This window comes from Nicotiana sylvestris, chromosome 10, assembly GCF_000393655.2.
Source record: "Nicotiana sylvestris chromosome 10, ASM39365v2, whole genome shotgun sequence".
In the NCBI taxonomy this organism is placed as follows: Eukaryota; Viridiplantae; Streptophyta; class Magnoliopsida; order Solanales; family Solanaceae; genus Nicotiana; species Nicotiana sylvestris.
The window spans coordinates 76775186-76847274 of NC_091066.1; the positions used below are offsets into that span (position 1 = coordinate 76775186).

Here is a 72089-nt window from a genome sequence, read left to right on the forward strand (position 1 = left end):
TTAGCAAGGTGTTATGGGAACCTCCTATGCCTGGGTGGACAAAAATCAATGCTGATGGGGCATAAAGGGGTAACCCAAGTAGGAGTTCAATTGGATATTGTTTGAGGAATGAGCATGGAGATGTGTTATATGCATGCGGGAAAGAAATACAGGAGGTGACAAATACCCAAGAAGAAGCTGAATCAATTCTGGAGGAATTGAAATACTGCATTGCTAATGACCTATCCAACATATGGCTGCAAAAGGACTCTATGTTTCTTAAAAATGTTATTGAAGGAATTTGGAAGCCACCTTGGATCATTGATGAACAAGTAAAGGAGATCAAACAGATGTTGTTAATGTGCAATGGTAGAGTGTCACACATATTTAGAGAGGGGAACGAGCTAGCAGATCATTTTGGCAAACTATGCCCTCGATCAAGGTTTCATAGAATGCCATGCGTTTCATCATTTGAATTCACAAGGGAGGAGGTTTGTGAATGGAGATGAACTCCAATGTCCATATTTGATAGTCAAGGTGTCAAGAAGATAGGAGGGGAACAGAAGATAAGGGAAATACATGCTAGTAGCTTTCATCTGAAGCTACAAAGTAGGGGCACACAACAAGGCAGTAGCAAAAGAGTACTGCCCAGAAATGTTACTATGAAGTATGGGATGTTAGACAAAGGATAAAAGGGTGTGTTGTGGATCAAAAAACCAATGCATCCAATAACTTTTTCATCTCATACAGGGAGCCAGACAATTATATGTGCAGAACAACACCAGAATATACACATAATCTTCATGCAAAATACAGAGGGTGCTTCTGTTTCTGTAGATCATCATATCTAAATCCCTTGGAAGGAGAATATGGTGATCCTTTTTTATACTAACTTTGTGTTCTTTTTTGCAGGAAACGTTACTGTATCCATGCCTTACTATTTTCTACAAATTCAAAGGATAGTATTACATTTGATGCCCAGTCTCTTAAAGGAGTACTAATAGTAGGCACAGGCATGGAAGCATGGAGAATTTTTCCCAGAATTTTGGTCGACACAAATATGTATGACCTGGGATTTTGGCACTCGAATATGGGAACAATGGGTGCATTGTGTAGCAAAACACAAATACACCTTACTAGTCCTATATCCCAAGAATGATGTCAATCAATGGTTACCACAGTCCACGGATTACTGCTGGAGATCACACAACTACCTGCTCATACATGGGATATGCAAGAGAAATCTGTCCAGAATTTTGGTCGAATTCTTGTCTGCCTTGGGCTTTTGGCACTCAAAAATGAGATCAATGGATGCATTGAGGAATAATACCTCAATGCATTTCATTAAATCAACATCCCAAGAATGGTTCCAACTATTGATACCAACAGATGGCTGCTGGAGATCACACGACTACCTCCTCAAACAGTGTATGTCACACATGATAGAAAATGCTGGACCTTAGTTTCATTGAGAAGTGCATGTAGTTGTATCAAAAATTGTGAGAATGCAGGTGCATTACTGGATTGTAGACATCATGAGGATCAACTAAGGCTATGAGATTGAAAGGAACTGTAGATTTCTGCTTTGTATATTTGATGAAAAAAATTGTATGTTATTAAGTGTACAATCCCAACTTATATACAGAAGGAATGTTTTAGGGCAACATCCTATATTGCCAAGTGGTAATGTCCTATTTGCTAGGATAAAGTTGTACATAAAAGAAATACAAGGATGGAGCAAATAATTAAATACAAAGATATGGGAAAAATAACTAAAATATAGTGTAGCATGTGCTATACACTATATTCTGGACAAGGCAGACCCATAAGTGGGCCGGGTGACCAGGCCCAATTGTGTAGACCATAATTAGGCCCAAATTATCAAACCCACACATCAAAATACCAAACATTCCTCAAACCAAATTGTCTTCCCCATCTCCATCGACCAAATTGTCTGCCTCAAACCCATCAACTCCAACACCCCCTTCAAGCTAGAGGGGGTAGATAACACACACAGCTTGCCCAAATGATTACGATGAAGAGGTCCGGAGAGTGGTTTGGTGAAGAAATCTGCCAACTAGGCAGAAGATCGAACAAAGGTTAACGAAATCAGCCCAGCTAGGTATTGGTCGCGTACAAAATGACAATCGATTTCAACGTGCTTCGTCCGTTCGTGAAAAATAGGGTTTTTTGCTATGTGAATTGCTGTTTGGCTATCGGAGTGAAGAGGGACCGGAAGAGAGATAGGAATTGACAAATCCTCAAAAAGACGAACCAACCATGTGAGCTCTGCAACCACTCGCCGCATAGATCTGTATTCTGCTTCGCCGGAACTAAGCGAGATGGAAGTTTGCTTCTTGGACTTCCAAGAGATCGGAGAGGTACCAAGGGAAATGTAAAAACCACTAACCGACTTCCTCGAATCTGGGTAGGTGGCCCAATCGGAGTCACAAAAAGCTAGGAGCTTGAAGGAGGAGGAAGCAGACATAAAAAGCCCTGGCCCAGGATCTTTGAGCAGATAGCGAAGAACACGGAGTGCTGCATCTAGGTGTGGTTGTCGAGGGTTCTGCATGTACTGACTGAGGTGTTGGACAGTGAAGAGTAAGTCTGGGCGGTGTGAGTGAGGTAGTTAAGTTTGCCAAGGAGATGACGATACAAAGTGGGATCCTTCACTGGTTCCCCTATGTGAGTAGACAAACGAGTAGACGAATCGAGTGGAGAAGAAACATGTGACAAGTGCAGAGAGTCAAATTCTCGGAAAAGGTCTAAAGTGAATTTGCGTTGAGAAAGTAGGAGTCCATCTGTTTATCGGACAACTTCCATGCCTAGAAAAAATGTAAGTCCCCGAGATCTTTAATTTTGAACTCTTGATTGAGAAATTCTTTCAAAACATGTAGTTCTGTAGTGTCATTTCCTGTCATGAGTATATCATCCACGTAGATAGCCACCATAGAAATGGAAGAATCTGAACTTTTAAAGAACAAAGAATAGTCTTTGAATGAGTGAGTGAATCCCTTAAAATTCAAAGTAGTTGTAAGTTTAGCATACCACTGACGAGATGCTTGTCGTAGCCCATAAATTGATTTCTTTAGCTTGCATGCATAAGTATGTGAAGTAGGTACAACCCCAGGTGGGAATTTCATGTACACTTCTTCATTTAGATCTACATGTAGGAAAGCGTTATTCACATCTAGCTGGTATAGACCCCATCCTTTTTTTACGACAGTGGCTAGTATGCATCTGATTGTGGTCATCTTCACCACCGGTGAAAAAGTTTCATTGAAGTCTATTCCCTCTTTTTGTATGTCTCCTCTAATGACCAATCTTGCCTTTAGTCTTTCCACACTCCCATCTGAATGGTGTTTAACCTTATATACCCATTTGCATGGTAAAGCTTTCCTCTCGGGTGGTAATTCAACCACTTCCCAAGTCATATTAAGTTCAAGTGCCTCAATCTCTTTATTCATTGCTTCTTGCCACCCTGGGTGATGTGTTGCCTATAAATAGTCAGTAGGTTCTTGTATATTGGACAATGTGTTTAGCATATGTTGATTGGTAGAAGATAGTCCACTGAAAGATATATAAGTAGGTTTAACTGGTGTGAGAAAGCAAGAGTTGCTAACATCTGTGAGTTGGAGTGCATTACAGATAAAATCTTTGAGATAAAATGGAGTTGTGTGTGGTCGGGTAGACTTCCTAATAAGAACATTCATCGTAGAATCAGAATCCAAGGAAGGAAAAACTAGTGCAGATGTATGTGGTTGATTAGATGTTACTGGAGAATCTGGAGAGAAACTAGAAGGAGAGATAGAGTGAATAGGTGAACTAGGATGATTTGAACAAATGGGGGAAGAACAGAAGTCACTTGATGATGCAGAAGCCTCTTTGGAGGCTTTAGTGTGAGGTCTGATAGGAAAAGGTAAAGGTTCAGGAGTCTGATGACTTGCAGAAACTGGAGCAGTGGGTAAAGAAATCTCAGAAGAAGAATTAGACTTAATAGAAGCAAATGGAAAGAATTCTTCATGAAATACAACATCTCTAGAAATGAAAGGCTTCAAATTCTTGAGGTTCAACACTTTGTAACCCTTCTTTCCATGAGGATAACCTAAGAACACACAAGGTATAGCCCTTGGTTCAAACTTAGTTCTTTGATTTGAGACAGTAGAAGCAAAACATAAACACCCAAAGCATCTAAGGTTAGAGTAATTTGGCTTGCGTGAAAAAAGAACTTCATAAGGAGTCTTAAGCTTTAAGACACTTGAAGGAAATCTATTGATCAAATAGGTTGTTGTAAGAAGGCAGTCACCCCAGTATGATGTAGGCAGGTGTGATTGGTATAACAAGGCTCTAGATGTCTCTAAAAGATGCATGTGCTTTCTCTCCACCACTCCATTTTGTTGTGGTGTGGACACACAAGTGGTTTGATGAATAATACCTAGTGACTCAAAAAATTCTGATTGAATTTTACCACTTCCCAATTCAAAAGCATTATCCGACCTTATGATTTTCACCTTGCTGTTAAACTGTCTTTCTACCATAGATATAAAACCTCTTAGAATAGTGAATGCATTGGATTTATTGGTTAGTAGGTAGGTCCATGTGCCTCTACTGAAGTCATCAACAATTGTAAGAAAGTATTTAAAACCATCATATGTAGCACTATTGTATGGTCCCCACGTATCCACATGAATTAATTCAAACACTTTCTTAGTAGAAATAGAACTAGAGGGAAAAGGAAGTTTGCACTGCCTTGCCATAGGACAAATAACATATGTAGTGGAGAATTTGGAACACTTGGTTATAGAAACTGATGAAACATTTTTCATATTGCTAAGGGGCATATGGCCTAATCTGTAGTGCCATAGCTTCTCTTTTACAATTGAATCAGAAAAACTAAAACATGAATGCAAACTAAGATTGGAAACAGAATTCCTTCTTGGAATAAAAACACTTCTAAATTTAGGTGAACTCTTAGACACTGGTGTTATATGTCTGGATCTGAGAATGTAGAGGCCCTCTTCCTCTTTACCAATCTCCAGTGGGCTCTTCACTGAAGGGCCCTGTAGAAGAAAACATGAAAAAGGTGTGAATAAGACATATTGCTTGAGTTGTCTGCACAACTTGTGCACAGACAATAGATTATATTTGAAGGATGGAATGTAAAGAACATTTCGAAGAATCAGATTAGGCAAAAGAGAAATAGTTCCTGAATGAGTGACCTGAACGCTGTAAGAGTTTGGGAGTTTTACTATGAGAGGTTTAGCCAAAGTTTTTAAATCTATAAAAAAATCTTTGTTGAAAGACATATGTTCTATTGTTCCACTATCCAATATCCAAGACTCATCATTGATTTGAATTAAACAGGCTAAATCTTCACATAAATTGGTCATACCAGCATAGCTCACATTTGTTGCAACATCAGAGGTCTCTGCACTGGAATGTCCCACTTTCACTTGCTGAAGAAGCTGCAGCAGCTCAGCCACATTTTCCTTGGTGAGATTCTGAACTCCTGATGCACTTCCCTGTTCATTTTCTTCATTTGAGAAGGAAGCTTTGTTTGCCTGGGCACCTCCTTGAAATCTTTTCTCCCTTGTGAACTTGAAATCAGCTGGAAACTCATGAATTCTATAGCATTTCTGTATGCTATGTCCAGGTTTTTTGCAATAAGAACAAATTCCTAAATATTTCTTAGATTCAAAACTTGTTTTTTGCATCATGTTCTCATTAAATTTTCTGAAATTTCCTGGTTAGTTTGTAGCAATGAATGAGGTAGATTCCCCTGAGTATGCAGGGGTAGCATGTATCTCCCTCTATTTCTCATCTTGAATCACAAGAGAGTATGCATGTCCAATGGAAGGTAAAGGTGATGACAATAGAATGTTACTCCTTACCCCAATAAATATATCATTTAGTCCCATTAGGAACTGCAATAGTCTCTCATCTTGGTGTGCTTTCAAGCTTTTGACTTTTGCACCACACTCACACTCACAAACGCAAGCAGAAAATGTATTGAGTGCATCTAGTTCATCCCATAGGCTTTTGATTTTGGTGAAGTAAGTTGATACACTTGAATTACCTTGCACTACTGAACTTAATTCCTTTTGTAATTGGAACAGCTTTGCTCCATTTGCCTGTCCAAATCTGTCTTCCAGGTCACTCCACAAATCCTTTGCACTCTGTGAATAGAGCACACTTTCAGCTATCTCTTTGGACAAGGAATTGAGAAGCCATGAAAGTACCATATCATTACATTTACCCCAGGCCTGCTGGATTGTAGAATCAGTCTTAGGGATAATAAGAGTACCATCGATAAATCTCAGCTTGTTCTTTGCAGACAAGGCAATGATAACTGCCCTTCTCCAACCTCCATATCCTTTGCCATCAAAAGTTGAGGACACATGGTTCATCCCTGGATAGTTAGAAGGATGAACGTAATAAGGATGAGTAGAGTCAATTACTCCTAAAGCAATGGTAACTGTAGGTGCAGGAACATTAGTGGTGACAACAGAAGCAGAAGCTAGAGTATCAGCTGACTTTGGTGAAGTACCCATAGCAGATAAGATTAAGAGAAGAAGAAGAGAAAAAACTGATTTATGACTGAGAAAGCAGAAAAAATAGCAGAATTAAACCTGCTCTGATACCATGAAAGGAACTGTAGATTTCTGCTTTGTATATTTGATGAATAAAATTGTATGTTATTAAGTGTACAATCCCAACTTATATACAGAAGGAATATTTTAGGGCAACATCCTATATTGCCAAGTGGCAATGTCCTATTTGCTAGGATAAAGTTGTACATAAAAGAAATACAAGGATGGAGCAAATAATTAAATACAAAGATATGGGGAAAATAACTAAAATATAGTGTAGCATGTGCTATACACTATATTCTGGACAGGGCAGACCCATAAGTGGGCCGGGTGACCAGGCCCAATTGTGTAGACCATAATTAGGCCCAAATTATCAAACCCTCACATCCAAATACCAAACATTCCTCAAACCAAATTGTCTGCCCATCTCCATCGACCAAATTGTCTGCCTCAAACCCATCGACTCCAACAGAGATTGAATTGCCAGAGGTAAAACTAGTCACGACATATCATTGGAAAATCAAAGGAGTACCAAGGCAGTGGACTTTGTGAACCCAGGATTTGAACGTGGCTGGAGCACCGCTATCTTTGGCATAGTCATACCAATTACTAGCTAAAATTCGAGCGTGCAAATCTCTTAAACTTAAGGATTATGTTAAGTAATGAGCAAAGTATAAACTTTAAAATAATTAAATATCCTTAATTTAGTAGTAATATAACCAAAGTATGTCATCTATTCACACTCTACTTCATACTTGACTTCAATGCGTTTTTGTATTCTGAAAATAGTCAATCCTAATATATTACTAATCTTTACAAATACGGTGTTCTCAATGTAACAAAATAAACAATCATTTAAAATGAATTACTAATATTACTGCACGCTTCATTCTTGATATACTTTACGGATAAGATTACTCTTCCCATAGGTAAAATCAAATTTAATTGCACAAGTAATCAACCTATTACGTCGCGCTCCGTTGTGCTCTCTTATATTTATGGTTTAGCATTTGGAAATTAATTATTGTTATTGATGTAACACTAATTTTTAATGTATTTAATTTTATCAATGTGTTTCTACATAATTTATTTAACGCTTTTCAATTGAACATTTCCGAGGATCAGCAAAGGTAACATTATGAAAGTTAAAGGGAAAAAAACTTGAAATATCTTGTAAGTCGTCACGCGTCACAAATAATCTATATTGATCCAAATCACCAAAAGGAGAAGAAAGAAGATTGGTGCATATTTAATGATATTAATAAATAAATGGAGGGCGAGAAAGGGTTACTGTAGGTGTTGACCTGTGGGGGAAAGAAGCTTGGTTTGAAAATTGGACCAAGGGTTTAAATTTGGTGCCGAAAATATATTGTATGTGGAGATAGAAGTAAAAGGCTTTAATTAGCAGTGTTTTAAAAGGTTTTTTGGGACTCGTTCGGGGCTCGCTCCTGGACTGAGTACTGTCAAAACGCTCTGAAACTCAAGTGCGGGGCTCAGTTCTATGAGGCTTACGCCTCAAAACGCCCGACTATGCACCCTGAACACGCCTAACGCTTTACGCTTGGGGCTCGCCAAACAGTTCTTTATCCTGTGTCAGATTTCCTAATTAGTACAGTTGACCTTCAAAATTCTTCAATAAGTGAATGATTAAAGTTTTATTAATCTATAGAAATTAATATGAAAATCGAGAGTAACTCAAATAACGATTCATAATATTGCATATTTACTAATTGAGAACAGCGTGAGGGTGAATATAATTTGAACATTCTTCTTAAATAGATAACCAAAATTTGTATCTTCGCTTGCTATTTGCCTTCATGTCTTAGTTCATTGTCTTCCAAAATTATCAAACTTCTATTATTTTTCTATTTGGAAGTAATTTTATGTTTATTCATGAAGGAGTAATGTTTTAAACTACAGCATTGATGAACTTCATTAATTATTAACTTTTTGGATGGTAAATATTTAGTTTAATAACATTTATTAAGAAAATATGATTTTGTTATTATTGTATGTTATGGCGTTGTAGTTGATTTGTAGTTCGTAGGAGTATTAACATTATTAATTTGGTTATGCTGGTAAAAACATGCTAGATATTTTATTTTCTATGAGTTTCTTTAATTATTTGTAAATTTTTTAAACTTTTAATGTACTTTCTACATTTTATATATTATTATGGTATTTTATTAATATATAAATTAAAAAATTTAAAGATCCATAGGGCTTACGTCTCATGCCTTGGGACTTACGCCTTGTCTCGTAATACGTATAACGCCTTGGCTCACGCCCCCACCTTTTAAAACACTAATCCCTCCGTTTCAATTCATGTGAATCTGTTTGACTGGATGCAGAGTTTAAGAAAAAATGAAGACTTTTGGAATTTGTGGTCCTAAACAAGTCAAAAAGGGGCACAGAGTATTTGTGTGATTATAAAAACTTCTCATTAAGGATATAATTTTAAGTTTAAGCTAAATTGTTACTAAATTTAGAAAGAATTTTTTTTTTTTTGAAACTGATCAAAAAGGAAATAGATTTATAGAAGTATTAATTAGAACAAGAAGAAGGTGGGGCGTAGGGGGTTTGGCTGGGAAGCTATGAAAAGAGAATTAAACAATGGAAAAGATAAGGTGCAAGAAAGTGGGTTCCAACTCAGATCGTCAAGTACAAAATCAGCAGCCCAAACCAGTGCTCCAACGTAGCATTTTGAATATATAACACCTTTGCGCCGTATCTTCTAGGTATATATATGCATAATACCATGTAAAAATTTCGGAGGTTAATGGGTGTCGGTGACCCCTCTAAGAACAGTGTAAGTCCGCCAATAACTTAATTAAAATCTATTAGCCCAAAGCTCGAGTATGGAAGACCTGTATTAGTCAATTACCATGTCCTTGCCACCCCCACCATCTCTCTTTTGGTAGTAATTAAGTGGTTAGTTTGTTTTACTCTAACTTTGTTTATACTCTCTATCCTTTTTCTTTTTAGTCTTCTCTTGGTCGTTTTCTTTCTTTTTAGTCTTCTCTTGGTCGTTCTTTTTTCTTAGTAGTCTTCTCTTGGTCGTTTTCTTTCTTTCTAGTCTTCTCTTCGTCGTTTCCTTTCTAAGATAGACCTTTATTCCTTCTAGAAAAGGTTTCGCACTAAAGGTATGAATACAATATACTATTATTCAATTTCTCTTTTTTCCTTTTTTGTAGTGAGTTCATACTGGAGGATTGGTATTGTTGAACATCAGAGTTGAGACAGGAAACGAAGACCGAGGAATTTAAATGTTTTCATATACTATTTTTATCAAGTTAAGTTTATGTCCTTATTATTTGTAATTTTAATTTAAAATAATCTTTTTTCAACTTTAACCAAATATCCAAAAACATAATTAGTACTAATTCAGTGCCGAGCATGTGATCCTAAAGCGGTTGTTTTTTGTTTCCCACTAGATATTCAGTACGGGCCCGGCAAATACGCTTCTTATAAAAGATAACTCCATACCCAGAGCTCGAATCTAAAATTTTTTATTAAGGATGAAGTAATAATTACTTGAATATATAAATATTTTGATTTATATGTATCTCACCAGCAGTACATATAGTTAAATTTATGTTACTTCCACAACAAAATCAGGCTTCATTGCTAAGTCATATCCTCATGAAAAGTTGTTGTAGATTATAAACGTCTTCATTTCAAAAGAACAAAAAGTGGAGAAGAAAGTAGTAGCTCAGTTCTTTTGTACAAAAAAAGTTTTGAGATTGACAACGCAAATAAAGTTGTGAGATCGACAAAGGCAAATTTTGATGAACGCAAAAGGTTAACAATCTACGGTCTGTAGTAAGTCAAGGAATAATTGACAAGACTATACAGATCGAGTACTGTCTAGAATTTTCTTTTAGAGAGCTACTATGGAATCATACAATGTAAAGCGAAGCACATTCACTGATTCTGATTTATTTTGCCCAGATCTGCAGCCACCTTTAAAGCGGCACCTTACAATGAGGATAGGTTAAAGGAAACATTTGACAACCAGACATTTGGTGTTGGATATTTTCCCTCTAAGGATAACTTGACACAATAAAAAACCAAAGGAAATAGAAAATCATTCATACCATTGTTTCCTATGTAATGCAATCGAATAGTCCTAAGCAAGAGTTAATTTTTTTTTTCCTTTTCTAACTCCAAATATTTAATGAGAAAACCAGATAAAACCATTTGTACCATTCTGCAACCGTATAGTCCTAAAAAGTAAATTGATCCATACCTTGATCAACTCAAATACAAAAGCGAAGAATGCTGGTGGAAAAAGAACAAATTGGTGGTGGTTAACAATACCTACATAGTAACTAGAGGCGGAGCAGCCTTATGGATTCTGAATTTTAGAACGATGACTTCAACTATTAGTAACTGGTTTTAAAATTTAATATTTATACATACTTCATGAATTTTTTGACATAAGTACACTGTTGAGCACGACGACTTTAAGTGTTAATAACTAGATTTTAAATTTAACATTATTTAATGGATTTTTCGACACAAATGCTCTATTTGAACAAAAGCTACTGAATTATTGCCCTAATAGCCAAGCTACGAGCTCCGTGTCACGGCCCAAAACCCGACCCGGCATGATGTCGCCTATCGTGGAACTAGGTCAGCCTCAACTCAATAACCAACACAACAATAATAAGTTGAAAACATTAATGGAAGCTTTTAACATTTAAAGAAGCTATTTGAAACATAAGAAATTCCAAGATAAGATACAATCCAGCCCAAAACCAGGGTGTCACTGAGTGCAAGAGCGTATACATAGTCTATTACAATGTCTAGAGGAGAAACAGAAATACAACTGGAAAATAAGAAGGAAAGACAAGGCCTGCGAATGCCGTGGAGATACCTCAATAATCTCCTAAGGCTGAAGCCTCGATCAACAACAACCACTGGGTCCAAAAGTGCCTGAATCTGCATACAAGGTGCAATGGGTAATGTGAGTATACCAACTCAGTAAGTAACGAGTCCAAACTATGGACTGAATGGTAGTGACGAACTCAACCTCAACAGATATAATAGAAACAACGTACAGAACGTAGTCATGCTTTCAGTTAAATGGACAGCTCAAAGCAATAAGGTAAAAACAGATCTGGACAGTGTAAGATATATGACTCAACTACCTCTACATGCCAATGCACCGACTGTATGAAATGTACAATGTACTCTCACTCTCAAGTGCTCAACCACTCGGTACTGAATATGACCGTTCGAACCAGGGAAATCCATTCTAGAACATACTCATCACTGGCTATAAGTCACCCGGTACCGAGTAAAAAGGGTAATTCATCCCTGTGGAGAAATTCATCTCCAGATATCAATACTTCGGACAAATTCATGTCTAGGGAAATCCATCCCTCAATAATATCAATCACGCCCAATGGGGGTGTGCAGACTCTGGAGGAGCTCCTACAGCCCAAGCGCTATCATAATCAATATAATTGTTGCGGCGTATAGCCCGACCCCATAACTATCACTCATAATCAGGCTCCCGGCCTCACTCAGTCATCACTCTCCAGTCTCACCCACGGGTTCGCAATGTCATGGAAACTAGCCTAGAAACAATGATATATTATGCCAATAATAACAACTGAGATTGAGATATGATATAAAGTGTATAAATATGACTGAGTACAAAATAAAAGTGAAATTAGTAAAATGACAGCAAGAAATGACCACTAGGGGTACCAACAGTATCGGCGTGAAGCCCTAATATGATATCTAGTATGTTTTGCAGCTCAATTACTTTATCACATAATAAAAACCCGGATATCAACAAGAAGGAGTCATTAAACTGTGCCAAGGAATGAACCAGGTCACGATTCTCATGGTGCACGCCCGCACACCCTTCACTTGGCATGTGCATCACCTCAATACTAACCACATAATACGTAGTTCGGGGTTTCAAATCCTCAGAACCAAGTTTGAAAGCGTTACTTACCTTAAACCAAGCAAACTCCTACTCCGAAATGTCTTTGCCCCTCAAATCGACCTCCAAACGTCCCGAATTTAGCCACAAGCGTTACAATACAATCAATATAGGCTAAAGGAACCAATTCCACAAGAAAAATACCAAATTCTAACCAAAATCCAAAATCGACTCAAACCCGGCCCACGTCTTGAAATCCGACAAAAATTGCAAAATCCGAAGGCCCATTTACTCATGAGTCTAACCATACCAATTTCATCAAAATACGACTTCATTTGCTCCCCCAAATCCCTAAAGTCCACTCTCCAAAATCCCAAGTCCTAACCCTCTATTTCACTTTAAAAATCCTACTAATTAGGTGGGAAAACACCATAGCTAATGGTATTAGAGCTCATTCAACTTACCTCAGTGAATATCCTTGAATCCCTTTCAAAAATCTCCCCAAGAGCTCCAAAGTCCGAATTGAAAATGGTGGAAATGAGCAAAAATCACGAAGTCCCCTTTTTATACCTTCTGTCCTATGAAACCGCACCTGCAGTCCACTTGTCCGCTTCTGCGATGCCGCACCTGCGGAATTTTAATCGCAGGTGCGGAACTCACTTAATACACCAGGTTTCGCATCTGCAGCAAACCTCTCACATATGCGGTTGCGAACCTGCGCATCTCCCTCCGCTTCAACGGAATAGGCCAATCTCTTCACTTCCGCATCTGCGACTCAGTCTGGCATCTGCGAGCTCGCAGATGCGACCTCTCTTATGCACCTATGGTTCCAGCCCAGGTCCTCTATGTCTGCATCTGCTGCTCCTCAAGCGCACCTGCAGTTCCCACTTCGCAGGTGCGAAAACACCACCAGCAGCAGCTTCAGCTGAATTCTTCCAATTCCAAACTCCCCATTAGCCATCCGGAATCACCTCGAGCCCCTCGGTACCTCAACAAACATACCAACAAGTCATATATCAACCTACAAACTTAGTCTAGCCTTTGAATCACTCAAAACAACATCAAAACACCCAATTACCCTCGGATTCAAGCCTAAGAACTTCTAAACTTCCAAATTCCACCAACGACGCCTAAACCTACCAAATCAGTATCGAATGATCTCAAATTTTACACACACGTCACAAATAACACTACAAACCTACTCCAACTTCCGAAAATCCATTCCGACCCCGATATCAATTTTCCACTGCCGACCAAAATTGCCAAAATTCCAACTTTCGCCAATTTAAGCCTAATTCTACTACGGACCTCCAAATCACATTCCGGACGCGCTCCTAAGTCCAATATCATCTAACGGAGCTAATGGAACCATCAAAATTAAAATCTGAGGTCGTTTATACATATGTCAACATCTGGTCAACTCTTCCAACTTAAACCTTCACATAAAAGACTAAGTATCTCAATTCACTCCAAAACCACTCTTGACCCGAACCAACTAAACCAGTAAGATATAATACAGTTGAAGAACAAAAATGAAGCAAAAAATAGGGGAACGAGGCTATAACTCTGGAAATGATTGGCCGGTTCGTTACACTCCGCCCTTGATAGTAATTGATAAAGTCTCCAACGCCCACAGATCCAGAGCTTTCAAGGCGCTTGCCCACAAAGCTAGTGCAGATCCCTATCAATAATAGGCTGAATAGGTAGGGAGCAGTCTAGGGACTGGATGTTCGGAGAGAGTTTGCTTACAAAATTAAAATAAGATAGGTCAGTCAAAGAAAAAGTACAATGCATAATGGGTTTTCTGCTCAGAACACCATCCTACAAAGTAAGATATTGATATGATGAGTAATGATGCCTTTATACTAAATACTCCCTCCATTCCAATTTATGTGAACCTGTTTGACTAAGCACGAAGTTTAAGAAAAATAAAAACTTTTAGAATTTGTGGTCCTAAACAAGTCAAAAGGGGGTTTAGAGTATTTGTGTGGTTATAAATGATTCTCATTAACGGTAGAGTTGTAAGTTTAAGCTAAATTGTTTCCAAATTTATAAAGGGGTCATTCTTTTTGGAATAGACCAAAAAGGAAATAGGTTCACATAAACTGGAACAGAGGGAGTAGCTCTCAACTTGACATCTTCAGATAGTGATGTTGATCTTGCGTTGGTATTCTGTACCCGTTAATTGCCAAACAAATAGCATCACCAGAATTTCTAGCAACCACAATTACAATGTTTTCTTTGTTAGGTGTCATGCGGAAGCTAGTAAAGCAAACTTTGAATACCAAAAGAGACATAAACATTTAACGTGGTTCGGTCAATTAATCTACGTCCATAGATGGAGATGAGCAATCCACTATATATATATATATACATATATATATATATATATATACATATATATATAAAGAGAGTACGAAATATTGAGAGAATAAAGGCAAACACAAGTGACATACTAACACTTGTCTTGAAAAGTTCTCTCCCTAAACAAGACTCTCAAACCCCTTATGGCTACATTGTGGATGCTACTAAATGAGAAGGAAGGATCCTCAATTTGTAGAAGTCCAAACCTTTTCCTCCAACAAAAGTGTCACGACCCAAGTTATAGCTCTGTGAACTGTCGTGATGGAACCTAGTCCCTACGACTAGGTAAGCCTAACATTGCGGAAAAAGGAACGAAAAACATAAAAGCTTACAACTAACAGGTAAATGTTAACAAGGAAATGAGATGTCGCTTGGCATTTACAATAATCACTTTCAAAAAGTACATAAACTCTCCCAAAACCCGGAATGTCATAAGTCACAAGCTACAGAAAGAAAACAATGCTTCTAAACTCCAGAATCAAACAAAAGAAGAAAATACAAGAAGTGTTTAACTTGACGAAGAGTAAATAGGGACTTCGAGGTGTGCGGACGCGACAGATATATCTTGAAGTCTCTACTGTCGTCTCGTCTCACAGATAATGCAACTAATGTGGTGTACCTGGATTTACACACGAAAAACATATGCAGGAAAGGGTATGAGTACACTACAATGGTACCCAGTAAGTGCCGGATGAAATATCACGAACCTTCCGCCAAGCTGGGAGGTAAGGCAAGCTCATAAGCAACCTCCCCAACACACCGCAACACCTCATAAGGACCAATAAACCTTGGGCTCAACTTGCCCCTCTTTTTGAATCTCATAACGCCCTTCATAAGAGAAACCCAAAGCAAGACCCGCTCTCCAACCATAAATGAAATATCGCGAACCTTCCGGTCTACATAACTCTTCTGTTTGGACTGGGCTATGCAAAGTCTATCCTGAATCACCTTAACCTTCTCCAAGGCATCCTAAACCAAGTCCGTACCCAATAATATGGCCTCTCCTGACTCGAACCAACCTACCAGGGACCGACACCGCCTACCATACAGAGCCTCATACGGTTCCATCTGAATGATGGCTAATAACTATTGTTGTAGGCAAACTCCGCAAGTGGCAAGACCTGATCCCAAGAAACTCCAAACTCTATCACACACGAATGGAGCATATCCTCAAGAATCTGAATGGTGCGCTCGGATTGTCCATCCATTTGGGGTGAAATATTGTGCTCAACTCCACCCAGGTATCCAACTCATGTTGTACGGCTCTCCAGAACTATGATGTAAACTGCGTGCACCGGTTAAAGATAATAGATACCGGCATGCCATGATGTCTGAAAATCTCACAGATATAAACTCTATCCAGCTGCTCGGAAGAATAGGTAGTCATCACAGGAAGGAAATGAGAGCATATCCACAATCACCCAAACTGCATCGAACTTCAGCTGAGTCCGTGGGAGTCCAACAACAAAATCCACAGTGACCTGCTCCCATTTCCACTCCAGAATCTCTAACTTCTGAAGCAATCCACCCATCCGTTGATGCTCATACTTCACCTGCTGGCAATTTAGGCATCAAGCAACATATTCCACTATGTCCTTCTTCATTCTACGCCACCAATAATGCTGCCTCAAGTCCTAATACATCTTCGTGGCACCCAGATGAATAAAGTACCGTGAGCTATGAGCCTCCTGAAGAATCAACTCACGCAAACCATCCACATTAGGCACACATAGCATACCCTGCATCTTCAATGCACCATCGTCCCTAATAGTAACCTCTTTAGCATCACCATGCTGAACCATGTCCTTAAGGACAAGCAGATGAGGGTCATCATACTGGCGCTCCCTGATATGATCATAAAGAGAAGACCGGGAGACCACACAAGCCAATACTCGACTAGGCTCAGAAATATCCAATCTCACAAACTGGCTGGCTAAGGCCTGAACATCCAACGCCATGGGCCTCTCTGCTGCTGGTAGATAAGCCAAACTCCCTAAGCTCTCTGCCCGGTGACTCAAGGCATCGGCCACCACATTGTCCTTCCCTGGGTGGTACAAAATAGTGATATCTTAATCCTTAAGCAGTTCTAACCACCTCCTCTAATGCAAATAAAGATCCTTCTGCTTGAACAGATGCTGCAAAATCCGATGATCAGTATAGATCTCACGGGGACACTGTACAAATAGTGCCTCCATATCTTCAATGCATGAACAATAGATGCTAGCTCAAGGTCGTGGACAAGATAGTTATTTTCATGCACCTTCAGATGTCTGGACGCGTAGGCAATCACCCTACGGTCCTGCATCAACACCGCGATGCGGCCAACTCGCGATGCATCACAATAGATTGTATAAGACCCCAAACATGTAGGCAATATCAATACTGGGTTGTAGTCAAAGCTATCTTGAGCTTTTGAAAGCTCTCCTCACACTCCTTCGTCCACCTGAATGGAGCACCCTTCTGGGTCAGCCTGGTCATAGGTGTTGCAATAGAAGAGAATCCCTCAACAAATAGATGGTAATAGCCCGCCAAACTAAGAAAAATTCAGATCTTTGTAGCTGAGGACGGTCTAGGCAAACTCTGCATCGCTTCCAATTTTTTTCGGATCCACCTTGATCCCTTACTGCCATGGAATCCAAACAGAACTCACATTTTGAGAACTTTGCATATAATTTCTTCTCTCCCAAGGTCTGAAGCACAGTCCTAAAATGTTTCTCATGATCTTTCTGACTCCAGGAGTATACCAGAATGTCATCAATAAAGACAATGATGAATGTATCAAGATAACACTAAAATACACTGTACATCAAATGCATAAATGTTGTTGGGGCATTGGTCAGCCCAAATGACATCACAAGGAACTCATTATGACCATTGTCACACCTTCTTTTTGCGCGCCCGCCCTGAAGGGTTAAATGCGCGGGTGGAGTTTTTCCAATTTAGTTGACAATATTCGAAATGAGATTATTTATTTAATTCAGAGTCGCCACTTGGGAAAAGTTTGGTTTTTTTGGTGTCCCAAGTCACCGGTTTATCTTGAATCCCAAATCGAGGAAATTTTCGACTTTTCCAAATGAAGTCTGCGAACCAGAAATTCTAAGTAAGGAATTCTGTTGACCCGAGGGAAGGTGTTAGGCACCCTCGAATCCCGTGGTTCTAGCACGGTCGCTTAAATTGTTATAATGGCTAAATATCTGGTTTAAATACATGTTGTGACTTATGTGCTTTTATTAAGTTTAAACCGCTTTTATTATTATCACTTATTTTTTATAGAATTGCAACGTCGTGAAAATGTATCTCGAACTACGTCACAATCAATGCGCCCGTGATCGTCAACACATCTGGACTTCGTTGAGATTTGGATTTGGGTCACATCAATGTGCACCCGAATTTAAGAATATGGTTTAATTAGGCCGCGTCTAAAGAGTCTAACTCGTTATTATTTTTGTGGAAGACCATGAAATTCGCTAAACGGCCTATCCTGGACTCTAAATAATTATTATGGTTATTTATTGAGGGCCACACAATTTTGCATTTTTGTTTGGCGAGGCTCGCCTCTATTTTTAGAAAAGGATATCCTAAAGTGGCTCATTTCTAACTATGTTCAATCTAAAATAGAAGAAAGAATACATGTCAATTCAAGTATATGTTTTGGGCCTAAATCTTATCAATTTATGATTAGTTATTTGTAAAGTAAAAGATGTTCTACTTTTATGAGAAATGTTCTACTTTGATAAAGGAATTACGTGACAAATGCTAGTCTCATATCCAAAACATCTCTTGAATTGAATTCAAACTAGACTCATTTAGGCTAAGTTACGGGAATTAACCCACTGAGCATTATTATCCCTGGGGGTTCGAACGCGCTCCTATATATTGCCTAGCGTGTTTTGATGAAAGAAACTAAAATAAAACAGAACATCATTGTAAGGTGGAAGTATCCTATCATTATAGCTAAAACAAAAATCTGATCAGTCACTGTGTCAAATATTTGTACATCCTACGTACCACACCATTACTTAACCCATATCAACAAACAACTATAAACTAAGATACAAGAGGTTAAAACTCAGCTTAAGCATTAACTAACTGGAATTTTGCTATTGAATTATATACTGATCAATTCATACGAAAGGAGCAATGGACCACGAGCATTACAGATAGACATTTAAACTTCTTGGAATTCCTTTTATTTCATGCTTTCGAACGGTTACAGTTTACACCCACATAGGATTTGAAATGTGTACCTGGAATGCTGAAAATGCAAAGGAGAAGAAGAAGAAGATGTGGAAATCAGCAGCAGCGAGAAACAGAACTAGCAATAGCAGCAGGATAGAATAACAGCAAACAACAACCCAGCAGAATAGGCTCAAGTGCAGGAATGCAACTATAGCCGATAGAAGAAATAGCCAAATGACAACAACACACAGTGGAGTAGAATCAGAACTCCTGGCAGACCAAAACCAGTAGTAAACCAATGAAAACACTCGACTAGTAGACACAGTTGGAGCCTCGAAGAATCAGAATTGATTTGAACAAGTTGAACAAATGAAACCCAAACAACAATAGGAAAGGACAAGTTTCTGATTGTTGACTGTATACTTTCTATCTTTTAACCTCTCTCTATCTGTGTTTTCCTAAACTCGGTTCTATCCTTTTCAATCCTCTCTATATGTGTATATCTCTGTACCCCCCCCCCTAATTCTGTATTTTTCTCCCTCTTTTATAAGCCTTAACACTACCCCTTTTAACAGCCTATTTTAGAATGTCACAGTACCCTCCCATGTGCCTTCACATTTTTAGATTCCAATTAGTTATTTAAGTATTAACCCCCATCAACAATCCCTGGCAGACTTAACTTTTTTTTTTAAAAAAGGTTTAATACTTTTAAACTAAAGCAAGGTATGGGCAGTAGAATATATCTGACAGCATATGCTGTCCAATTATTCAAAACTTAACAAAAGACCTTTATGCAGGCCACATGTTGTGCACAAAGCACATGAGGTGCACCAATGCACATGCTGTGCACGAGTGCACATGCCCTCCAATTCAGAATTTAAACCAAACATCCCTTTTTACATTACTGATCAATTCAACAGCTATAAGTAAACAAAAACTGGTTCTTAATTGACTCAACAAAATGCTTAGCAGAAGTAAGTCGATTTGTTATTGTTCGGATAACTGAAACTAATTGACGACACATGTCGACTCGACTATATTAGCATTAACATACACAATCGTAGCCAAAAATCAGACATTTAAAGTATGGGACACATGACTCGACTTATACCGATTAAACAGAATTATACTTCGAGGAATCAGTTAATCAGTACAAATTTGGAATACAACCAATACACATGCCTTATCAGAATAGGAGGGGTTCAAACAAACACAGTGGTCCAGGCAAAGTGGACAAACAGAAGTTGGTAAAAATTCAAAGACACAAAATGAAACAAAACATGGACAGACATTTAATCACTCACATGGACAAAAACAAATAAAGGAAAGAAATCAGACTCACCTTAAAACTTGAAAAGTTAAAAGTTTGAACTCGGATTTGGACAGACCTTTCTTAAGGCTGAACGGACTTTAATCGAAGTGTTTCTCAGATGAGAAACACTTCGATTAAGGTCCATTAGACCTTAATCTCTTTGGCTCGGACGGACATGGGCCAGTGATGAAGAACTACAAAGTTCCAAAACTCAGATCCGGGATTCATGCTTCCCTGGTCAGATTCGGACCAAACCAAGTATGGTTTGGTCACGAGGGGGTCTGGGGAGTGTCTGGTATGAATTTAGGGCAGATCGGTGTAGATTAGGTTCCGACTCGAATCTTCAAATGAAGATTCGAGAAGGTGGGATAGGATTCGAGGTGTGTGGTTGATAGATTTGGGTTCAGGACGTCAAGGGGGTTCTATGGTGTTAGGGGCGAGGTCACCGGCGTCCGTGCCGCCGGTTTTCATGGTGAGGGGTACAGGGGCGGCTCTAGGGTTTGGGGGTTATGGTGAAGACGATGAAGGCTGGGGTTTGGATAGGGGGGCAGGGTAGTGTTATGAGTTTATATAGTTAGTGGGTAAGTGGATCCTGGCCGTTGGATGAGATGAGATGAAGGGCCAGGATCCTTCGGCTATCAGGGAACGACGTCGTTTCAAGGGTAAAGGGTTGGGGTCGGTCCGGGTGAGACGGGTCGGGTTTGTTGATGGGTTATGGGGAATTGATCTTGGCCGTTGATCAATTTGAGATCAACGGCCCAGATCAACCTGTACCAATACGACGTCGTTTGGATTCTCTGGGCATCAGGTGGTCTGGACCGGGCAGGCCTGGGTTTTGGGCTGTTTGTTTGGGCCAATTTTGTTAAAATTGGCCCAAGTCCGGAAGAAGAAAGGGACCTTTTCTTTTCTTTTTTTTATTTTTTTATTTCTTTTCCTTATTTATTTTAAAAACAAAACTAAACAAAAAATCAAAAATTAAATACACACTCAATACAATTATTCGCACACACACTAAAATATTTCAAAACAAGTAAAATCAAACAAAACAAAATCACGGACAAAGATGCCTGTTTATGCCTTTCTATTTAAACCATGTTACGGTTCAGATTATGCATGACACGTACACATTTTTTTTTTAATTTTGTTTTTATAAAGTAAATAAATAAAAATAGGCCAAAGTCACAAATAAATCAACAAAGTGCCGCACAAAAATCCAAAAATTGTACAGCAGGACCAATTTTATTCTTTTGGAGCGACTGTCGCGCAAAAACAAAAATCACGTGCTCACAGCTGCCCCTCTTTGTTCGGAAACACGAAGAGTTTTCGTGCAAAGATAAAGTGAGCGTGTATGAGCGATTTTTGCCTATGGACCACTCCGTATGAAGCATGTTTTTGAAAGATCTGACCGAATCTTGCTTCAAAGATTTCCTACATATCCTGGGCTAAACAGGAATCAGGTCAATGTAGTTCGAGAAGTTTTGGTAGCTGGGACTACCATGGGACTGCAATGCTTGCTGCTACTGCTGTTGTCACTGCTACGTCACTGACCGCCTTATTACAACCAAACGAAAATTGGAGACTGAACTAACTACTTATATGCATGTCAACTGCTAGTTACAAGATTCCTATCTGTGATTCTTTTATGACGTGATCATGGGTCTTTAGCTGATTCTGCTTGTAGACTCCGATCTGAATCTTGATGCTCGCGAGTTGCGGCGACTTGTTTAACCTTTGGGATACTGAGTGAGACGTGATTGGCAGGGTTCAGGCCCTTAATCAAACGTTGGAGTCAATCCTCCTTGCATTTACTCCGATATCTCGGGACATCTTCTCTTTTTCTTTTTTTCTTCTTTGATTCCGAACTGGGATTCATCTCGTGGGTCATTTCGATCCATGTGGCTCGAGGCTAAACCTGCGGGAAAAACAAACGAACGAAATTTTTCTGCCCCAGTTTCACTAGGAAAACTTCGTTAATTATTTGCCAGGAAGTTCATAAAATTGATGAAGGAAAAATAAAAATGCTTAGTTCAGGATTGGAGCCCTAATACCGACTAGCTGGGGAAAGGTTCAGTTTAGGGTTTAAAATCCTAATGCCGAACAAAGGAAGAATTCAGTTTAGGGTTTAAAACCCTAATGCTGACTGAAGGAAAAATTCAGTTCAGGGTTTAAAACCCTAATGCGGATTGCATGGAAAAGAGTTCTCGGGTTATGCTGAAAAGATTCATCGAGTCATGCTGGGAGGATTCATCGGGTTATGCCGGGAAGTTTTATTCGGAATATGCCGAAAAGATTCATCGGGTTATGCCGAGGGGATTCGGGTTATGCCGAAAAGATTCATCGGGTTATGCCGGGAAGATCTATCGAGTTATGCCGAGGGGATTCATCGGGTTATGCCGAGAAGATTCATCGGGTTATGCCGGGAAGATTCATCGGGTTATGCCGAGGGGATTCATCGGGTTATGCCGGGAAGATTCATCGGGTTATGCCGGTAAGATTCATCGGGTTATGCCGGGAAGATTCATCGGGTTATGCCGGGGAAATTCATCGGGTTATGCCGGGAAGATTCATCGGGTTATGCCGGGAAGATTCATCGGGTTATGCCGGGGAAATTCATCGGGTTATGCCGGGAGGATTCATCGGATCATGCCGGGAAGGTTTATCGGGTTATGCCGAAAAAATTCATCGGGTTATGCCGAAAAGATTCGTCGGGTTATGCCGGGAGGATTCGTCGGGTTATGCCGGGAAGATTCATCGGGTTATGCCGGGAAGATTTATCGGATTACGCCGAAAAGATTTATCGGGTTATGCCGGGAGATTCATCGGGTTATGCCGGGAAGATTTATCGGGTTATGCCGAGAAATTCATTGGGTTATGCCGGGTGGATTCGGGTTATGCCGAGAAGATTTATCGGGTTATGCCGAAAAGGAAGAGAGTCCTCGGGTTATGCCGGGAATTTGGATAGAAAAAGTTCCTTGGGTTATGCCAGGGAGATCCGGGGTTTATACCGGGATAGTTGACGAACGAGGTCCTATGCTACCATGATTTGTTTTTCTTTTGAGATGTTCATTTTTTATTCCCTGTCTTCTTTCCTTCCTTTGGTTCTCCCTTTCTCTCTCTCTCTTTTTTTTTTTTATCAGAAATGTACGAAAGAATTATGGGGAAAACTTACCATTGGTCGTTTTCCCGCTGCAAGGCTGTTTCGATACTTGTGTGCTCCATTTCTTTTGGGTTACACCAGCTTCATGCATGGCTACTTTGGGTCGCACCTGTCTCCATTTCCCACACAAAGAAAACATTGTCAGTTTGAAAATGGCGGTTGGTTTTGGGGGCCTTGATCGTTCCAATTGCTTTGTCTTAGCCTAATTCTTGTTGAAAAACTCTGCCATTGATTAGATTTACATGTGAAACCCTTTGGACTACTCAGACTTGCGTTTCCAGATTTTGTGATGATTTGCCTTATAAGGCTTTGGTTTTTCCGTCCCGTTCTGCTTGGTGATTTTGGTGGGGATTTTATTAAGGAGACTCGGTGGGGATTTGTGCAAGAGAAACTCCGTGTGGATTTGTCCAATGTGAACTCTGTGAGGATTTTATTTTATTTTTTTTATTTTTTTTATGTATACACTTGCTGGGGATGTGCTGGGGTGGACTTCTTTGGGGAATTGTACAAGGGGAGACTCCATGGGGGATTTGTAACAAGGGATACCCTGTGGGGATTTGTCGGTTTTGGAAGCAAATCAACTACCATGACCAGTCGGGATGGGACTGACGCGCCACCGAAGTCGTACATTTATTTGACTCTTGCCAAACGGAGCCCTGTAAAACCGGTCCTGCCACCTTTCTTTGCGATTATTTAGATCAAAAAGAACTCAAAGAAAACTATGTAAAGGAGAACATATGAGTTTAAAGAGAAACGCCCCTTTCGGGGAGAAAAGAAGGACTTATCTGGAGTGTATGCCAGTTTCAAACTGACATGACATGCCTTTTGGACTGGATGCCCGACCTCCGAGAACTTGCATTTCCTCATGAATCAAAACAGATCTATATTTTTCAAAACCTGGGAACCTTGCCAGGACTTTCTGAGGTGGAATCATCTTTTTGGCCGACAACGCCCTTTGCGGGTTTTCGCTAGTCGACCTCTCTCATTTCTCTTCTTACTGTCGCCTGCTAGTACTCTTTGCGAGTTTTTACTAAACAAGCTCTCTCATTTTCAATTTCTCTTCTCGCATCGCCTCACGGTGCCCAAAGGTTTTCACCGACGAGACTCTCTTATCTTCATTCTCCTCATTTGTTATATCGGACCCACATAATTCCGTCTTCCTATTTTGGAATGCTTCGTCGATTGATCAGAAGGACTTGAAAAAGGTTTAGGGTGAAAAGAATTTGGATTGAACTACAACTTCGGAACCTTTTGGGTGGGATTATTGCTGATCCGTTATAACTTCTGCCCCAGTTTTACCTTCGGGGGAATTCCTGGATTTTATTTTGATGTGACTGAACCCCAAAGAGAGGTTGCCTACGTATCCTTTCGGAATCAAGTTAGACGTAGTTCATACCGTTCTTTTTTTTTATACATTTCCTCGTTCTTTCTTCTTCTTTTTTTTCATTCTTTTTTTTTCAATAATATTTTCAGGTTCCAAAGAGGGTAATCAAAGAAGAGTAACCAGCTCAAATGGGTTTACGAAGGGTTGATAGTGTTTGGGTAGCGAGAATGAAAGCCTTCGTCATCTCAAACTGTGCAAAGATATCGCCAGAGTGATTTAGACATATCACTGCACCTGCTTTCCAAGCAAGGCTGACGTCGAATCTTTCGACGTCGCCCAGATACAAATGCTCCACTTGGTAATGTTTTTCAATGACGTATGGATCCTTTTTTTTTGGTACAATTGCTCGTGACAAACCGCAGTTATTAAGGTTATCATTCTGTACGGGTCTAAACCCATTTACTGCTCTCAAATTCTGCTTTAGTGACGGACATTTTCCAAACCATGAACCAATTTTCTTTAGTTGTTCCTACTTTCAAATTCTTTATATCTCAAATTTTGACTCATTATTTGAAGTCTGATCGGAGTTCTCGTGATCCGGGCATGAAGTCCGCAAACATGTCATGTTATTTAAAGCTGCATTTATCAGAATTGAAGAGAACACAAAAGAAAACATAGAAGAAGAAAGTGAGTAATCAAGCATGATTTCATTTCTTGGCATTTTGGGGAAGATAAGGAAAAAGGTTGACATTCAGGAAATTAAAAAACATGAAACTGAAGAAAAACATCTGAGTCACCCTCTGGGGTTACTCGTGATGCCGAGAAAGTGGCGAGATAGGTTCATTAGGACTTCCGTTTGATCAAGAATGGCGTAGCCTTCTAGTTTTGAAACTAGGTGCTTGGTCCCATGTACGATACTTCAACGGTGCTAGTGCCCTTTCCTGGCTGGACCATGTGTATTTCGCATAGCTTTTCCCTTGTCGCCTCACATATTTCCTCGCTCTCGTCGAGCGGGGACACCTTATCATCTCCCTCTTTGTTGTATTTTGGTTCCTGTGGTATGCGTCCGACAAACACTGGCTCGTTCGGCCGAGGTTGTTTGATCGTCCCCCATACCATGGAGGCCTGCTTGAATACATCACTTATTCCTTTTTCTTGCTCCGGAGTTACCCTGGGTCCTTTTTCTGTATCCGCAATAGCAATTATGGCTTTAAGTGCTGGATCAACTTCCTCGTCTTCACAAATCATCCCAACTATCGGCCCGTTGTTGTGGGCGGGCAACGGATTATTGGTCACATTTGGGATATCCTCGTCTCTCAACACAATCTTCCCTTGGTCTAAAAGATTCTCCACAGCTTGTTTCAATGTCCAACAGTCGTTGGTGTCGTGCCCTTCTACCCCTGAATGGTATGCACATCTGACACCCCGCTGATATGATGGTGATCCCGGGTTCTGCCCGTTCGGTGGTATGGGCTGCAACAAATTCATTTGGACAAGCTTAGGGAATAGGGTGGAATAGGGTTCACCGATTGGTGTGTAGTTGGGTCTCCTGGGTGGTTCCCGAGGACGGAAATTATTTTGAGGAGGTCGAGGATTGTAGTGGTTTCGGTGAGGAGGCTGATTCCTAGGATGTGGGGCCTGCCCCCGATTGACTGGTTGTGTCCGCTGGATATAAGGCTGAGTGCTCATGACCATGTAAGGCTGAGGAGTGTAGGTCGCATTTTGGTGGGGGAAATAATGTTGTGAGGTTCTTTCCGAGGAACAAAGCCCGGGATTATGATATTCTCCCACCTCTGACACTGTCATGGACGTTTCCTCTTTTTTCTTCCCTCTTTCCATTCCTCCAGACCCGCTTTGGACGGCTTGGGAGGTTGCCCTTATGGCTGCCTGACTCAAAATTCTTCCCGTTTTCAAACCGTTCTCCACCATCTCTCCAATCTTAATCGCTTCTGCGAAAGGCTTTCCCATGGCCGACATCATGTTTTGGAAATAGTCGGACTCTTGAGCCTGGAGAAAAGTAGTGACCATCTCTATCTCGTCCATGGAAGGTTTTACCCTTGACGCTTGCTCACGCCATTTGATGGCGTATTCTCTGAAACTTTCCGAGGGTTTCTTCTTTAAGTTTGACAAAGCATTTCTGTCTGGTGCGATGTCAATATTATATTGAAACTGCCCTACGAAGTCTCTGGCAAGATCATCCCATATATGCCAGCGAGATATGTCCTGGTCCATATACCATTCCGAAGCGACTCCCAGCAAACTTTCTCCAAAATATGCCATTAGCAGTTCTTCTTTTCCGCCGGCTCCCCGCAATTGATTGCAGTATTTTTTAAGATGTGCAATGGGGTCACCGTGCCCATCGTATTTCTCGAACTTTGGGGTCTTGAAACCTGCTGGCAGGTGCACGTGAGGGAACATGCATAGGTCGGCGTAAGAGACGCTCTTCTGTCCGCTCAATCCTTGCATATTTTTCAAACTTTGTTCAAGGCTTCTCATTCTCTTGGCAATCTCATTTTGTTCTGCAATTCTGGGGCTCTGATCCTGCCCGGGTGCAAGCTCGCACTGAGGCGGTAGAGGATTAGTGCTGGTAGCGAATCTAGTTGGTTCCATTGAGAACGATGGTGCTTGGAATGTAAAAGAGGATGAGTCAAAGCTTGGCTTGTACGTGGCAGGCTGTGCCGTAATCGGGCAAGGCGATGCAGTAAAGATGTTCATGCTTGCATCGGTGGCTGACATTCGGGGATGAGGGTCAGAAGGCGATCCAGCAGAGAAGGCTGAGGTGGCTGGGTACCCGAATGGGGTAGCAGGATAATTTATGGGAACATTAGAAGTCCCACTTGACCTGGAGAATAATTCAGGGAATCCGGGGATGACACTTGGCGGTTCTTTCCCATTATTCCAGTCGTCCAGCATTTCCAACATGCGGAGCCGTAGGATTCTATTTTCCTCTGCGGTTGCGGATTCAGGTGTGAGGACAGCAGAGATCGAGCTCTCCTCGGAAACAGGGATTGTTTGTAACGGAATTTCTGAAAACATTTCCACACTTCCTTTTGACCGGGTGAAGTAAGTGTGAGTACTGCTTCTGGTCCTAACAACAGGTAGTTGAACACTTCTCCTTGACCTCGTGAAGTATGAGTGTGAGGCCAGACTTTCACCAAACCAACCGTCTTTCCAAAAACCCTGGATATACTCATCGACAAGCGCACGATTAATTTGCAGCAAATAACAGATAGTTAATCTCACGTTGGGCATGATGCACCTATACAGTTAAGTGGATTACTATATGTTTGCTACGAGAGCATGCGTCATTCCGGCATTTTTCCTCTTATTAGTTCTTCCCTTTTTTTTTTTTTTTTGCAGTAAAAGAAATGTGAGCGGATCCGATGAGGATTGCCTACGTATCACGATGCCTACGTGAATCAGATCATTACGTAGTTCGAAACTAACAAAAATAAAGAAGCAAGAGCTCATTTAGCATAGGGTTCAAAAGATTTGACTATTCTTTGCTTATTTACTTATTCAAAAAGAAAAAAAGAAAATTTTGTTTATTTTGATTTTTGTTTTATTTTCTTTTTTTTTTTTAAAGAAAGACTTCTAAAAATTTATTTGCTTTCGCCTTGAATTCTGGAAATTTATTAAAAAAGAAAATATTTTTGGTTGATTTTTTTTCGTTGGTTTTACCTCTTCTACGGAAGAGAGAATGTATATGATGTTGCCCCTTAAATTTTGAAAGAGGGACTTTTAAGAAAATGATGTGGCATTCTGAGTTCTATTTATTTACAAAAGCACTCCCAAAGGAAAAATCCTAATATTTTGAAATTCAATTTTTCAAATATATATATATATATATATATATTTTTTAAAAAAAGAAATTTACAAAAGAGAGACTAGAAAGCAAAGAGTATATATTTTTTTTTGGATTTTTTTATTGCTGATTTTTAATTCTTATTACATTATTTCACACGAAAGACTTCAGAAAGAAGGAGACCATTTTATTTGAGTTTAAGAAAACTTCTGTATTATTTCTTGTTTCTTTTTTTTTTTTAATATTTTCTAAGGAAAAATTTATAAAGAAAGGACTAAAGGGAAATTTATATTTTTTTTTTTGATTTTTGAAAATTGGGGCCGGAACCGATGAGGTTTGCCTACGTATCTCATATCCGGTGAGAATCAGACCCGCGTAGTTCGGTATAACGTGAATAGAGAAAATTAAATAAACCTAGAAATCAAAAATAAGTATTTTTATTATTTTTGAAGAAAGATAAAGACTAAAGAAAAATATTTTTTTTTGCAATATTTGGACTATCAGTCTGAATTTATGAAAGGGTACTACAAAAGAAACAACACATTTTTTTTTGAATTATGAGTTTTCCATTTTTTTTTACTTTAAAAATGAATACCTTTTCTTTTTTTTTTTGATTTTGAAAGTGAAAGAATTTTTTTTTATATATACCTTTTTTAATAATTCAAACTAAGAAGACAAATTTTGTTTTTATTCTCTTTTTTTTAGAAAAATTCCGGTGAGGTTTTGACAATACTTGAATATTGGTTTTATTTTTCCAAAATAAGTAATTATCTCCCTACGCTGCTATTTTCCTCTTTTTTTTAGAAACCGGTCAGCATGCGGAACCGAAGCAAATAAATGCGCAAAACAAATAGGATGCAGCAGGGTGGTGTTTTCAATTCAGGTTGTCTGTCCTAGACGGACCCAACCCTGTGTTGAGCCCCCCTAAGTCAAATGCAACATGATGCAAATAAACGTTCCTACTAGGGATCCGGCATGAAGTTTCGTTATACTAGGCTTAAACCTTGGTATTTGTTCTAGACTGTGTACCCGAGCGGACCACTCGAGTCGAGGAGGGGGCTACGTACCGGGGACCCGCGAGATCGTCCGGCTTTGTAACTTGTCCGACCTCTTTCTTATTTCAGGTATTGACACTAACAGAATAGGGAGTCTCGACCAGCGAGCTTCTCCCCGGAGGTAAGAAGAGAAGGGTTTCGGCACAGTTTATATACAGTTCAGATAATATCAAAGCGGTAAAAGACAACATTTAGCACGTTATGCAAAAACATGTAATAAAGATCAGATAATAAAGCCAAATATAACAATTATTCTAAGCTCGAATTCTTGAACCCTGAACCAGTGGTTCTGGGTTTACCATTCCCCAGCAGAGTCGCCAGAGCTGTCACACCTCCTTTTTGCGCGCCCGCCCTGAAGGGTTAAATGCGCGGGTGGAGTTTTTCCAATTTAAGTGACAATATTCGAAATGAGATTATTTATTTAATTCAGAGTCGCCACTTGGGAAAGGTTTGGTTTTTGGTGTCCCAAGTCACCGGTTTATCTTGAATCCCAAATCGAGGAAATTTTCGACTTTTCCAAATGAAGTCTGCGAACCAGAAATTCTAAGTAAGGAATTCTGTTGACCCGAGGGAAGGTGTTAGGCACCCTCGAATCCCGTGGTTCTAGCACGGTCGCTTAAATTGTTATAATGGCTAAATATCTAGTTTAAATACATGTTGTGACTTATGTGCTTTTATTAAGTTTAAACCGCTTTTATTATTATCACTTATTTTTTATAGATTTGCAACGTCGTGAAAATGCATCTCGAACTACGTCACAATCAATGCGCCCGTGATCGTCAACACATCTGGACTTCGTTGAGATTTGGATTTGGGTCACATCAATGTGCACCCGAATTTAAGAATATGGTTTAATTAGGCCGCGTCTAAAGAGTCTAACTCGTTATTATTTTTGTGGAAGACCATGAAATTCGCTAAACGGCCTATCCTGGACTCTAAATAATTATTATGGTTATTTATTGAGAGCCACGCAATTTTGCATTTTTGTTTGGCGAGGCTCGCCTCTATTTTTAGAAAAGGATATCCTAAAGTGGCTACATTTCTAACTATGTTCAATCTAAAATAGAAGAAAGAATACATGTCAATTCAAGTATATGTTTTGGGCCTAAATCTTATCAATTTATGATTAGTTATTTGTAAAGTAAAAGATGTTCTACTTTTATGAGAAATGTTCTACTTTGATAAAGGAATTACGTGACAAATGCTAGGCTCATATCCAAAACATCTCTTGAATTGAATTCAAACTAGACTCATTTAGGCTAAGTTACGGGAATTAACCCACTGAGCATTATTATCCCTGGGGGTTCGAACGCGCTCCTATATATTGCCTAGCGTGTTTTGACGAAAAGAACTAAAATAAAACAGAACATCATTGTAAGGTGGAAGTATCCTATCATTATAGCTAAAACAAAAATCTGATCAGTCACTGTGTCAAATATTTGTACATCCTACGTACCACACCATTACTTAACCCATATCAACAAACAACTATAAACTAAGATACAAGAGGTTAAAACTCAGCTTAAGCATTAAATAACTAGCATTTTGCTATTGAATTATATACTGATCAATTCATACGAAAGGAGCAATGGACCACGAGCATTACAGACAGACATTTAAACTTCTTGGAATTCCTTTTATTTCATGCTTTCGAACGGTTACAGTTTACACCCACATAGGATTTGAAATGTGTACCTGGAATGCTGAAAATGCAAAGGAGAAGAACAAGAAGATGTGGAAATCAGCAGCAGCGAGAAACAGAACTAGCAATAGCAGCAGGATAGAATAACAGCAAACAACAACCCAGCAGAATAGGCTCAAGTGCAGGAATGCAACTATAGCCGATAGAAGAAATAGCCAAATGACAACAACACACAGTGGAGTAGAATCAGAACTCCTGGCAGACCAAAACCAGTAGTAAACCAATGAAAACACTCGACTAGTAGACACAGTTGGAGCCTCGAAGAATCAGAATTGATTTGAACAAGTTGAACAAATGAAACCCAAACAACAATAGGAAAGGAAAAGTTTCTGATTGTTGACTGTATACTTTCTATCTCTTAACCTCTCTCTATCTGTGTTTTCCTAAACTCAGTTCTATCCTTTTTCAATCCTCTCTATATGTGTATATCTTTGTACCCCCCCCTAATTCTGTATTTTTCTCCCTCTTTTATAAGCCTTAACACTACCCCTTTTAACAGCCTGTTTTAGAATGTCACAGTACCCTCCCATGTGCCTTCACATTTTCAGATTCCAATTAGTTATTTAAGTATTAACCCCCATCAACAATCCCTGGCAGACTTAACTTTTTTTTTTAAAAAAAGGTTTAATACTTTTAAACTAAAGCAAGGTATGGGCAGTAGAATATATCTGACAGCATATGCTGTCCAATTATTCAAAACTTAACAAAAGACCTTTATGCAGGCCACAGGTTGTGCACAAAGCACATGAGGTGCACCAATGCACATGCTGTGCACGAGTGCACATGCCCTCCAATTCAGAATTTAAACCAAACATCCCTTTTTACATTACTGATCAATTCAACAGCTATAAGTAAACAAAAACTGGTTCTTAATTGACTCAACAAAATGCTTAGCAGAAGTAAGTCGATTTGTTATTGTTCGGATAACTGAAACTAATTGACGACACATGTCGACTCGACTATATTAGCATTAACATACACAATCGTAGCCAAAAATCAGACATTTAAAGTATGGGACACATGACTCGACTTATACCGATTAAACAGAATTATACTTCGAGGAATCAGTTAATCAGTACAAATTTGGAATACAACCAATACACATGCCTTATCTGAATAGGAGGGGTTCAAACAAACACAGTGGTCCAGGCAAAGTGGACAAACAGAAGTTGGTAAAAATTCAAAGACACAAAATGAAACAAAACATGGACAGACATTTAATCACTCACATGGACAAAAACAAATAAAGGAAAGAAATCAGACTCACCTTAAAACTTGAAAAGTTAAAAGTTTGAACTCGGATTTGGACAGACCTTTCTTAAGGCTGAACGGACTTTAATCGAAGTGTTTCTCAGATGAGAAACACTTCGATTAAGGTCCATTAGACCTTAATCTCTTTGGCTCGGACGGACATGGGCCAGTGATGAAGAACTACAAAGTTCCAAAACTCAAATCCGGGATTCATGCCTCCCTGGTCAGATTCGGACCAAACCAAGTATGGTTTGGTCACGAGGGGGTCTGGGGAGTGTCTGGTATGAATTTAGGGCAGATCGGTGTAGATTAGGTTCCGACTCGAATCTTCAAATGTAGATTCGAGAAGGTGGGATAGGATTCGAGGTGTGTGGTTGATAGATTTGGGTTCAGGACGTCAAGGGGGTTCTATGGTGTTAGGGGCGAGGTCACCGGCGTCCGTGCCACCGGTTTTCATGGTGAGGGGTACAGGGGCGGCTCTAGGGTTTGGGGGTTATGGTGAAGACGATGAAGGCTGGGGTTTGGATAGGAGGGGCAGGGTAGTGTTATGAGTTTATATAGTTAGTGGGTAAGTGGATCCTGGCCATTGGATGAGATGAGATGAAGGGCCAGGATCCTTCGGCTATCAGGGAACGACGTCGTTTCAAGGGTAAAGGGTTGGGGTCGGTCCGGGTGAGATGGGTCGGGTTTGTTGATGGGTTATGGGGAATTGATCTTGGTCGTTGATCAATTTGAGATCAACGGCCCAGATCAACATGTACCAATACGACGTCGTTTGGATTCTCTGTGCATCAGGTGGTCTGGACCGGGCAGGCCTGGGTTTTGGGCTGTTTGTTTGGGCCAATTTTGTTAAAATTGGCCCAAGTCCGGAAGAAGAAAGGGACCTTTTCTTTTCTTTTTTTATTTATTATTTTTTATTTCTTTTCCTTATTTATTTTAAAAACAAAACTAAACAAAAAATCAAAAATTAAATACACACTCAATACAATTATTCGCACACACACTAAAATATTTCAAAACAAGTAAAATCAAACAAAACAAAATCACGGACAAAGATGCCTGTTTATGCCTTTCTATTTAAACCATGTTACGGTTCAGATTATGCATGACACGTACACATTTTTTTTTAATTTTGTTTTAATAAAGTAAATAAATAAAAATAGGCCAAAGTCACAAATAAATCAACAAAGTGCCGCACAAAAATCCAAAAATTGTACAGCAGGACCAATTTTATTCTTTTGGAGCGACTGTCGCGCAAAAACAAAAATCACGTGCTCACAACCATACCGAGTCCTGAAAGCATTTTTCGGGATATCTGGCTCCCAAATCTTCAAATGATGATAACTTGAACGCAAATCAATCTTGGAAAACACTCGGGCACCCTGTAATGGATAAAATAAGTCATCAATATGAGGCTAAAGATACCGATTATTCACTATAATTTTTTTCAACTGGCGATAATTAATGCACATATGCATAGAACCATCCTTTTTCTTCAGAAACAAGACAAGAGCACCCCAAGGTGACACCCTAGGCTGAATGAAGCCTTTATCTAGCAATTCCTATAACTGTTCCTTCAACTCCTTCAACTTAGGATTGGCCATACGATAAGGAGGAATAGAGATGGGTTGAGTGCCTAGAAACAAATCAATGCCAAAATCGGTATCTCTATCGGGCGGCATGCCCGGGAAGATGAGCTGGAAATACATCAGGGAAATCCCTCACTACTAGGACTGAATCAACCGTAGGGGTATCAATATTGACATCTATCACATAGGATAGATACGCGCCACACCCCTTCTCAACCATTCGTTGAGCTTTATGAAATCAAATAACTATACTAGGAATGTAATATAAGGTACCCATCCACTCTAATTACAGTAAACCTGACATAGCCAATGTCATGGTCTTGGCGTGACAGTCAATAATAGCATAATGGGGCGATAACCAGTCAATACCCAAGATAACATCAAAATCTACCATGCTGAGCAATAATGAATCGACTCTGGTCTGAAAACCACTAAGAGCAATCAAACACAACTGATAAACGCAGTCCAAAACAAAAGAATCTCCTAGAGGAGTAGAAACATAAACATGGGAACTCAAAGAATCCCGAGATACACCCAAATGCGAGGTAAAACAAGAGGACACATAGGAATAAGTGGAGTTTGGATCAAATAGAACCGATGCATCTCTATGACAGACTGGAACAATACATGTAATGACAGAATCGGAAGCAACAACCTTTGTACAATCAGGAATGGCATAGTATTTGGCCCAACTTCCCCCTCTAGGGCGACCTCCACCTCTAGCTGGCTAAGTAGGTGGAGTGGCAGCTGGTGATGTAATCATAGCCTGAGGACCTGGTGGAGCATGTTGTGGCTGAAAAGTCTGTGGAGGTGAACCCCTCCTATGTCTGGGGCAATCTCTCACTATATAACGAGTGTCGCCACACTAAAAATAATCTCTAAGAGGACGTGGTGGTTATGACTGGCTCGGGTCAGGTTTGTTGGACTGACCACTCAAAGCACCCCGAGCAAGAGGCACACTAGATACTGGAGGTGCATAATAAGGCTCCTAAGTTCTAGGAGGAGCTGGAATACCACTGGCGGCTAGAAGAGCTGAATGAGCGGGGTGACTCACATAACCCCAACAATGACGAACTGGATTTGGGGCACGGGACCCAAAATAATGGCTCGACTCTCGAGACCTCTTGGCCTTTCTCTCCTCCCTATCCCGACCAAGCATGCCCTCTACTCTCCTAGTAATACTCACCACCTGTTGATACACAATATCCATCTCTAACTACTAGGCTATTCTAGACCTGATGTTGGGAATGAGCCCCTCAATAAACTGGCAAACCCTCTCTCGAATTGTAGAAACTAAGGCCGGTGCATGCCTAGCCAAGTCACTAAAACTGACTGCATACTCTGAAACAGTCATTGTACCCTGGAGAAAATGCTCAAAATCCGTGTGCCATGTGTCCTTGAGGCTCTAAAGGACATATTTCCTCAAAAACATATCCAAGAACTGAGTCCATATAAGAGAAGCTGCCTCAGGCGGACTGTCCAACTCAAAAGTACACCACCACTAATAGGTTGCCCCTCGAAGCTGGAAGGCAATGAAAGAAATCCCACTCGACTCTAATATGCCCATAGTGCGGAGGATACGATGTCACTCCTCCAGAAATCCCTAAGCATCCCCTGATGCTAGACCACTAAATGTAGGAGGGTCGTACTTTTTGTACCTCTCAAGCCTCCGATGCTCCTCCCCTGAAACTGCTGCCCTACCCTCAGGTTGAGCTGGGGCTACATGCAATACCGGTATAACCTCTAGGATCTAATAAACCCGAGCCCGCTGCTCTGGGGTGCGGGCGGTGGGTGTCTGTGCTCCTCCCCCAGCCCGAGATGTGGCTACAGCAAGGGGAATCAACCCTGCCTAAGCTAGAGTGATGTACATGCTCATAAACTGTGCAAGGGTCTCTTGGAGAGCTAGAGTAGCAGTAGTAGGCGTATTAGGTGCATGTGCTCCGACTGGAGGTACTGGTGGCTCCTCTACAGCAGCTCGCACGGGTGCTTTAACTGTACTATATGCATGTCATCGGCATCTAACCCGGCGCCGGCCCTAGCCCCGGCCTCAGGCGGCTCCAACAGGGGGATTGGGTGCCCGGTCATCTCCCGTAGCACGTGTCCTCACCATCTGTGAGAGAATAGAAGACAGAAGTTTAGAGTTTCGAAGTCAATAATCTCACATGACAAGGAATCAATGAAGTATAATTTTTCTAATAGTTCCACAACCTCCCGAAGACAAGTAAAGATGTCTCTGTAGTGATCCGCGCGACTCTCAAAAATCGACTTGTGACTCACGACCCCTTTCGGGGAGAAAAGAAGGACTTATCTGGAGTGTATGCCAGTTTCAAACTGACATGACATGCCTTTTGGACTGGATGCCCGACCTCCGAGAACTTGCATTTCCTCATGAATCAAAACAGATCTATATTTTTCAAAACCTGGGAACCTTGCCAGGACTTTCTGAGGTGGAATCATCTTTTTGGCCGACAACGCCCTTTGCGGGTTTTCGCTAGTCGACCTCTCTCATTTCTCTTCTTACTGTCGCCTGCTAGTACTCTTTGCGAGTTTTTACTAAACAAGCTCTCTCATTTTCAATTTCTCTTCTCGCATCGCCTCACGGTGCCCAAAGGTTTTCACCGACGAGACTCTCTTATCTTCATTCTCCTCATTTGTTATATCGGACCCACATAATTCCGTCTTCCTATTTTGGAATGCTTCGTCGATTGATCAGAAGGACTTGAAAAAGGTTTGGGGTGAAAAGAATTTGGATTGAACTACAACTTCGGAACCTTTTGGGTGGGATTATTGCTGATCCGTTATAACTTCTGCCCCAGTTTTACCTTCGGGGGAATTCCTGGATTTTATTTTGATGTGACTGAACCCCAAAGAGAGGTTGCCTACGTATCCTTTCAGAATCAAGTCAGACGTAGTTCATACCGTTCTTTTTTTTTATACATTTCCTCGTTCTTTCTTCTTCTTTTTTTTCATTCTTTTTTTTTCAATAATATTTTCAGGTTCCAAAGAGGGTAATCAAAGAAGAGTAACCAGCTCAAATGGGTTTACGAAGGGTTGATAGTGTTTGGGTAGCGAGAATGAAAGCCTTCGTCATCTCAAACTATGCAAAGATATCGCCAGAGTGATTTAGACATATCACTGCACCTGCTTTCCAAGCAAGGCTGACGTTGAATCTTTCGACATCGACCAGATACAAATGCTCCACTTGGTAATGTTTTTCAATGACGTATGGATCCTTTTTTTTTGGTACAATTGCTCGTGACAAACCGCAGTTATTAAGGTTATCATTCTGTACGGGTCTAAGCCCTTTTACTGCTCTCAAACTCTACTTTAGTGACGGACATTTTCCAAACCATGAACCAATTTTCTTTAGTTGTTCCTACTTTTCAAATTCTTCATATCTCAAATTTTGACTCATTATTTGAAGTCTGATCGGAGTTCTCGTGATCCGGGCATGAAGTCCGCAAACATGTCATGTTATTTAAAGCTGCATTTATCAGAATTGAAGAGAACACAAAAGAAAACATAGAAGAAGAAAGTGAGTAATCAAGCATGATTTCATTTCTTGGCATTTTGGGGAAGATAAGGAAAAAGGTTGACATTCAGGAAATTAAAAAACATGAAACTGAAGAAAAACATCTGAGTCACCCTCTGGGGTTACTCGTGATGCCGAGAAAGTGGCGAGATAGGTTCATTAGGACTTCCGTTTGATCAAGAATGGCGTAGCCTTCTAGTTTTGAAACTAGGTGCTTGGTCCCATGTACGATACTTCAACGGTGCTAGTGCCCTTTCCTGGCTGGACCATGTATATTTCGCATAGCTTTTCCCTTGTCGCCTCACATATTTCCTCGCTCTCATCGAGCAGGGACACCTTATCATCTCCCTCTTTGTTGTATTTTGGTTCCTGTGGTATGCGTCCGACAAACACTGGCTCGTTCGGCCGAGGTTGTTTGATCGTCCCCCATACCATGGAGGCCTGCTTGAATACATCACTTATTCCTTTTTCTTGCTCCGGAGTTACCCTGGGTCCTTTTTCTGTATCCGCAATAGCAATTATGGCTTTAAGTGCCGGATCAACTTCCTCGTCTTCACAAATCATCCCAACTATCGGCCCGTTGTTATGGGCGGGCAACGGATTATTGGTCACATTTGGGATATCCTCGTCTCTCAACACAATCTTCCCTTGGTCTAACAGATTCTCCACAGCTTGTTTCAATGTCCAACAGTCGTTGGTGTCGTGCCCTTCTACCCCTGAATGGTATGCACATCTTACACCCCGCTGATATGATGGTGATCCTGGGTTCTGCCCGTTCGGTGGTATGGGCTGCAACAAATTCATTTGGACAAGCTTAGGGAATAGGGTGGAATAGGGTTCACCGATTGGTGTGTAGTTGGGTCTCCTGGGTGGTTCCCGAGGACGGAAATTATTTTGAGGAGGTCGAGGATTGTAGTGGTTTCGGTGAGGAGGCTGATTCCTAGGATGTGGGGCCTGCCCCCGATTGACTGGTTGTGTCCGCTGGATATAAGGCTGGGTGCTCATGACCATGTAAGGCTGAGGAGCGTAGGTCGCATTTTGGTGGGGGAAATAATGTTGCGAGGTTCTTTCCGAGGAACAAAGCCCGGGATTATGATATTCTCCCACCTCTGACACTGTCATGGACGTTTCCTCTTTTTTCTTCCCTCTTGCCATTCCTCCAGACCCGCTTTGGACGGCTTGGGAGGTTGCCCTTATGGCTGCCTGACTCAAAATTCTTCCCGTTTTCAAACCGTTCTCCACCATCTCTCCAATCTTAATCGCTTCTGCGAAAGGCTTTCCCATGGCCGACATCATGTTTTGGAAATAGTCGGACTCTTGAGCCTGGAGAAAAGTAGTGACCATCTCTATCTCGTCCATGGAAGGTTTTACCCTTGACACTTGCTCACGCCATTTGATGGCGTATTCTCTGAAACTTTCCGAGGGTTTCTTCTTTAAGTTTGACAAAGCATTTCTGTCTGGTGCGATGTCGATATTATATTGAAACTGCCCTACGAAGTCTCTGGCAAGATCATCCCATATATGCCAGCGAGATATGTCCTGGTTCATATACCATTCTGAAGCGACTCCCAGCAAACTTTCTCCAAAATATGCCATTAGCAGTTCTTCTTTTCCGCCGGCCCCTCGCAATTGATTGCAGTATTTTTTAAGATGTGCAATGGGGTCACCGTGCCCATCGTATTTCTCGAACTTTGGGGTCTTGAAACCTGTTGGCAGGTGCACGTGAGGGAACATGCATAGGTCGGCGTAAGAGACGCTTTTCTGTCCGCTCAATCCTTGCATATTTTTCAAACTTTGTTCAAGGCTTCTCATTCTCTTGGCAATCTCATTTTGTTCTGCAATTCTGGGGCTCTGATCCTGCCCGGGTGCAAGCTCGCACTGGGGCGGTAGAGGATTAGTGCTGGTAGCGAATCTAGTTGGTTCCATTGAGAACGATGGTGCTTGGAATGTAAAAGAGGATGAGTCAAAGCTTGGCTTGTACGTGGCAGGTTGTGCCGTAATCGGGCAAGGCGATGCAGTAAGGATGTTCATGCTTGCATCGGTGGCTGACATTCGGGGATGAGGGTCAGAAGGCGATCCAGCAGAGAAGGCTGAGGTGACTGGGTACCCGAATGGGGTAACAGGATAATTTATGGGAACATTAGAAGTCCCACTTGACCTGGAGAATAATTCAGGGAATCCGGGGATGACACTTGGCGGTTCTTTCCCATTATTCCAGTCGTCCAGCATTTCCAACATGCGGAGCCGTAGGATTCTATTTTCCTCTGCGGTTGCGGATTCAGGTGTGAGGACAGCTGAGATCGAGCTCTCCTCGGAAACAGGGATTGTTTGTAATGGAATTTCTGAAGACATTTCCACACTTCCTTTTGACCGGGTGAAGTAAGTGTGAGTACTGCTTCTGGTCCTAACAACAGGTAGTTGAACACTTCTCCTTGACCTCGTGAAGTATGAGTGTGAGGCCAGACTTTCACCAAACCAACCGTCTTTCCAAAAACCCTGGATATACTCATCGACAAGCGCACGGTTAATTTGCAGCAAATAACAAATAGTTAATCTCACGTTGGGCATGATGCACCTATACAGTTAAGTGGATTACTATATGTTTGCTACGAGAGCATGCGTCATTCCGGCATTTTTCCTCTTATCCGATGAGGATTGCCTACGTATCACGATGCCTACGTGAATCAGATCATTACGTAGTTCGAAACTAACAAAAATAAAGAAGCAAGTGCTCATTTAGCATAGGGTTCAAAAGATTTGACTATTCTTTGCTTATTTACTTATTCAAAAAGAAAAAAAGAAAATTTTGTTTATTTTGATTTTTGTTTTATTTTCTTTTTTTTTTAAAGAAAGACTTCTAAAAATTTATTTGCTTTCGCCTTGAATTCTGGAAATTTATTAAAAAAGAAAATATTTTTGGTTGATTTTTTTTCGTTGGTTTTACCTCTTCTACGGAAGAGAGAATGTATATGATGTTGCCCCTTAAATTTTGAAAGAGGGACTTTTAAGAAAATGATGTGGCATTCTGAGTTCTATTTATTTACAAAAGCACTCCCAAAGGAAAAATCCTAATATTTTGAAATTCAATTTTTCAAATATATATATATATATATATATATATATATATTAAAAAAAAAAAGAAATTTACAAAAGAGAGACTAGAAAGCAAAGAGTATATATTTTTTTTTGGATTTTTTTATTGCTGATTTTTAATTCTTATTACATTATTTCACACGAAAGACTTCAGAAAGAAGGAGACCATTTTATTTGAGTTTAAGAAAACTTCTGTATTATTTCTTGTTTCTTTTTTTTTTAATATTTTCTAAGGAAAAATTTATAAAGAAAGGACTAAAGGGAAATTTATATTTTTTTTTGATTTTTGAAAATTGGGGCCGGAACCGATGAGGTTTGCCTACGTATCTCACATCCGGTGAGAATCAGACCCGCGTAGTTCGGTATAACGTGAATAGAGAAAATTAAATAAACCTAGAAATCAAAAATAAGTATTTTTATTATTTTTGAAGAAAGATAAAGACTAAAGAAAAATATATTTTTTTTGCAATATTTGGACTATCAGTCTGAATTTATGAAAGGGTACTACAAAAGAAACAACACATTTTTTTTTGAATTATGAGTTTTCCATTTTTTTTTTACTTTAAAAATGAATACCTTTTCTTCTTTTTTTTTGATTTTGAAAGTGAAAGAAATTTTTTTTTATATACCTTTTTTAATAATTCAAACTAAGAAGACAAATTTTGTTTTTATTCTCTTTTTTTTAGAAAAATTCTGGTGAGGTTTTGACAATACTTGAACATTGGTTTTATTTTTCCAAAATAAGTAAATATCTCCCTACACTGCTATTTTCCTCTTTTTTTTTAGAAACCGGTCACCATGCGGAACCGAAGCAAATAAATGCGCAAAACAAATAGGATGCAGCAGGGTGGTCTTTTCAATTCAGGTTGCCTGTCCTAGACGGACCCAACCCCTGTGTTGAGCCCCCTAAGTCAAATGCAACATGATGCAAATAAACGTTCCTACTAGGGATCCGGCATGAAGTTTCGTTATACTAGGTTTAAACCTTGGTATTTGTTCTAGACTGTGTACCCGAGCGGACCACTCGAGTCGAGGAGGGGGCTACGTACCGGGGACCCGCGAGATCGTCCGGCTTTGTAACTTGTCCGACCTCTTTCTTATTTCAGGTATTGACACTAACAGAATAGGGAGTCTCGACCAGCGAGCTTCTCCCCGGAGGTAAGAAGAGAAGGGTTTCGGCACAGTTTATATACAGTTCAGATAATATCAAAGCGGTAAAAGACAACATTTAGCACGTTATGCAAAAACATGTAATAAAGATCAGATAATAAAGCCAAATATAACAATTATTCTAAGCTCGAATTCTTGAACCCTGAACCAGTGGTTCTGGGTTTACCATTCCCCAGCAGAGTCGCCAGAGCTGTCACACCTCCTTTTTGCGCGCCCGCCCTGAAGGGTTAAATGCGCGGGTGGAGTTTTTCCAATTTAGTTGACAATATTCGAAATTGGATTATTTATTTAATTCAGAGTCGCCACTTGGGAAAGGTTTGGTTTTTTTGGTGTCCCAAGTCACCGGTTTATCTTGAATCCCAAATCGAGGAAATTTTCGACTTTTCCAAATGAAGTCTGCGAACCAGAAATTCTAAGTAAGGAATTCTGTTTACCCGAGGGAAGGTGTTAGGCACCCTCGAATCCCGTGGTTCTAGCACGGTCGCTTAAATTGTTATAATGGCTAAATATCTAGTTTAAATACGTGTTGTGACTTATGTGCTTTTATTAAGTTTAAACCGCTTTTATTATTATCACTTATTTTTTATAGAATTGCAACATCGTGAAAATGCATCTCGAACTACGTCACAATCAATGCGCCCGTGATCGTCAACACATCTGGACTTCGTTGAGATTTGGATTTGGGTCACATCAATGTGCACCCGAATTTAAGAATATGGTTTAATTAGGCCGCGTCTAAAGAGTCTAACTCGTTATTATTTTTGTGGAAGACCATGAAATTCGCTAAACGGCCTATCCTGGACTCTAAATAATTATTATGGTTATTTATTGAGGGCCACGCAATTTTGCATTTTTGTTTGGCGAGGCTCGCCTCTATTTTTAGAAAAGGATATCCTAAAGTGGCTACATTTCTAACTATGTTCAATCTAAAATAGAAGAAAGAATACATGTCAATTCAAGTATATGTTTTGGGCCTAAATCTTATCAATTTATGATTAGTTATTTGTAAAGTAAAAGATGTTCTACTTTTATGAGAAATGTTCTACTTTGATAAAGGAATTACGTGACAAATGCTAGGCTCATATCCAAAACATCTCTTGAATTGAATTCAAACTAGACTCATTTAGGCTAAGTTACGGGAATTAACCCACTGAGCATTATTATCCCTGGGGGTTCGAACGCGCTCCTATATATTGCCTAGCGTGTTTTGACGAAAGAAACTAAAATAAAACAGAACATCATTGTAAGGTGGAAGTATCCTATCATTATAGCTAAAACAAAAATTTGATCAGTCACTGTGTCAAATATTTGTACATCCTACGTACCACACCATTACTTAACCCATATCAACAAACAACTATAAACTAAGATACAAGAGGTTAAAACTCAGCTTAAGCATTAACTAACTGGCATTTTGCTATTGAATTATATACTGATCAATTCATACGAAATGAGCAATGGACCACGAGCATTACAGACAGACATTTAAACTTCTTGGAATTCCTTTTATTTCATGCTTTCGAACGGTTACAGTTTACACACACATAGGATTTGAAATGTGTACCTGGAATGCTGAAAATGCAAAGGAGAAGAAGAAGAAGATGTGGAAATCAGCAGCAGCGAGAAACAGAACTAGCAATAGCAGCAGGACAGAATAACAGCAAACAACAACCCAGCAGAATAGGCTCAAGTGCAGGAATGCAACTATAGCCGATAGAAGAAATAGCCAAATGACAACAACACACAGTGGAGTAGAATCAGAACTCCTGGCAGACCAAAACCAGTAGTAAACCAATGAAAACACTCGACTAGTAGACACAGTTGGAGCCTCGAAGAATCAGAATTGATTTGAACAAGTTGAACAAATGAAACCCAAACAACAATAGGAAAGGAAAAGTTTCTGATTGTTGACTGTATACTTTCTATCTCTTAACCTCTCTCTATCTGTGTTTTCCTAAACTCAGTTCCATCCTTTTTCAATCCTCTCTATATGTGTATATCTCTGTACCCCCCCCCCCTAATTCTGTATTTTTCTCCCTCTTTTATAAGCCTTAACACTACCCCTTTTAACAGCCTGTTTTAGAATGTCACAGTACCCTCCCATGTGCCTTCACATTTTCAGATTCCAATTAGTTATTTAAGTATTAACCTCCATCAACAATCCCTGGCAGACTTAACTTTTTTTTTAAAAAAGGTTTAATACTTTTAAACTAAAGCAAGGTATGGGCAGTAGAATATATCTGACAGCATATGCTGTCCAATTATTCAAAACTTAACAAAAGACCTTTATGCAGGCCACAGGTTGTGCACAAAGCACATGAGGTGCACCAATGCACATGCTGTGCACGAGTGCACATGCCCTCCAATTCAGAATTTAAACCAAACATCCCTTTTTACATTACTGATCAATTCAACAGCTATAAGTAAACAAAAACTGGTTCTTAATTGACTCAACAAAATGCTTAGCAGAAGTAAGTCGATTTGTTATTGTTCGGATAACTGAAACTAATTGACGACACATGTCGACTCGACTATATTAGCATTAACATACACAATCGTAGCCAAAAATCAGACATTTAAAGTATGGGACACATGACTCGACTTATACCGATTAAACAGAATTATACTTCGAGGAATCAGTTAATCAGTACAAATTTGGAATACAACCAATACACATGCCTTATCAGAATAGGAGGGGTTCAAACAAACACAGTGGTCCAGGCAAAGTGGACAAACAGAAGTTGGTAAAAATTCAAAGACACAAAATGAAACAAAACATGGACAGACATTTAATCACTCACATGGACAAAAACAAATAAAGGAAAGAAATCAGACTCACCTTAAAACTTGAAAAGTTAAAAGTTTGAACTCGGATTTGGACAGACCTTTCTTAAGGCTGAACGGACTTTAATCGAAGTGTTTCTCAGATGAGAAACACTTCGATTAAGGTCCATTAGACCTTAATCTCTTTGGCTCGGACGGACATGGGCCAGTGATGAAGAACTACAAAGTTCCAAAACTCAGATCCGGGATTCATGCTTCCCTGGTCAGATTCGGACCAAACCAAGTATGGTTTGGTCACGAGGGGGGTCTGGGGAGTGTCTGGTATGAATTTAGGGAAGATCGGTGTAGATTAGGTTCCGACTCGAATCTTCAAATGAAGATTCGAGAAGGTGGGATATGATTCGAGGTGTGTGGTTGATAGATTTGGGTTCAGGACGTCAAGGGGGTTCTATGGTGTTAGGGGCAAGGTCACCGGCGTCCGTGCCGCCGGTTTTCATGGTGAGGGGTACAGGGGCGGCTCTAGGGTTTGGGGGTTATGGTGAAGACGATGAAGGCTGGGGTTTGGATAGGGGGGCAGGGTAGTGTTATGAGTTTATATAGTTAGTGGGTAAGTGGATCCTGGCCGTTGGATGAGATGAGATGAAGGGCCAGGATCCTTCGGCTATCAGGGAACGACGTCGTTTCAAGGGTAAAGGGTTGGGGTCGGTCCGGGTGAGACGGGTCGGGTTTGTTGATGGGTTATGGGGAATTGATCTTGGCCGTTGATCAATTTGAGATCAACGGCTCAGATCAACATGTACCAATACGACGTCGTTTGGATTCTCTGGGCATCAGGTGGTCTGGACCGGGCAGGCCTGGGTTTTGGGCTGTTTGTTTGGGCCAATTTTGTTAAAATTGGCCCAAGTCCGAAAGAAGAAAGGGTTCTTTTCTTTTTTTATTTATTATTTTTTATTTCTTTTCCTTATTTATTTTAAAAACAAAACTAAACAAAAAATCAAAAATTAAATACACACTCAATACAATTATTCGCACACACACTAAAATATTTCAAAACAAGTAAAATCAAACAAAACAAAATCACGGACAAAGATGCCTGTTTATGCCTTTCTATTTAAACCATGTTACGGTTCAGATTATGCATGACACGTACACATTTTTTTTAATTTTGTTTTAATAAAGTAAATAAATAAAAATAGGCCAAAGTCACAAATAAATCAACAAAGTGCCGCACAAAAATCCAAAAATTGTACAGCAGGACCAATTTTATTCTTTTGGAGCGACTGTCGCGCAAAAACAAAAATCACGTGCTCACAACCATACCGAGTCCTGAAAGCATTTTTCAGGATATCTGGCTCCCAAATCTTCAAATGATGATAACTTGAACGCAAATCAATCTTGGAAAACACTCGGGCACCCTGTAATGGATAAAATAAGTCATCAATATGAGGCTAAAGATACCGATTATTCACTATAATTTTTTTCAACTGGCGATAATTAATGCACATATGCATAGAACCATCCTTTTTCTTCAGAAACAAGACAAGAGCACCCCAAGGTGACACCCTAGGCTGAATGAAGCCTTTATCTAGCAATTCCTATAACTGTTCCTTCAACTCCTTCAACTTAGGATTGGCCATACGATAAGGAGGAATAGAGATGGGTTGAGTGCCTAGAAACAAATCAATGCCAAAATCGGTATCTCTATCGGGCGGCATGCCCGGGAAGATGAGCTGGAAATACATCAGGGAAATCCCTCACTACTAGGACTGAATCAACCGTAGGGGTATCAATATTGACATCTATCACATAGGATAGATACGTGCCACACCCCTTCTCAACCATTCGTTGAGCTTTATGAAATCAAATAACTATACTAGGAATGTAATATAAGGTACCCATCCACTCTAATCACAGTAAACCTGACATAGCCAATGTCATGGTCTTGGTGTGACAGTCAATAATAGCATAATGGGGCGATAACCAGTCAATACCCAAGATAACATCAAAATCTACCATGCTGAGCAATAATGAATCGGCTCTGGTCTGAAAACCACTTAGAGCAATCAAACACAACTGATAAACGCAGTCCAAAACAAAAGAATCTCCTAGAGGAGTAGAAACATAAACATAGGAACTCAAAGAATCCCGAGATACACCCAAATGCGAGGTAAAACAAGAGGACACATAGGAATAAGTGGAGTTTGGATCAAATAGAACCGATGCATCTCTATGACAGACTGGAACAATACATGTAATGACAGAATCGGAAGCAACAACCTTTGTACAATCAGGAATGGCATAGTATTTGGCCCAACTTCCCCCTCTAGGGCGACCTCCACCTCTAGCTGGCTAAGCAGGTGGAGTGGCAGCTGGTGATGTAATCATAGCCTGAGGACCTGGTGGAGCATGTTGTGGCTGAAAAGTCTGTGGAGGTGAACCCCTCCTATGTCTGGGGCAATCTCTCACTATATGACGAGTGTCGCCACACTAAAAATAATCTCTAGGAGGACGTGGTGGTTATGACTGGCTCGGGTCAGGTTTGTTGGATTGACCACTCAAAGCACCCCGAGCAAGAGGCACACTAGATACTGGAGGTGCATAATAAGGCTCCTAAGTTCTAGGAGGAGCTGGAATACCACTGGCGGCTAGAAGAGCTGAATGAGCGGGGTGACTCACATAACCCCAACAATGACGAACTGGATTTGGGGCACGGGACCCAAAATAATGGCTCGACTCTCGAGACCTCTTGGCCTCTCTCTCCTCCCTATCCCGACCAAGCATGCCCTCTACTCTCCTAGTAATACTCACCACCTGCTGATACACAATATCCATCTCTAACTACTAGGCTATTCTAGACCTGATGCTGGGAATGAGCCCCTCAATAAACCGACAAACCCTCTCTCGAATTGTAGAAACTAAGGCCGGTGCATGCCTAGCCAAGTCACTAAAACTGACTGCATACTCTGAAACAGTCATTGTACCCTGGAGAAAATGCTCAAAATCCGTGTGCCATGTGTCCTTGAGGCTCTAAAGGACATATTTCCTCAAAAACATATCCAAGAACTGAGTCCATATAAGAGAAGCTGCCTCAGGCGGACTGTCTAACTCAAAAGTACACCACCACTAATAGGTTGCCCCTCGAAGCTGGAAGGCAATGAAAGAAATCCCACTCGACTCTAATATGCCCATAGTGCGGAGGATACGATGTCACTCCTCCAGAAATCCCTAAGCATCCCCTGATGCTAGACCACTAAATGTAGGAGGGTCGTACTTTTTGTACCTCTCAAGCCTCCGATGCTCCTCCCCTGAAACTGCTGCCCTACCCTCAGGTTGAGCTGGGGCTACATGCAATACCGGTATAACCTCTAGGATCTGATAAACCCGAGCCCGCTGCTCTGGGGTGCGGGCGGTGGGAGTCTGTGCTCCTCCCCCAGCCCGAGATGTGGCTACAGCAAGGGGAATCAACCCTGCCTAAGCTAGAGTGATGTACATGCTCATGAACTGTGCAAGGGTCTCTTGGAGAGCTAGAGTAGCAGTAGTAGGCGTATTAGGTGCATGTGCTCCGACTGAAGGTACTGGTGGCTCCTCTGCAGCAGCTCGCACGGGTGCTTTAACTGTACTATATGCATGTCATCGGCCTCTAACCCGGCGCCGGCCCCATCCCCGACCTCAGGCGGCTCCAACAGGGGGATTGGGTGCCCGGTCATCTCCCGTAGCACGTGTCCTCACCATCTGTGAGAGAATAGAAGACAGAAGTTTAGAGTTTCGAAGTCAATAATCTCACATGACAAGGAATCAATGAAGTATAATTTTTCTAATAGTTCCACAGCCTCCCGAAGACAAGTAAAGATGTCTCTGTAGTAATCCGCGCGACTCTCATAAATCGACTTGTGACTCACGACTCCTATGAACCTAGAGCACTGATACCAACTTGTCACGACCCAAGTTCTTCCTCTGTGAATCAACGTGATGACACCTAGCTACGACTAGGTAAGCTAACATTGCGGAAAAAGGAACGAAAAACATAAAAGCTCACAACTAACAGGTAAATGTTAATAAGGAAATGAGATGCCGCTCGGCATTTACAAACGTAAATGTGCAGGATACCGTCCCGTAGTTCCAAAAGTAAATGTGTAGGGGGATCTACCGGAATACCGTTCCGTAGTCCCAAACGTCAATGTGCATAGGGGTGTACCGGAATACCGTTCTATAGTCCCAAACGTAAATGTGCAGGGGGGTCTATCGGAATATCGTTCCATAGTCCCAAAGTAGATATGCAGAACAGAGGAATCTACTGGAATACCATTCCATAGTCCCAAAGTAAATATACAGCTCAACCAATAGAAATAACAGTTACAACAAGAAAACCAAAATTTAAGCTAAGTCCGAGTCAAGGAAGAACAAGACATTTTACTAAACATGATACATAGAGTCCAGATAGGTAGTTAAGACAGTTAATTCACGTAGGTATGCTTTTCTAAACTAAACATGATAATTACATAGGTTAGTGTACCTACAATTTAATGAAAATAGATATTTTCCTAATGAAAATGCAATTTTTCAAAAAATATCTCGTGTACGCACTCGTCACCTCACGTATATGGCGCTCATATATCAAACAGTACCAAAATCCTAAGGGGAGTTCCCCCACACAAGGTTAGGCAAGTCACTTACCTCGAACCAAGCTCAAATCAATCTAAAATACTGCTCTTTCCACGAATATCGGGCTTCGGATGGCCCAAATCCAAAAGCTTCCTCTCAAAATCCCTCAAACTTTCACCTCAATCCGAGCTCTTCAGGTCCAAAAAAGGCGAATGAATCAAATCCTCGATTTTCTCTCTTTTCTGCCCAGCTAAATCGCTTTTGCGAGCCCATTGCTGCACTTGCGGTACCGCTTCTGCGGCTATAGCTCCGCACCTGTGGAATTTCATTAACTTCCCAGGCTCCACACCTATGCACAAATATCCACATATGCAGTTGCGCTTCTGTACTCAGATGTCCGCTTTTGCAACCTAATACCGCTTCTGCGATTCTCCATCCGCAGGAGCGAGTCCGCTTCTGCGGTGACTTCACCGTACCTGCGACCACTAGCTACCCAGACCTGGTCCGCATCTGCGATCTCATCCTCACCTATGCAAGGCCGCACCTGCAGACCTTCCACTACAGGTGCAAAAACACCAGATGACTGATCCCTTCAGCGACAACTCAACTTTAATATTTGATCCGCTAAACACCCAAAACCCCTCGATGCCGCCGGGACCTCAACCAAATATACCAACCAATCCTAAAATACCATACGAACTTAGTCGAGCCATCAAATAACATCAAGCAATGATAAAAACATAAATCACTCTTCAATCCAAACTTAATGAACTTGAAACTTCAAATTTCAACAACCGATGTCGAAACCTATCAAACCACGTCCGATTGACCCTAAATTTTGCACACCAAAACCTCAAATAGCTCCTTTTAGCATTCCTCGATATGCATGCACAGTCCGTGTCTTTTTTGAGAAGGCTTTTATGTAAAAAATTGATTAAAATGTAAAATTGTGCCTTAAAAATCCATTTGAGTTGACTTTGGTTAACATTTTGAGCAAATGAATTCGGATTCCGATTTTGACAATCTTGGTGGGTCTATATCGTGATTTAGGACTTGGGCGTATGCATAAAATTAAATTCGGAGGTCCCTATCTCGAGTTATCATATTTTGTCAAAACAATTGAAGTTTAAATGGTATAAGAATTTAAAATTTTGACCAAATTTTGACTTTATTTTTGTCGGGTCCAGATTTTGGTTCCAGATCTTGATATAGGTTTATTACTATATTTATGACTTTTCTGCAAAATTTGGTGAAAAAAGAATTAATTTGATGTGATTCAGACGTCCGGTTGTTAAAATAGAAATTCTTAAGTTTCATTGAAAGTTTTATTTGATTTGGTGTCTGATTCATAGTTCTAGGTATTATTTTGATGTTTTGATCATACGAGTAAGTTTGTATGAGGTTTTTAGACTTGTGTGCATATTTTATTTGGATCTTCGAGGGCTCGGGTGAGTTTCGGATAGGCTACAGAGTAATTTTTAAACTTAAAGGAATGTTAGTGCATCAGGTCTGTAAACTTCGCAATTGCGAGATCTGGCTCGCAAATGCGAGCCTCGCATTTGTGAAGGAAACTTTGCATTCGCGAGCATGGGCAAGGGGTCTAATCTCGTATTTGCAAGGTCCATGTTCCCATTTGCGAACTGTTAAGGATTCTGTCAGGTTCGCATTTGTGAACAAGTACTAGGGAGGGAACCATAATCGCAATTGTGAACAAAACCATTTCATTATTGATGGTGGCAAAGATGGAGGACCTTCGCAATTGCGAAAGATTTCTCGCATTTGTGGGTTTCGCAATTATGAACCCCAAATCGCAATTATGACATCTGCGCCTGGACTTAAGAAGGGAAAAACAGAATTTTAGCTCATTCTTTCAAATTTTCAACCCTAAAGACCTTAGAGATGATTTTTCCAAGAACTCTTCTTCTCAATTCATTGGTAAGTGGCTCTAACCTACTTTATTTCAATTACCCATTATATTTCATAAGATTTCAACATTAAATCTAGGATTTTCATGGTAGAAATTAGGGACTTGGATAGAATTAGGAATTTTTGTAAAATTAAAATTTAGACCTCAAATTGAGGTTGGATTTCAAAACAAGTTACATAATCAGGCTCGGGGGTGAATGGGTGATCGGATTTTGGTCCAAATTTCGGATTTGGACCAAGCGGGCCAGAGGTTGACTGTTGTTGATTTTTTTAATAATGACCTAAATTGAATCTCTTTCATTCGTGGGTAGTTCCTAAGGCTTATTTTGAATTATTTTGGTTAATAATTTTTCAGATTTGGTTGGTTTGGAGGCTTATTCGAAGGTAAAGCTATGGTTGAGCTTTGAGTCGATTTTGGAGCGAGGTACGTATCGTGGTTAACCTTAACTTGAGGGATTAGGACTTGTTGCCTATTTTCTACCTGTTTAAATGTCTGGGTACAACATATATGTGAGGTGACGAGTACTTATGCGTTGTTGTTGGATTAAAGCATGCGGGTGGGACTTTTTTCTTATAATTTATTTTCTTCTTTGATTATGATATCCATGCTTAGACTAGTTTAATACATAATTTATCGCTTTTTTGCATTTATGAACCATTTGTGATAATTGAGTATTTTTGGAAGTTGAGGATTGGTATTGTGGAGCTGTTATTGACGTAATGTTTATTCCTGCTTATTCTATCTCCCAAATGTTATATATATTCATTGCTACATGGTAAGGGAGAGTGTTAAAGAACGAAGGGTGATGTCGTGCCAATTATTGTTTCATCTATTGATTTATACATAGTGAGAAAGAGAGTTTAAACACGAAGGACGATGCCATATCGTATTTATCATTTCATGATGAAATGCAGAGTAAAATCACCAAGGGTGATGTTGTGCCGTATTTATTATTTTATGGAGAGATTGAGAATAAAAGCACGAAGGGTGATGCCGCTCCATTATTATTATTTCATGGTGAGGTTAAGAGTAAAAACACGATGGGTAATTTCGTGCAGTTATTATTCATTATGTTTATCCGTTTTCATTGGTTGAAGGTTTATTGACTGGTCCATGTTGTCATTTTCTGTTGTAGTTACTGTATCCTGTACCCCCTTTCACATGTCCCCTCCCACTAGTACGTGTTAGATCTCTATTAGTTGTTATGTTGCATATATATCCTCATCTGTGCAGGTTTAATTATGTGGGTATCCTATCATAGCCTTGCTACTACCTCGTCGAGGTTAGGCTTGACACTTACGGAGTACATTGGATCGGTTGTGCTCATACTACACTCTGCACTTCTTGTACAGATTTTGGTGCTGGTCTCAGCTGTCCATGAGGTGCATCAACTAGGATCAACTTATTTGGAGACTCGAGGTAGATCAGATAGTGTCCACTGACCTTGAAGTCCCCTTCCTCTTTTCCTATTTACTATTCATTTCATTCGAGACAATTATACTTATTTTAGACTCTATTTGTAGAACCTCTAGAAGCTCGTGTACTTGTGACTCCAGATCCAGGTTGTACTAGATAATTGGGTTATTATGCTACCTCCTACTTTATTTTAGTTTCTTTTCCGTTTAATTGGTTAAATTGTTCGAAGTGTTTAACAATAGGAAAAAGAATTACTCTAACATTGGCTTGCCTAGCGAGTAAAATTTTAGACTTCATCAAAGTCTCGAATGTGGGAATTTCGGGTCTTGACAATTCCTGAAGCGATGAAAAGGCTGACACATTTAATAAGTTACATGTATGTTACAATATCCTCATGTGATTAGTAAGGACATGGAAGGAGCTGAAACCAAGTATTATAAACCTAAACCACTTAATGTAAAACCTAGAATAAATACCATTAGTAAGTATTTGCTAAGATAATTCTATGCTCTCTCCACAATTTCAAGAAATCAATTAAGGCGTGTCATACTATTGCCAGTAGATGCGGATCCAGGATTTGTGTATGGTAGGGGCACCATTGCCATTAGAGTATTTTACCCAAAACTTTGTTAGCCAATAAAATAATACATATGAACTCTAGAATAGACCAGTAAATAAGCAACAAATCCACTATATAATATAAACGTGCTAAGAAAAAACCTAAAATAAAGTAAACGTGCTAAGAAAAAACCTAAAATAAAGTAAGAAAAGCTTACACTTCGATTTCATCAGACATCCCAATTGACCTGCAAATACAAACTTGGTTTTTATCCAACTCCCCATTTGACCTGCGAACACAAATTTTAAAATAAACTTTCCAACAAAAAAATCCATGCACATCCTTGCGCACACATGGACTAAACTGAAATAAACATTAAAATATAAAACAAGCTTAGTGGCCTTAATACCAATTCGTGACATACTAATAGTAATATCTATTGTTGTCCCAAAAAAAGACCTAAAGAAGGCACAAATTACATTAAAATATAAACTTCAATATTATAGAATATCATTAGTTGATACTAATATAGCTAAAGTACATCATCCACTCACTCTTGAACTCGATATAGCAAAAGTGCATGGTTGGTTCAATTTCAACTATGCAGGATCCCGTGATTGCAACAATAGTTTGATGATCCTTTTTGAAACCTCATAGCAACTTAGTATACAATCCTTCATCTAGGAGTTTTAGTGGAGTAGGATTTTTATAGTTATTTAGTTTGTTAAATATGAACAACATTTATCATTCACAAATTTGGGTAATTTCCTTTAATTTTAGTTTATAACTCATACACATTTGACAATTAAATCTATGTATTTTTAAAAATAATTATACTCATTGATTTTTGGGTTAGTAGCAATTCCAGCAAGAGAAAAAAAAAATTCTCTTCTATTAAGAAAAAATAGAAATGGCGTGGGATAGCCACTGTTTAAGCTGGTATTTACTTTTTATCCAGCATTTTTAATGTTTAACAATAGTAGTCACTAGTCTATTAAAATTAATATGAAAAGACCGTGTTACCCTTTCTTCTATCTCTTTTCTCTATGATCCTACGTATGCAAATATTGGAGGATAGACTGCTTGTTGTTCTTCCTCTTTTGGTACCATTGATGAGGAATGGAAAACTTGTTTGCTATCAAAGTTGTTTGTAGGGTTTGCACTAGTTGCTAGTATCTTCTTCTTCAATTTAGTATTCCAGTGATTTTTCACATCATTGTCTGTTCTTCCTGGTAGCTTAGATGCTATAACAGACCATCTGCAAATTCAAAAAATAAAAATAAAAATACTTGGGGTCACTCTTAAATACTAAAAATGTTATTAAAATGGGAAAGTTAAAGAAAAAAATCAGGTTTTAAAAGAGCAAGAATTAGCCTGCTTCCAAGTTGAGTGTAGAGAGAGCAAATAATGTTGTCTTCCTCTTGTGTAAAATTTCCAAGTTTAATATCTGGTCTCAAATAATTCAACCATCTTAACCGGTAACTCTTACCACAACGCTTTAGGCCTGTGTTAATTAATTTGCACACAGATAAGTTAGTCTTTAGTGTTGAACAAAGGCTATATACAAAATATATAATATAGCGTGTAAATTCAAAAGTTAAGGACATGGTCCTGAACTTAGAGTTTCAAGTTCAAAAGTTAAGGAAATGTAGTCTTGAAGTCCTAAAGTTAAGTTCAATAGTTAAGGACACAAGTTCAAAAGTTAAGGACATGCAGTCCTTAACTTACATTTACAAGTTCAAAAGTTAAGGACAAGCAGTCCTTAACTTACTGTTACAAGTTCAAAAGTTAAGGACAATAGGTCCTTAATTTTGACTTACAAGTTCAAAAGTTAAGGACGCTTGGTCTTGAAGTTTGAGTTCCAAGTTCAAAAGTTAAGGACATGTAGTCCTGAAGTCCTGAACTTAGAGTTCCAAGTTCAAGTTCAAAAGTTAAGGACATGTAGTCCTGAAGTCTTGAAGTTAGAGTTACAAGTTCAAGAGTTAAGGACATGTAGCCTTGAAGTCCTGAACCTAGAGTTCTAAGTTCAAAAGTTAAGGACATATAGTCCTGAACTTAGAGTTACAAGTTCAAAAGTTAAGGACATGTAGTCCTGAAGTTAGATTTCCAAGTTCAAAAGTTAAGGACATGTAGTCCTGAAGTCCTGAAGTTAAGAACATGAGCAGAAGAGTATTTTCGTCCGGACAGTTAAAGTTTATTAAAGCAGTGGCTAAAGACTAAAAACATTTTAAACGGTGGTTTAAAAGTAAATACATGTATTATAAGTGACCAACCGTGCACTCCCCCCCCCCCCCGAAAAAAAAGACATGTGTTGTTTGCAGATGGTAGGCCCAAGCCCAGAGATTTTATGCGTACCAATTCCTATGTCAAAGCCCTAAATGTTAGCAGCACTAGGCCCAAAATCAAATTCCACATTCTCCGAAAAATCTAAAGTATTTTTACCTTCTTATACTACATATGAAACTTTATTATCCTCCCTAATCAAGTTTTAACTTAATTAAATGGGCATATACAATTTATCAATTATATACAAATTAATTTTAAATGAGTATCGTTTTTTTTATTAGGAATTGAATGAGGAATTAATTATTTCTCATCCATGTTCTCTCTCTCTTGCTCTCTCTCTCTGTGTCTCTATCTCTCATTCTCTATTCTTTTCCCAATTTTTCTTCCTATGATATTCTCTACTTTTTATTCTTTCATGTTCTATATAATTTTAATGAAATTCATCAATGGATTTCAATCATTTTACTATAGAGTTTTAAATTAGCAATTTTCTTTCATGTTGCATAATTGGTGTTCAAATTGAAATTGTCAATCAATAAATTTTGAAGGTGTTTGACTCTCCACTCAAGGGCGGAGCTACGTACTAAATATAGGTGCTTCAGCACCCATTAAACTTTACACAGCATGGGTATAGTTATATAAGAAATTTGAGGTATTTGATATAAAAGGAAAAGAAAGTATCTACCAACCAAAAAATTAAGTAGTTACTACACATCAAGAAAAATTAAGCACCCAAGAACATAAAATCCTGGATCCGACACTGTCTCCACTATTTATAGCCACTAAAAAGTTTTGAAGCTTTGAATTCGAATTTGGATTTTCTAAAATTGTTATTATTTGGATTGGGTGTTGTTGCAAATAAGGGAATATTATTTGGAGTTTATATCTCAATTTTGAGGGTATTTGGTGAAGATTATACTTGATTTTGGCTGAATTTTAGAATAAAACTCTAATAATAATAATAATAATAATAATAATAAGAAGAAGAAGAAGAAGAAGAAGAGGAGGAGGAGGAGGAGGAGGAGGAGATTGTAAATTGCATTGTGTTGTAGTTTTATGTATTTTTTTTATTTGAATGTTGTATGAAAGTTGAAAAATAGGTATATAATGTATGGATCATTGTATGAAATTTGTATTTAAGTTATAAATACTATCTTTTGCATAAAGTTGTTGATATGTATCCAAATTACATTAAGAGATAGATTTTTTGATTGGAATTTCATATAGGAAGAAGAATACACCAAACAAACTATATACAAATCATTTACAAAATACATATAAAAGACATATTGTACAAATTTTGTATAAAATTGTATTTAAGTTGTATGATATTATAGTTGTATTTAACTGAGTAAAAATGGTGTATGAAAATTGTAGATAAATTATAAATAAGTTGTATACTATATAATTTATTTTTAATTTGTATTTTGTTATAGATGTATTAAATTTCTACAAAATTTATTTTTAATTTGTACATTGTACCATGCCATTATATATTAACCATCATTGATATAATCGAAGCCTCATGTAATAATCATGATATTACATTTCAGAGTACAGATCAATGTTTGTTAATGAAATTCCTAAGTCTACTGGGAATTTGCAAGATGGGCAACCAGATCTACTTCTCCTAATAAAATTGGGCCAAAGGAAAAATTTAGTTTTGCATGAATTACTTGCTGCAAATTTCAGTTAGGGGCAGCGTTCAGAGTTCTCAATTATAAGGAGAACTCACAAAATAGAAAACAGATTAATTGAAAAGGCAAAGGTGAAAAAGAGAGCCTTCGGATAATCAACTCATGTCTCCTCAAATGCAAAGTTCCCTTTTTTTCTTTCGTTATTACGGGAGAATATAGCAATTTAGTCATAATACAGAGATTGATCGAAAAAGCAAATTATGCTGCAAAATTTAGAGCCGAGAAGAAGTAACTGAGTAGGCGGTAAAAAAAGGAAAAGAGGAGAGGAGAAAAAAAAAAGGAAAAGAGTGTGACTAAATCATTTAATTTAAGGCACTAATGATGGATTATATAACTTGTAAGCAAGCTTCAGTTAGGGCGGGCAATATGCAAATCTAGGATAATTTTGGTAAATGAATTTCAAATATTGTATAGGAACAAAAAAATCCAAAAACGTAAACCCTAGCGTGCTCTAATCTGCCGCTCACTTGGTCCACATATAAAGATGTCAAAAGTTTCCAAAAGAGCGGATGCTATTTTAAGCTAACGAAGATGTAAGTTCTTGGCACTTTATAGATCCTTTTCGCCAGCGAGATTATGATACAATCTTACCTGAACAGGATTTGTTCTATAGGCTCATACCACCTTATCCTTGAGTTCTAATCTAACTAATATAACCAGAAATTGAGTGCAATGAATATCAAACTCGAATTTCATAAGAAAGTGTAAATTGCCGCTGAACTATAGTGATTTTTGAAAAAGAAAATTAAAAAAAAAAGGACTTCCCAATAATTTTTTAGCTTCCCTTTCGCTTCTCACCAAAATAGGACATCTTGAACTATTTCCTTCTAATATGTAGGAGTGATGTGTTCCCAACGATATATACTACTATTATCTTACTGGATTACCAAGATTAGTTGTTAGTCTAATAATGACAAGATATGTTGCTTAAGTTGTGTTAGTAGATGAGGAAAAATGTTAAAGCTAGTAGAAAAAAAAAGGGCAACTAATGAGTCATTGAACACACTCTAAATTGCTCCCAAGTTCTACCAACCAAACGCCACCATCTCTCTCTCTCTATATATATATATATATATATATATATATATATATGTATAAAGCTAGGCATAGAAAAGGTGATGTGGCACTTCTCTATGCCCAGCAATTGTATTTTTCTTTTTTCTCCTTTTTTTTTTTTGAATTTTTCCTCCATTCCTCTAGTTCACTCTATTTTAATTTGTTAATATTTACCTTCTCCTTAAAGTCTTCCTTTTAGTAACTGCTGAGAAATCATTGAAAGAGGTACCTAAGCGTTTCTGATAAAGTGAAACGGATTCGTGATACTAAAAATGCATCTATATCTATATATAAATATAAAGTAGGGACATAAGTCTGCCTGCGTGTCACCTCTCATTACCCAAGAATCTCAATTATCTCCATTCTCCTTTTTTCCGGATTTTTCCTTTTAAGTGCTCTATCAAAATTCTAAAGTTACCTTTTATAATAACAATCCTAATAATTGTGGCTCTTCACACGTCGCTTCACTTCCTCTTCCGTTACAGCACCTCCTTCGACCGTTTCTTCCTCTTCTTTCGTCAGTTAAATATCCATCTCTCCCTTCGTTCTCTCCGTCGGACAACGTAAATCTCCTCTAGATTTCAATTGCTTGATTCTTCTTCTATTTTTATGTATTTATGCAGATATTTAAATTAATTACATATGTTGTAAATTTTGAGCAAATTGATTCCAGACTTTTTGTATTTTCCTAGAGTTTATTTGTATTGTATTGATTAGCTTTACTTTCTTTGTTAGTGTTTATAGGTTGGTTTCAAATAATGGTGCTCTGGAAGAACCAAACTTAATTCTTTTTATAACCTATAATGAGATATGCTCAAGTGAGAATAAACAGGCTTTTGAAGGTGCCGGGAGTTTCAAGTGATGAAGGCAAAAAATTGATGAATTACATTCTTAGTTTAATCTCTTTTGCTGGTATTGTGACTATTGTTTCGAATTTATTTTGAACAGGAAAGATCTCTTCGGATAAAGTATGGTGAAGTTGAAGAAAACTGGAATTGCCAACTCGAGAACAACTGTTACACATGCACTATTTCACCGAATTTTTTTCTTTTTATTGTTGTGATGTTGTGCTTTTACTCACTGTGCCACTAAGTTTTTTTCAAGAAAATTTTTCGTATTTCTTGTGATGTGTGTTTAAATTTCTTGATTGTTGCTTGAGTTTAGGATTATTTTTCAGCATCTGCAAGTACTGCTCTCTTTCAAATCATATTCTAGCTAATGTGTTTGTAGTGAACCATCAGTCGATAATGTCTAAGGTGTATGTGCATCTTCATCACTATTTCTTAAGGTCATAATTTTTCTTCCATGACAACATATCTTAAAGCTATTAGATAACTACTGAAGCATATCAAATTGTGAACGTTGATCGGTACGGAGAATATGGCGTTTTTGCAGGTTGAGAGTTATGGTTGTTGCTGAATTATATTAAAGCCAAACAAGCAACACTACTGAAATGTGAAAGAGAAGGAAATAATGGGTGGTAGAAGCAGAATTCCTCGAAGCTTTCATTAGTGCAATACCTATGTTTCAAATTCTTATTTTCTTAAGTTGTTATTTGCAATGTTTTTGTTTCTTAAATAGGAGTAGTATAATATTATAAGTACTCTAATTTTCAATACTTCTTCTATTTAGTATAAAGTGTATGAGTAAGAGTATTTCTTCAAAAGTTCAGTTTTGAAGGGTTCAAACGATGTTATTTCCTTCAAAAGATACTTGTATTAGTTTCCTGCTGCAAAAGGCCATGTTCAATGTAAACCTTCAGATAGTAAGATTGAAAGTCGGTTCATTTGGACGAAGCTAAAGGTTCATATTTCAATTTTTGGCTTTTATTTTCAAGTGCTTAAAGGTGAGTTTTAACTTATATGCACTATCATTAAAAGTTTAAAGGACTATATTTCAGGATCAATTGTAGTTTACCGCTTGTAATGAGTTACTTACCTGTTATAATAATTTATGGTAGATCACAGAGAGATGATTGATTAATGTAAATTGATTCTTTATAAGAAATAGTAGACTTTTTTTGAAAAGTTTCTTATTAACCGCGGGTTAATTGACTAGTTATGGATAAAAGCCTATTTTAGATTAGAATCCCGTCCTCTGTTACGAGTTATGTTCCCCTCCTGACGTCCACAACCTCCAGCAAAATAAAAGCCTCATGAACATGTACAAGTAAAAATATATGTACTCCCTCCGTTTCAATTTATGTGAACATGTTTGATTGGACACGGAGTTTAAGAAAAAATGAAGACTTTTAGAATTTGTGGTCCTAAACAAGTCAAAAGGGGGTCCAGAGTATTTGTGTCGCTGTAAAAGCTGCTCATTAAGGATGAAATTGGAAGTTTAAGTTAAATTGTTTCCAAATTTAGAAAGGGGTCATTCTTTTTGAAACAGACCAAATAGGAAATAGATTCGCATAAACTGGAACGGAGGGAGTATTGTTTAAAGTTAGTGATCACAGCGAATCTATGATCACTAACTTACAGTGATCATAGATTACAGTGATCACAGCGAATCAAATTACAGTGATCATAGTTGGCCAAGACTAACTTTAATTCTATGTTATTGTTTTGAGCCGCAAGACTAAATACAGTGATCACAGCGAATCAAAAGCCACTATTTAGCGATTAGCGAAACTCTGAGGTCAGAACAGAGCATATATATTGGCCAAAACTTAAAGCACATTAGTAGACAAAGGAATTGCACAAAGAAGCCTAGATATAAGCCTCAAATTCCTTCTAATAATATAGAATTAATGTGTTTAATTTATCTATAGATACAGTTATGGAGGAAAGCATATCATTTTGGATTTGATAAATGGGTGTTACAAGAATGTGATTGTAAGTGCTTTCATTTATAATACATACGCACTGCATAGTTTCTCTTTTACAAGCCATTATGTGTTTTTATATCTCTTAACATACTGCTCCAGCCTATGCTATCAAGAATTTGGTGCAGCACTTTATTGAAGCCATAGAACACATCATTGCACCAAAACATGACTACACATTGATTGCAGAGACGTGTGTCTATTTGATGTGTGCAATCAATGTGTAGTCAACATTTAGTAAAGATTTAGATACTTGACAGCTTCTTCCCCCCCCCCCCCTAACATTTTACAATATTGACTTTGTTCCTCATTCTTTGGTTGAAATGATTATCTTAATTTTGATTTATTCGTAAGAGCAATCCATTTGCAAAGCTACATAGGCCGCAATGTCTAGTTTTATGTAAAGAAAGTTACACACTTATGTTATTGACTTTCCGACTCGATTGGTAACAATTGTATAATAGAAGCCATTCACCTCAAGCAGCTGCAGCAGAATGCATTTGTGCGGAGAAGCTGCCCTGCCACATTGACTTAAATTTCAAATAATCAGCACACTTTCTACAACAAGCAAGCTCAACCAAGACTGATACATGAAAAACCTCTAGACCTTGTTCCCCTTCCTTTACCACCGTACATAGTAGGTGATCATTTTATATGGTTACATTCTAGTAAGTAAAGCCAGTTTGTTTCAAAGTTTGGAATTCAATGACCAAAATAAATATAGTCGATATTCACGGACATGTCTGAAGCACCAGCAAAGAATAACGCGATAAGTTCTATAAATCAAATAAGCAATCAATTCCATTAAGGAGGGGGGAGGACAAAACATAGCTTGATGGTTAGCATTATTCCAAATCGAAAAAAGAGATGTTTATAACTTAAGAAATTCACAGATATTGGCCTCCTGATCACGATTGGAAAAGTTGCTATATTAGATGGAACTCGAGACAACTTCAAAGTATAGGGAGATGAAACACTAGAAAATTGCACCATTAGGTAATGAGAGTACAGACACAACCATAGACATAAAGATCAGTGATTCACAAGAAGAAACGCAAAGGTTCAGCCCTCCAGTTGTCCTGCTGGTGAAACCAATGGGTCAAGGATATTTCTCCATGCTTTGTAATCCAGTGGTGAGCCAGCATCAGGCAGTGGAAACCCATTCACAAAGAAAAATGGTGTCCCGTATACGCCTTTCACACAACCATACTGTAAAAAATATACATACACAATGTTAAGTTTTTGCATAGGTGAAACTTGAAACATAACAATATAGGCTCTGGCATATATAGGTGATAATTGAACCTAATTAATGTACCTTGAAGGAAATTCTTGTTGCTTGATCAGTTTTCGGGTCAGTAAATCCAGCTTTTATAGCAGCATAATTCGAATTCCCGACTGCATTGGACGTAAACTTTGTGATTTTATCTACCACAGATGCTTTGGACATGTTGAAAGTTGCTTTGCCATAAAACTTTTCCTGTTTAACCAGAGATGAGTTATCCAAGGCTAAATATATGTTTAATACCATAATTAGCAACAGATCCTATTAACACCAGTGTCATGGATTCCTCCATAAGAGAATAAAGCAGCCCATGATAGAGACAAGGGTAGAAAGAGAAAATATATGCTCAAGCCTCAAGCAGTAGAATTTAAATGTTCAGACTGAAAGTGGCACAAGGCACTAAAAAAGCAGAGTTGCATATTCTTCTCATATAAAACAATAACATGTATAATATTACTGCAGCTGAAGATTTATAATTTCTGCCTCAGGAAGTCTTCTTACCTGTTGACCAAAGAAAGACTCCAGTAATCTGTATGTGGCAGAAGTATTCAACTCATTGATAATGTGCAACGCTCGCGAGCTAATAAATGCATTGTCATGGTATCTGCATATAAGGACAACCAAATAAATCAACCTCATGTCAATTATAGTTTTTTCCGAAGGCTGAAATGGAAAACCATTGTCCTACATACTCCAACAATCTGACTTTCAAACGTTATACAGTGGTCACACAATTGCAATAGGGAAAAACATATTCTCTAAAAGATGGTCATGATTTTACCCCCTTTATTTTCAATAACATTACACCTAGGAATTAATAACGAACTAGGACAAAATGACCTCCTAGCGTTAGCCGCAATTCTCCCCTTAGCCTGATAGATCGGTTAAAATTAAACTGCTCGACAAAAATGGGATTTCGACCTCAACTTATTTTGGGATACAAGTTTTCCTTTTCGCGTGTAGCATATATGGCTCAATAGAAATAGAGATTACTTTGGTAACAAGAAAAACCTTATACAAGCCTTAAATAGAGCCTCATAGTACATCATGGTCAGTGGTCACTTGTAAGTATGGCCGGATTAAGCATTCATTGGTAACCTATAACAAATAATAACCTAGTTTAACTGGTTAAATTAAACTCATGGCGTAAAGATTCTTTACATTATCAGTATATAAAACTTACGGTAAAGGAAAAGGATGGACAACGAGAGAGACGTGAGAACCATAGTGATTGAGAGCTAGCTTGAGAGGGGGCCATGAATCTCTACTGTCAGGGCACACTGGATCAAAGAAAGCCTCTATCAATATTGAATCTGTTTTGGTTACTCTGTTCTCGTACCAGAATCCATCTTGCTTGGACGGAAGTGAAACCTGAGCACTCACTGAACTTAATAATATTAAAACAGAATTAAGCAGAACAATATAGTTTAGAATATAGTAATACTGGCTTTTCCAGAGCTCCATTTCTTGCAATATGTTCTCTCTGGTTTCAGATTTTGGTTTTTTAATAATATATGGTGAAGCCGAAGGGATATGACTAGGAAATTAGTCACAGCTGATGTTGATGCAAAATGTTGAGTTTATAGTACTGTTCAACATCCGTATATAAGATAGTCTAAAAGAGTTTACAAATCTATTGTTTTAAGACTTAAATTCGACGCTAAAACTTTTCACATGGTATATATCATTATTAATCAACTTTTGGTATGGAATAACAAGTACTGGCCCATAATCGAATATAGAAGGGGTATCTATGAAATTTTTGAAGGTTTGTTCTGTCACGCACAAGAACCCATCTCTTTTGAATGGAACCAAAATGTGAGTCGTGACCAAAAAAAGGAAAAAGATATAGTTCTAACTTTATAGACTGATTGTGTTAAATATGTCACTTAATTACAAGTAATTATTGTTCATAATAAGTGAAATTAATTACATGTAAAGTGGGTGTTTGAAAAGCTCCATTTCTTAACCGGGATCAGGAGGAGTAGAAACTTATCGCTATCTAGGAGCGGTTAATAAAAAGCCAAAAAAACATGAGCATTTTCACATGTTAAAGGGGACTAGTCTAAGGTATCCTATATTCATGAGTACATAACTTTTAAATATTTCAAATTCATATTAACTAATGTTTATGAGTTATTAAAAAAAATTACAGGAAAAAAAATGTAAGATTCTAAAAACGATAAATACTAATCCTATTTAGCATGCTTAAAAGGAGAAATTATGTGCTACATAAATGCTCGTATGCTTTATTAATATTTCTCGTTTTGTCCCCACTTACCAAAGTTAATTAATTGTCCTTTTAATTTTTAGATTAATTAGCATATGCTTGATACAAATAAGTGGAAAGATTAAGCTCGCACTAATATATCTCTTTATCTCCTCTTAAATTAGATTATTTGAACACGAAGTATACTTATCAAGTTTTGTTTCAAAAGTTATCTGTCAGCTTAAAAATTAAATTTACTTATATGATGAAGTTGAAAAAGAATTAAATTGAATATTTTCTCTAATCAGTTAATTAAGAGCTCAATTATTTATTCATTTTAATATCAAAATTTTGTTGCCTTTGTTAGCTTTCAAATTATGGTCAAGCTATTCTATTGTAATTTTGACTGTTTCCTTCCTTTACATTATATGCAAATCTTAGGAAATTAGTTTGTAACATTTATATTTTTTATATTACAAAATCCTAGTAATATATAATATATCTTAATTAATTTTGATGTCCTAATTCCATTACATTATATGCAAATCTTAGGAAATATACTACGTAATATTTATATTTTTGATATTACAATATCATAGTAATATATAAGGTAAATTTAATTAATTTTGATGTCCTAAATAATAGGATTTCATGTATAGTCGTTCAAAAAAGGAAACTTTGGTAAGTAAAGTTTTAGTTGACTTCAAAATACTAAATATTAGTGTTTAACCAAAAAGTGAAATTTCAGTCAAAACTCTAATTTAGAAGAGCTCGGGTTACTGATAATCAAAAATGAGTAAAAGGAAATAATTTTTGCTAACAATCAGATAAGCATAAGAAAACAAAGTAACCCAGTGTATTTAGATGATCTTTCGTGTCCTTACAAATGATCCATTCTCTCCCTTTTTATAGCTATCTTAAAGATATACGTTTTGCCTTTGTTATAATTAGGCCATTATAGACAATTAAAGACATTAAATGCTACGTTACATAATCATTGTAATTTAATACAGATTCTCTAACGTTTTTAGTATTTACTGCTTATTAAATACTGTATTTGTACTCTCTTATGCTGTCAGATTTATTCTCCTTGATTTTTTAGTATAAATAGGTATGAGCGTTGAGTCTTTTGAATAGCTGCTCGTGCCTCTATTTGTACCTTCTGCTCGTATCAATTGCAACTCGTGCCTCTTTGTCAATCATCACTATTTGACCAACCTTCGTGTTATGACACGTTATCTTCCAATCACCTCAATATGTAAACTCGATTTTTCCAATACAGATAGTCCCCCCACTTACCATTTATTCATCAATTGAATATTTGGGAAGTAGATTTTATTAAAGCGGGAATGTTGCCGCTATTAATGCTACGGTAAAATCGATGCTTCAATTGTCACTTCCATTTAATGCTTATCACACGTGGCACCTTTTTATTGGCTTTGCAACTTTGTCTGCAACTTTGCAACACTTTTTAGGGCTTTTTTATAGCTTCACTAATCACGAGGCGACAATTCTCATTATGATTTTTCCATCATTGCACATTTTCCTTTGACGGCTGCTTCCTAGTATAAACATAGTTTTCGTCTTTATACTTATCACATAAAGTTCTCTGAATATTCAATTCTTGAATTTTTATTTGCTTCTTCCTCGTACTATCATGTCTTCACCAACTCTAACCCTAGAAGAGTCCACATAGTTGATAACTTCCCTCTTGCCCCTAGCAGGAGTAGAAGAGGAGGTAGACTTCATAATTTAGGGTCTTCTTCTGTACGTGGTTCTTCTCTTCCTTCATCTAGTTCCAGTCATTCCTTTAGAACCAGAGGTTCTTTCTCACAAAGATCTTCTTCCAGGGGTAAGGAACCCGCTGAACCTGTTCGTGAACCTATAGTAGAAGAAATAGTTCCTGCGGAACTATTTTTTTACAATGATAGGGAGTCCCTTAGGAATCAAGTATCCTCTTTAGATCGTGCTGATATCTATCCAACTCACATCACAGAGGGTCTGATTTCTTTAGTTCGTAAAGACTGTCACTGGAGTCATGACTTCCCTATCATAATACTCAACGCGAATCAAAGAATCACCTCTTATTTAATTGAATTTTCCTTTGTTTATACATACCCTTTCACATTAGGATTCAAACTGCTATTGATCCTGTTATTCTCGAATTCTGTCATTTTTTCGATGTTTGCTTAGGTCAAATTGGCCCTATAGTGTGGAGGGTTGTTGCCTATTTGAGGCATTTGACAAACATGGCCGGTGTGCCTTTCACTTTTGCTCATTTAATCCACCTTTACTCTCCCAAACTTTTCCGCCAAGGCATTTTTACTTTAGTAGCTAGGAGCAAAAGGGTTCTGGTTAGTCCAGAAGATGACAGAGACCGTGGCTGGTACGCCAGGTTTGTTGCTGCCCCCACCGTTGGTTTAGTGGGTGATGAAAATGTCCCCTTCCCCGATGTGAGGAAGTAATTTTTTCCCTATATGAATTACTCCCACAAGTTCAAAACAAAATAATTTTTCCCATTGTTTGCAATTTTGTGGATTTTTGTGGCATTTTCTGTCAATTGTTGGCATTTGTCTGTGCATGTTTGTTTTATTTAATTAATGAAAAATACAAAAAATATGTTGCATATGCATTTAGGATTTAACTTTGCATTTTTAAGAATTAATTAGTAATTAGTAATTTTATAAAAAAGGAAAATCACAAAAATAGTTTAATTTGCACTCTTTAATTTTAACTTTAATTTTGAGTAGTCCTCTTCTAATTTGTTTTTAATTAATTGTGATAATTTTTATTTAGGTTTAATTAGTGTTTTTCAGGTTCTAGGATTTAATTTAGATTTTAATTTAATTTTATAAAAAGAATAAAAAGAATTAATTTGAAAGAAAAAAGGAATAGAAGAGGTCAGATGCTGGGCCAAAATTCGAATTCACCCAAGCCCAAATTAGTTTTCCCCTTTAAAACCGGCTGACCCAAGCCCAAATTGTTCCCCACCCGGTCCAAATCAGCTAGTCTCTCAGACCATCCAAATGACGTACTATAAGGCCAATACTACGTCATTTTGAGTTTCTTGAGGACAAATCAATCTGAGCCTTTCATTCATCTTCATCGGACGGCCAGCAAAGCCTCACCATAATCACATAAGAATGTCCGAGATACCTTAGAGACCATTCAGTTCACAACGCCTCTGCACTTCGACTCCTCCATCTCATAAACCTAATCCGCCATTGTCACCGGCGGTCTAGCTCCAAATCACACCAAATTCTCACCGTCCACTCCCCATACTCCCTAAAACATTAAGTCGTCGTCAATCTCCCCAAAATCCCCATATCTTCACCTCAACTTTGAACCCGAAAATCAGAAGAAAAGTTCTGATTCCTACGCTCTCAAGACTTGATTTGACTCAGGACTTCAGTTAAACGATTGTGCTTGCTCGGAATAATCGGATAACGATAGTTTTGGTACATTTCAAGATTTATTAGTTCCTGACCAGACCAAGGATGCCTGGCCAAGCTCGTCGCCTTCGTTGATTTGTTCCGGCTAAGACCAGTATCATTCCTTTCTCTATTCCATTCTTCGCATCTGTTTCTTGTTTTCTTTTTCTTTGATTTTTGTATTTTTGTGTGTTTGAATCAATTTCAGTTTGATTAAAATCAGTAGTTCTAGTTGTTCATTTGCGTGATTGGGATTAATATCTATTTAAGTTTGTTTTGTTTGAGTTTGTTTTGGCCGAAATTATGTAAGTTCAGTCGTTAATTTTATTAAAGGGCTTGATGAATCAACTTTCCTTTTTAAGTTGTAGGTTTGGGTTGTTAGTATACAGATTCATGTATTAGGATGGGTTTTGGGTTAATTCGACCCTGGGGCAACTTTGACCCATATCGGTGTTTGGTTTTTGAAGGTAATTAACAGTTGTTTAGGGGGTAGTTCAGGGAGTCTGGGTGAAAGAATCTCTTGTAACTGAATAGGAAGTTGCCTAGAAGGTGGGGGTAGGGACTCAAAGGAACTTCTGAATTTAACCTAAGGAATTCTAAGCAAAAATCAAAATTCCAAAAGGGTCAAAATGAAAAATCTGATTTCTCTAGGCTCCCCTAGTGCCTTGCCTATAAAGGTATCCATTTATTCAAGCTCAAGTCAGACTTTAAGAGATAGAAAATGGAGAAAAACCAAAAATGGTTGAAAACTTCATAAAATTACTGTTCCATTCAGTTTCTTCTGTGATTTTTGAGGTTTTCAATTACTGAAACAATTTCTGATTCTCTTTGAGGTTGAAATGGATTGATCTTAGGTATTGAAAGAGCTGGTTTAAGTTTGTTGATTGGTTTACTGTTCTATTGAGTTTTTTGAGTGGATTTCACTGTTTCATTGCTGAGTGGTTGAATCTGGGCTGACTGCTATTGCCTGTTGCTGAACTTCTCACTTTTTGTTATTTTTGCTTTCCAGGTATATCTTTGGCCCATGTTGACTGTGTAATTCGAGTAAAACTTGATGGAATACAAGCTGTGTTCAATTTAGTGTTCTCTCTTTTTCTTACTATTTCAACATTATGTAGTAACTATGTAATGATAAGTGTGACATGAGTTTGATGTTGCACATTATAAATCTAGTTCACTTACTGTTTGGCATTGATAAAGATGTAATTAGTTTGAAGTTTTATGTTGTGTATAAGATCCAGCTTAGGTTGAAGTCCTTGCATGAATCTGTGATGTCTATTCGCATGAGTTTCTTTGGATTCTTCTGCTATCAGAAGAGCAATCACACGTCCTTAGGAAGTCAAAATGGTTGATCGAATTTCAAACAGGGTTATGAGTCCAACTAGCCTGCTCTTGTGAAATCTCCCCAGTTCTATGAAACCTCCCCATTCGCTAGAGGCTTTTAAACTTGTATCACCCTATTAGATAGAGTAACTGTTTTAAGAGCTTTGTTGATCAATGACTTCCTAATTCTCTTGGTTAAGGACTAGCTGCTTCAAAATGAGTTCCTGGTATGTTCTTGCCAGCCATGAAATATTCTGATGTTCAAACTAGTCTGCCCATGCTAAATGCTTAGTTTCAGCATGTTTGACTTGAATTAGTTAGTCGTAAGACTGCTAACGGGTCATGAATCACTAAAGTGCCCTGTTCACTGATTTCACAACTATTTTGCATGTGCTGCTGGTACAAAATTGCCAAAGTTATCCCTGATAATGTGTGCTCTTTGTGGCTTATCATACTTGAATGGATGATTAGATTTTGATTGATTTTATGTTTGGTTCTTGAGTCTGATGACCGGCGCTTCATTTGTATACTTTTGAAAAGGTCTTGTTTGTGTTTTTCTGCAATTGGACGTGAAACTAGTGATTGGCGAGCTTGATACTACCTGTTAGCTTGTGTATTAATTGAACTTGATGATTTTAGGTTCTTCAAGCATGGCATATGCATTGATAAGTTCAGTAGTCATTTTTCCTTTAGCGTAAGTTAACTGCCATTTTGGTGAATTTGAGTATATTGTTACATGTTTCAAAGTTTCAATGTTTGTCCTTTGTTTGAATATTCACTGTCAGGTTCAATGCTCGTCCTTTGGTTCATCTTGACTTTATCAGTTCGAATTCATTATCTTAATCTCCTAGTGTTACTTGGCAAGCTTGTGTTCTTTCAGGATAGTTGGTCTATCACGTTTGAATTGGAAAGACCACTCGTTTGTGTATAGCTTTTAAGTTTGGTTACAACTATTTTTCTCACAATTTTAAAGAGTGCGTCTTTCAATTCATATGCTGAAGGTGTCAATTTACAGTGAAGAGCTCATGTCCTCGTGTCTGACTTACTTTGCAATCACCAAATAGGCAAAATTTGTTGTTTTAACTGAACGGATGCATGTCATCTGTCATTTTTCATGGGTTTTGGTATTGCTTTTGATGAGTGTTTGTTTGGTAATGTGTTATATGAGCTACTGCCAAGGATGTTAAGGTTGAGAATGATATTCGAACTCAAAAATGGGCTAACTGGTTTAGGGATTAATTTTGATAGTGAAAGGGAAATTTTGGCCATAAGAGAATCAGCTTTGTTCGGCCCAGTTCATTAGATGTCCTAGCTTTGCCCATTTTCATTACATACATAAGCTTTTCCATTTTCTTTATAACAATGTTACCGGTACATATAGAATAATTCGATGTGCGCCGTGCTAAATAAAATGGCAAATTGCATGGCCCTCATGTAATTAATCTTGTTTTTTAATCCTTAGAAATCGAGGCGTGCCATTTAGTAAATTTTCCCTGGCCCTCGCAAAATTAAAATGCGTAATCGCTTTAGGCGCGTTATTTTAATAATTAACTTCCTAAACTCGGGTGTGCATTTCATGTGACCCAAATCTAAATCTTAACAACGTTAAATAAGATGTGTCTCGGACTACGGGTACATTTCATGTGGCGTGGTCCAAAGACGTATTTTAGATGACGTTGAAATCTTCCTTCAAATATTTAAAAGCGGTTTAAAGCTAAAATGCACATAGGTTTAAAAGTATTTTAAAATCGGATAAATAGGCCAATAATAACAGTTGGGCGACCGTGCTAGAACCACGGAACTCAGGAATGCCTAACACATTCTCTTGGGTTAACAGAATTCCTTACCCAGATTTCTGTGTTCGCGGACTGTAATACAGAGTCAATCTTTCCTCTATTCGGGATTTTGAACCGGTGACTTGGGACACCATAAATTTCCCAAGTGGCGACTCTGAATCTTTTAATAAAAAATGATCCCATTTCGATTGTCACTTTAAGTTAGAAAAAACTCTCTTATACCCTTTCGGGGTAGGTAAAAAGGAGGTGTGACAGCTCTGGCGACTCTGCTGGGGAACAAACCCAGAATATCTGGTTCAGGGTTCAGAATTCGAGCTTAGATAAATTGTTATATTTGGTTTTATTAATTATCTGATTCTGTTACATGTTTGGGCCTAATGTGATACGTGTTGCTTTTACCGCTTTGATATTCTGTGAACTGTATATAAACTGCTACGAAACCCTTCTTCTCTTTAAGTATTCTAAATCATGGAGGAGTGTGCACTTCGTGTGACTTCTCTTCTGTTAGAGTCATATCCTAAATTTTAGAATGAGGTTCGGACAAGTTGCAAAGCCGGTGAAGCTTCTGTATTCCCGGTACGCTGCCCCCTCGGCTCGAGTTGTCCGCTCGGGTAAGCCAGGTCTAGAACAATAAACCCAGGTTTTAAACCTAGTATAACAAGACCTCATGCCGAATCCCTAGTAGGAACGTTTGCTTGCATCACGTGCATTTGACTTTGGAGACTCAACACAGGGTTGGGTCTGTCTAGGACAGGTGCACCCAAATTGAAAAGACCATCCTGATGCATCTTACTTGCTACTTGTGCATTTATTTGATTTGGATTTGCATGCTGACCGGATTTTGAATAATGAGAGAAAGTTGGAAAAAAGAGAATAACAATGTGAGGGTT

The 72089-nt window shown here is 38.6% G+C and overlaps 2 protein-coding genes across 2 annotated transcripts; both read right to left on the reverse strand.

Annotated features, from left to right (window-relative positions):
• Positions 1–5789: 5789 nt before the first annotated feature.
• LOC138879559 (uncharacterized) lies at positions 5790–16634 on the reverse strand. The gene is made up of 2 exons (XM_070159175.1): positions 16504–16634; positions 5790–6576 (listed from the first exon to the last, which is right to left on the reverse strand). The coding sequence occupies exons 1-2, from the start codon at positions 16632–16634 to the stop codon at positions 5790–5792; spliced, it is 918 nt and encodes a 305-aa protein (XP_070015276.1).
• Positions 16635–62010: 45376 nt separating this feature from the next.
• On the reverse strand, positions 62011–64126 carry LOC104222813 (uncharacterized). Its single transcript, XM_009774117.2, has 4 exons — positions 63624–64126; positions 62942–63044; positions 62474–62635; positions 62011–62364 (listed from the first exon to the last, which is right to left on the reverse strand). The coding sequence occupies exons 1-4, from the start codon at positions 63902–63904 to the stop codon at positions 62218–62220; spliced, it is 693 nt and encodes a 230-aa protein (XP_009772419.1). The 5' UTR covers positions 63905–64126; the 3' UTR covers positions 62011–62217.
• Between the last annotated feature and the right edge of the window lie 7963 nt (positions 64127–72089).

Coding starts and splice junctions, on each gene's coding strand:
- LOC138879559 (XM_070159175.1), bottom strand. CDS start 16,634: ATGGTTCAGCATGGTGATGCTAAAGAGGTTACTATTAGGGACGATGGT. Junction 6,577..16,503: donor CAGGAGGCTCATAGCTCACG/GTACTTTATTCA, acceptor CTGCTTTCTCAG/TCATAAATCAGTTTTTTCTC.
- LOC104222813 (XM_009774117.2), bottom strand. CDS start 63,904: ATGGAGCTCTGGAAAAGCCAGTATTACTATATTCTAAACTATATTGTT. Junction 62,636..62,941: donor AGTCTTTCTTTGGTCAACAG/GTAAGAAGACTT, acceptor CTGGTTAAACAG/GAAAAGTTTTATGGCAAAGC. Junction 62,365..62,473: donor CAACAAGAATTTCCTTCAAG/GTACATTAATTA, acceptor TATTTTTTACAG/TATGGTTGTGTGAAAGGCGT.